The sequence below is a fragment of the Periplaneta americana genome, chromosome 2, assembly GCF_040183065.1.
Source record: "Periplaneta americana isolate PAMFEO1 chromosome 2, P.americana_PAMFEO1_priV1, whole genome shotgun sequence".
In the NCBI taxonomy this organism is placed as follows: Eukaryota; Metazoa; Arthropoda; class Insecta; order Blattodea; family Blattidae; genus Periplaneta; species Periplaneta americana.
The window spans coordinates 202,469,042-202,533,427 of record NC_091118.1 but is presented as its reverse complement, the minus strand read 5'-3'; the positions used below and the strand labels follow the sequence as shown (position 1 = coordinate 202,533,427).

General features: G+C 36.9%; 1 protein-coding gene and 1 long non-coding RNA gene across 5 annotated transcripts; both read left to right on the top strand.

The window, feature by feature from the left end:
- Positions 1–5,172: 5,172 nt before the first annotated feature.
- LOC138695052 (uncharacterized) lies at positions 5,173–29,343 on the top strand. Of its 4 annotated transcripts, XM_069819393.1 has the most exons (5): positions 7,623–7,661; positions 8,952–9,050; positions 16,713–16,963; positions 17,265–17,344; positions 19,903–29,343. In XM_069819393.1, the coding sequence occupies exon 5, from the start codon at positions 19,933–19,935 to the stop codon at positions 26,200–26,202; it is 6,270 nt and encodes a 2,089-aa protein (XP_069675494.1). In that variant the 5' UTR covers positions 7,623–7,661; positions 8,952–9,050; positions 16,713–16,963; positions 17,265–17,344; positions 19,903–19,932; the 3' UTR covers positions 26,203–29,343. The 4 variants fall into 4 exon arrangements, with proteins under 4 accessions (XP_069675493.1, XP_069675494.1, XP_069675495.1 ...); XM_069819392.1 differs by lacking the exons at positions 16,713–16,963; positions 17,265–17,344 and adding an exon at positions 5,173–5,529 and having other exon boundaries at positions 7,512–7,661; XM_069819394.1 differs by lacking the exon at positions 17,265–17,344.
- A 5,085-nt stretch (positions 29,344–34,428) lies between these two features.
- LOC138695051 (uncharacterized) lies at positions 34,429–58,439 on the top strand. Its single transcript, XR_011331041.1, has 5 exons — positions 34,429–34,549; positions 40,367–40,486; positions 41,460–41,580; positions 43,903–44,058; positions 52,120–58,439. It is a non-coding gene; the product is annotated as an uncharacterized lncRNA (long non-coding RNA).
- Positions 58,440–64,386: the final 5,947 nt, after the last annotated feature.

The following is a 64,386-nucleotide window of genomic DNA, read 5'->3' as shown; positions in this document are numbered from 1 at the left end:
ATTCTTATTAATGTTATATTGAGGGGAGAGGATGGTATTTTTTGGTGAAAAATGAGTAAATTTTCAAAAAACAAAAAAATTCTTTAAAATACTCTGTGATATGTGTGGAATGCATAGCATAACATTTTGTGGATATTTGTGCCCTTATCGGATGTTGAGTCGCCATTTTTAAACTTCCTGCGTTATGGATTTTTAAATCACTCGCCCATTTTTATTGTTGTTTCAGGTAAACTAAATTTAAAAAAAAATAATTTTTGTTTCTTCAAAATACCCTTTGATATGTGTGGAATGCATTGCATAACATTTTGTGGTATTTGTGCCCTTGTCGGATGTTGAGGCGTCATTTTTAAACTTCCTGCAGTATGGATTTTTAAATCACACGTCCTCTTTTATCGGTTTCCAGTAACTTAATTTTTTTTTGCTACATTGCCAGACAAAAATGGATATAACTTCTGAACTGTTAAAGATACATGCATGAAATTTAGAACACACATTCTTTAGACTATTAGGAAACTTTCCTCTGTAACAGAATTTTGTTAATTGATTTCATTTTAAAAATACGTCCGTTTGTTTGTAAGAAAGGAAATCAGAAAATTGTTATTAAATTTTAATTGTTTATTTTACAAACGTAGGGACTAATATCAAAATTCTGTTACAGACAGTTTGTAGAACATCCTTTTGCAAATACATTGCAAAACATTTTTTGAATCTATCTTTAAAAACGGTTTAGATATATTGGTTTTAGTACAATCCTGGATTGGATTTTTTTTTTCAAATTTGGGCCCCCAAATAATTTTTTTTTTTCAAAATATTTTTATTTGGTTGAGTTGCCACAGCTATGAGCTCTCTACATACAAAAAATTAATATTTTACACCAAATAGGAAAAAAGTTTTAAAAAATACCATCCTCTCCCCTTAAGCCAGGATTATAAAACTTGCCTATATACTGTATAATTATTAGAATATCTAACAACGCCAGATCGGCAATATTTAAAAACGATTTTTTTTAAATAAAACCACTTTCACGAGACTACGACAAAGTAATCGGCGTAACAAAGGCGATAGTACGTTTGCAAACTCGATCGGATCTGCGTTCGGGAGTGGGTTCGATACTTGCTTGGGATGATTGGGCTACCTGACTCGATTTCTTTCCGAGGTTTTCCCCAATTGTAAGGCGAATGTAAGCTGATCATATGGTGAACCTTCGGCATTCATCTCGCCAAATACATCTCGATGTCACCAATTCCAGTGACTCTCAATAACTAGTAATTGATACCTAGTAATGAAGGAACACTAAAGTGACATCAAAGCTATACGCCTGAGAATGTAATGAGCGCGACACTACTTAATATATATTAACTCCGACGTTATAATAACATAATAATAATAATAATAATAATAATAATAATAATAATAATGTTTTATTTTCGCTGGTAGAATTAAGGCTATAGGGCTTTCTCTTCCACTCAACCAGCCTTAATCAATAAGTTACAATACATATTTAACTTACGAATATTTACACTACACTTAAAAGGTTCTCCAACAATATTCTTCAGTTAAGTTTTAACGACTAGTAGACTACATATTTATTTAAATTTAGATAAATCTATAAGGTAAAGTAGTAACTTAATTTATGAGCTAATTTAATTCAATCAATTATAATTAATTTGAGATTTGAGATAGCTAGTAAAATGATGAAAATTAATTTAAGCTTACTAGAACTATGTTACAGGGAGAAAAAAAAAATATATATATATATATATATATATATATATATATATATATATAAATCTAAAATATATTTCTACAATGAGAATATTAATGTAATTGCCATTACAGATTTTGTAAATCTATTTAGAGAAATTAATGATAATAATAAGAATGGACAGATGTTAGTTTCATTATATGTAATAAATATTAATCAGTCATTAATCTGTTAAGTAAGAATTTATGTAATTTTGACCGAAATTAAGTTTTTGTCCAACAACCCCTTACATCACTCTGTAGCGAGTTCCAATTTCTAGCAACTGAAACTGTATAAGATGAAGAATATAAAGATGTCTTGTGGTAGGGTATGATGAGTAAATTGTTATGATGAGATCTTGTACTTAGGTGATGATATGCGGATAAATTTTGAAAACGAGAAGCCAAATAGATTGGGGTAGCGGTGCGCAGAATTTGAAATAAGACATAGGCCTATCATTAATACTTATTAAACGTAAACTACATATTTTTTTCGTACCACAGAGAATATATGACTTAGAATCATAACAATTGTGTTGTAAGCAGGGGATAGGTCTACGTCAGTGGTTCCCAACCTTTTTTGACTGACGACACACTTTACTGAACGCCTATCGCGACACACTTGTTTGTTTTTATTAATAATAATAATAATAATAATAATAATAATAATAATAATATATTAATAACAACCAGTGATTTTCATCTTTGGAAAAAGGTGGTGAAACTCTGTATAGAATATTTTATAGCGGACGGGGAGATGTTTATTGTTCAGTGTACGGGAATTTTTTTTTTACGTCCAAATAAGACTTTGAAGGTATAAGTGGAATTCAAAGAACAATTATATTAAAAACATAGTTATTCACGTCGGCCTCGGTAGCGTATTTGATATAGTGCTGACCTTCTATTTCATGCTCGAGGTTGCGGGTTCGATCCCGGCCCAGGTCGATGGCATTTAAGTGTGCTTAAATGCGACAGGCTCATGTCAGTAGATTTACTGGCATGTAAAAGGAACTCCTGCGGGACAAAATACCGGCAAACCGGCGACGCTGATATAACCTCTGCAGTTGCGAGCGTCATTAAATAAACCATAATTTAAATTTTTAGTTATTCACACTTATTTCGCTTATGCCGTTCAATCGCGTTTCGCCAGAAAAAAGCACTGATAACTTTTATGTAATGTCGGACATCCACTATTGCAGATAGGTCGATGTTAACATGCAATTGAAGATTCTAAAAAACAAGCAGCATATTGAGTGACATTGGAAAAAAAAAACAGACATTTGTAAAAAAATCCCAACTTATCTATACTGGGTGTCCGATAAAAGATTTTTATTATAGTTTTTGGAAACTCGCCTATTTAAATTAATGTGAAGTCTGCGATTGGTGGGTTGCACAGAGTTTCTCTATACGTGGCCTTATGATTGACAGACCAACGCGTAAATAATCTTCAAGATGCTACAGTTTGTTCCTTTGTTTAGATTTCACTATTTTCATGGTAAAAATGCAGATTCACACAAGTATAACGTTGAAAACGGCAGTTCTAAATATCTTTTTAGTTTATTCGGCACCATCGACTGATTTGACAAAACATTTCCGCATATAAGACACTCGGGATTTTGCTCATATTCATCTCCACGCCACGTAAAACCATATTGCACGTATTCATCACTATAGGCTACCCATTTACGAACCTGAAGGGAATTTTCGCGCACGTTATTTGAATTAGAACTACTGTCATCTGATTCTAACCCAGGGCTTGATTCAGATTGTCTTTTTCGAATTAAAAATTTGTCCATGATAAAATCTAAATAAACCACTTTTGATCAAATAGTCGCATTATCAGCCGCTCACACGTACTACATACTGAAACTGATCAATATGTTCTGATGATTATAAATTCTGTTTATTACTAAATGAGAAGAGTAAACGAATTACTAAGCATTGTTGCAGGTATTTACGTTTCATTGGTAAAGTCTGTCTCAAAATAAAATGTACTGAATGATCTGGGGAACCACAAAGAGCTACCGAACTTCATTTTGCACAAAGACGATGCCTCACTACATTGCCATAATCTCGTATGCAACCTCCTCAACCAGCATCTTCCAGAACCCTGGATTGGCTATGCTGGGTTGGCTGATGTGCCATTGATGTTGTGGCTCCAAGGACTCCGACCTAAAGCATTGTGATTTTTTCTTTTGTGGGAATGTGAAGGACAAGGTGTTCTTACCCTCATTTCCACAGGACTTCTAGCAGTTAAGACAAAGGACAGGCGACGCAGTTGATTCAATTGATAAGGCTATGCTCGCACAAGTGTGGCGAGAAATTGAATGTCGTGTAGACATCTGCGGTGTCACAAATGCTCCCCCCCTCCCCTCAATGAACATCTGAGAATGTCCACAGAAACTTGGAGAGGTAACCTTTCATGTTATATTTGTAGGCCTACTCATATTTGTGAAATAAATTCATTACATTAGTATCAGTAATAGAAATGATTTCTTTTTGTATCAATCATTTAGAATTGCCCTGTATTATTAACTCCGGTACCTATCTTAAACATAATGGTAATTATCTCTTCTTTAAGAAGAGTTCTAAAATATTTATCAAATCTATTACTTACTTACTTACTGGCTTTTAAGGAACCCGTAGGTTCATTGCCGCCCTCACATAAGCCCGCCATTGGCCCCTATCCTGAGCAAGATTAATCCAGTCTCTACCATCATATCCTACCTCCCTCAAATCCATTTTAATATTATCCTCCCATCTACGTCTCGGCCTCCCCAAAGGTCTTTTTCCCTCCGGCCTCCCAACTAACACTCTATATGCATTTCTGGATTCGCCCATACGTGCTACATGTCCTGCCCATCTCAAACGTCTGGATTTTATGTTTATCAGTCCCATTCCGAGGCTTACTGTTAGGTTTCGTAACAAGCTGTTTTTTTTTACGGTGATGGGTTATCAAATCTATTAGCAGAATAAATTCTACGTCCACAATTTCTATTCAAATTTTCAGCCCAAGAGATGATGTGACCACAGTCTAGTATATACAGTCACGAAGTTTGAGTTGTGAGGGTGCTAGGACTATTTCGCATTGTCTGTAATGAGGCGATATTAGCGACCCTAGTGGTTAGCAATTATCTATGGGTGCATATTTATTACGTATTGAGCTTCGTGACTGTATATAATAGACTGTGATATGACGTCATTCATTGTTGCGAAGATTGCTGTTTGGCTCTATGTTATAGAAGGAAGCATGGATTGTCCTCTTGAATGGATGCACGTCGTACGAATTAGCCTTTAGGACTCGGCGAGGTTGTTCGAATTCTGTCAACCCTCTTATTGAATGACATTAATATACCATAATCATCTCATTTTTGAATTATACTCTCCAAAATTATATGACTTCCCAAGTGTGTTGATATATTTTTTTTCGTTACATTTTTATATACTGTGGTTTACGGCGTAGTACTGTAGGGTGATTATTTTCGTTAAGTTTCCAGCCCAGTCAAACGATGTAATGGAATAGACAAGACCCGGTCGACAATGGCTTGGGGCGGAATGGCGGTTAAAGTAGTACTGTAGCAATATGTTTGTTTTTATATTATATAGGAATATTCACGTGTTGTGGTTATTAAACTGATGTGGTTACAATAGTAAAAAATGGAACTCAATTTTAATGTTAGTAAAGTATGTAGACTGTGCACGGGAGAAGAAAACCAATTGCTACCACTTTTTGATAGAAGCGAAGACTTGCCCGCGAAGATCAAGATTCTGGCTCCTTACATACAGGTTAGCTAGCGTTCAGTTTGCAGCAGCTGTAAAACAAAGTAGTTATTAAATAATTGGATAACAGAGCAAATTCGTTATGTTGTTTGTTGATGATACAGAAACTGAAGCATTATTATAGGCCTACTCAACCTGGAATATGGTGAAACTTGAATACGGGCAAGCACCAAGTTACTTACCTGTGTCAGCAGTATTTATACCTAGATTTGTAACAAGGAGAGAGAGTTCGGTGAGGAATTAGCTGAGTACTGTGATAAGGTTGGCTCGAGATCTATGACAGCTGTACTTTCAGGGTTTTTTTTAATGGGCCTCATCAGTGCTTACTCCGATTAAAGTTTCACCACCTAGTATACCAGTAACCTGTACATACCCTTTAAATATAGGCCTACTATTAAATTTGTATTTTCACTTTCTATATAGCATCATTATTGACGTTACCGGTATTTCTACAGGGTGCTCCATAGCATTCTATGTGACACGTCAGTCGTATGTTGCGAAGACCGTGTCATTATTTCTTTACAATTGCGTTACCAAAGAAAGGATGTATTTACGTACTCGTAGGTACTTGATTTCTATTCGAGTCATGCATAGCCTACCGGAAACAAAAGACAAATTGAGCGGGCAGTGACAACTATTTTGCATCAGAATGAGGTGGAAAGTTGCTGTATAAATGGTAGCTGGTAGTGAGGCGGAATCGTATACCTTGCTTCTAAGCTTTTTGGTAGGCGCATACATGGACAGAAAGCGAGTTATCGTAAGATCGAATATCAGTGACAGCCAAGGTTTGATTAGTTCAGGCTTATGGTATGCCTTGCTAGTTCAAGAAGTCCCTCATTCTTACACCAAAATGAAGTGGTGTTCCATCCTGTTGTTATATTAACTGCATTTTGACAAAACGAAGGCTGTTTTCAAGTTTAGGAATAATCACCTTTTCTAACATCTGAAGGTACCGGTTGCTGGTAACCGTTGCTTCTAAAAAGAATGGCACTATGACACCTACTTGGGGAGCTACGATAGGTAGCAAATCCGGTTGCGAATGCCAGCTATAACGGCTGGGGGGATCATCGTGCTAACCACACGATACCTCCATTCTGGTTGGATGATCGTCAACCTCTGCTTCGGCATGTGGGCGTGAGGCCAGCAACCAGCTGGTCGGTCTAGGCCCTTCACGGGCTGTAGCGCCACGGATTATTTTTTATTATTATTACTATGACACCTTTGCTCCAAATATAGCTCTCGCAAGAAACGATTACCGAAAAGCAATGATGGCGTTGCTGTCTGTTTTGACGTGTGTATGTAGGCACGCCGAGGTGGGAGAGGTGTGAGCTGATGGAAGTACTGTCTCTTCCAAGAAGATGAACAAATGAGGACATTGCTGTGGAAATAAAGAACGTAGCAAGAAAAAAATTCGAAGCTAATTAAACGCGCAACATATGTTTATGAATGAAATAATAATACCGTGCGATACAAGACACGTATTCACAGGCAATGGAACAAACTAAAGTCGTAATGTAACTATCACAACGCAAGACTGATTCTATCGATGTCATTTCTTTTCCGACTGTACTCTTGAATATCATTCAAGCTATCTCGTGACCTTTCCTATCGCCCGCTCTTCCTTATCGCAGTGTTTGATTCGCATTCCTTCCGTCGGTAATCCGTACTTGCGAGAACTATACCACCCCAAGCAGTCACAAAACAACAACAATAACAAGACATGACATCGGAAAAACAGTCGACACACGAACATGGTTGTCAACCTATCACTTATTACACCAGTCATTCGTTTATTCAAGTTATGACATCTGTGTATGCTTACAAGTATGAAACCTAAGCACGAATATTGGGGAAAGCGACTTTTGACCCACCTTGTGTATTATCTCTGGATAAATTTAATATTTCTTTGGGAAAAAGGAAATTCCCCAGTGACATGTAAATCATGAAATTTGAGTGCCCAATCTACTGTAATTGTTTTATGTTTGCAGATTTCTGCAGGAGATGGGTTGCCCAACCAAATATGCGAGGAGTGTGTTCAAAGGGTCAACTCATTTTATGAGTTTAAGATTATGGTGGAAGCTTCTGACTCCAACTTGCGAGATCTGATAAGACGACAGCAAGAAAGGTTACACGACGAGGTATTATTTTTTTGTGTCTTAAGTTGTATCCATCCAGTTCTATGTTATTGAAGCATTCATTTTATAAAATACAGAGTCCTTTTCATTGTATAGGATTGACCATTGGTTACAGTTGGATTTTAAAATGGTTCTGTAAGGCAACAAATCCGAAACAAAGTAAACTGTTGGAAAAAGAAAAATACTTCAAAGTGTGCAATTTAATTATCTTGTTCACTTTTTGAAAATAACTTGGACTAAATGTTTCTTTTTTTCATTGTAAACACATGTGTAACCTTCCACATAAGTTACACATTACACTCTGCAATATCTCACAATCAGCGTTTCTTATTTTTTTCTTGTATGCATTCTTTAAACTCTTTTGTAGTACACGGACCATTCTGGAAGACTTTGGAGTTTAAATAGCCCCCATACACTCAGATCTGGAGATCTTGCTGGCCAAGTGATGCCCCCAAAACTTGAAATCAGTTGTCCAGGAATCCGAATGTTGGAATATTGAGTGTGATCTATTTGGAAGATTTATTTATTTAACCTGGTAGAGATAAGGCCATAAGGCCTTCTCTTCTCCTCTACCAGGGGATTGTGCAGATTACGATTACATCAGATGAAGTGGAGTATTGTTCCATTTAATAGATTTACTGTTTGTAAAAGTTTTATATGATATTCTTATTGAATTTGGTATTCCCAAGAAACTAGTTCCCTCCCTGAAATCTATTTTAATATTATCCTCCCATCTACGTCTCGGCCTCCCCAAAGGTCTTTTTCCCTCCAGCCTCCCAACTAACACTCTATATGCATTTCTGGATTCTCCCATACGTACTCTATGCCCTGCTCATCTCAGACGTCTGGATTTAATGTCCCTAATTATGTCAGGTGAAGAATACAATGCATGCAGTTCTGTGTTGTGTAACTTTCTCCATTCTCCTGTAACTTCATCCCTCTTAGCCCCAAATATTATTTATATTAATACTGATATTAATTATTTATTGGTATGTTCAGATTTCACTAGCTTCTAGTAATCAGCTCAGAAATCTAAAGCAATTTGAATTTTCAGAATTTGCACTACCAACAACTGCTGCCAACATAACAGAAAATCATTACCAGTTGTAGTATTTCTCAGTACTGAAAAATTCAACCTTCAAACTAGAAAATCACCATAATCCACTAGCATATGTAGTAATGGGGGAAAAATGGTTAGCTTTCACCCTTAGAGTATTAAGCAAGCTGATCCGGACTGTAATTGCCAGTTGCTTAGGATAAACTTACTGGCTACCAACATGTTGATTGTTTCAGGTTTTATTTGTCAAAGAAGAGGATGAAGCAAATGAAGCGATCTACACTTCTGTTCCTTCGGAAGACCAGGCAGAAAATGCACTTCAAGAAGCGGAGGATGTGAGTGATATTATCATCTTTATGGCATTAATGCCTCACATTGTATGCCCTTAGCACATAGAGAAAGTTGTCCCTAAGCCTAGCAGGACACTGTCTCGAACTGTTCGATGTGATGGTGATTGCATGCATTCGTCCAATGCAGTATGCTGTAGCTTTGTAACGATGCATGTATAGCCACGCAACATTCAAAACATAGCACTTCCATTGTCGACTCGCGCATGACGTCACTGTTCTACATGACTTAATCCCCTCTTCAGTCTGATCAGTAGGAGCATTTGGTTTCTGCGCACTTTGAAGTGTATGTTACTGAGCTATAATCATAATAATATAATATATTATTTGCAGATGACACAAGTATAGTAATTACAGCCAATAACTCCAACACATTCCAATCTTCAACAGAGGAAATTCTCTTCAAAATATGTTACTGGTTCTCAGTCAATAAATTAGTATTAAATTGTAACAAAACTAACATAATTCAATTTAAATCCTGTCCAGATTCAACCTCGCAAATTTCCAGCGCAATAATTAACAATAGATCCCTATTAGAAACAACAACAACCAAATTTCTTGGCTTAAAAATCGATAATGTGTTAAATTGGAAAAATCATATTAAAGAAATTATCCCCAAACTAAATTCAGCTTGTTTTGCTATTAGAGCTATGCAAAAGATAGTAAATATCAATACCTTAAAAACAATATACTTTGCATACTTCCACTCAGTAATGAGTTTTGGAATAATATTCTGGGCAAATTCCACAGATAGTAACAGTATATTCCTATTACAAAAAAGAGTAATTAGAATAATAGTAGGTGCCAAATCTAGGGAATATTGTAGGACTATTTAAAAAAAACTACAAATAATGCCCATGGCTTGTCAGTATATATTTTCATTAATAATCTTCCTCGTATGTAATCGTGAAAACTTTGTAACTAATTCAACAGTTCATAGCATAAATACACGTCAAAAAAATTACTTTCATACTCCATCGGCAAGTCTATCGTGCTATCAAAAAGGAGTGCGTTATATGGCAGTAAAAATTTTTAATAACCTCCCTGTCGATATAAAAAATGAAACTCAAAACATAAGATTATTTAGAGCCAAATTGAAGAAGTACCTAATTTCCCACGCCTTCTATTCTGTAGATGAATTCATGACATTCAGTAACACTTCATGAAATTGATACTAAAACTTTGTGTTGTACTAGTAGACTATATTGTAAATCTCGTCTGTATATATTTCATCTAGACTGTGACTATAAATTAAGACTTTATAATAGTATTAAGTTTTTTCACTTGTTCCATATTCTAGCTGTAAGCAATGTATGAATACCATGGAATGTTAATAAATACAATACGTCACATCGGACAGTCTGAGACAAAATGTCTAAAGCATTATGCTGCTGGCCTAACTGATTGGAAACTAATAACTTATCTGAAATTTCCTGTCTGTGTTGAAGTTCGTTTCTGCTTGCTACCCTCCCTGTAATTGGAGTTTGAATTTCATCTTGTAGGCACTTCTAGCTTTTAGAAATAGAGTATAAATTATCATGACTAGTGGAATGGTGCATGTTGGTATAGTAGAATCCCTCTTAACTAGTACCAAAGGGACCAGGCTAGTTCCGGATACGAGATTTTGTCGGATAATTAAATAAATACCGTCATATACAAAAAAAAAAGTTTATTTCATGGTGCCAAATGTTGTAACTGCAGCCATGTGAAACTTATTTCTCTATCACTTGCTCATAACTGAATAAACATAAAAACTGTGTGGATTTTCCTTATTAAAACACATCACACAACACAAATAATACACTAATTCTAGGTTAGAATATTCACTGAAAATTAAAGTTCCTGCGAATTTCCTAATGTGGCAACACTGACGGATCCACCGGTGTAGCTCAGTCGGCTAAGGCGCTTGCCTGCTGATCCAGAGTTGCGCTCAAGCGCGGGTTCAATTCCCGCTTGGGCTGATTATCTGGTTGGGTTTTTTTCCGTGATTTTCTCCAACCATAAGACAAATGTCAGGTAATCTATGACGAATCCTCTGCCTCATCTCGCCAAATTTCATTTTGCTATCACCAATTCCATCGACGCTAAATAACCTCGTAGTTGATACAGCGTCGTTAACTAACCTAGTAAAGAAAAAACTGATGGCCTGAACGTAACTAAATAAACATAAAAACTGTGTGCATTTTCCTTATTAAAGCACATCACACAACACAAATAATACACTAGTTTTAGGTTCGAATATTCAATGCAAATGAAAGTACATGTGAACTTCCTAATGTGGCAACACTGACAGTCCGAACATAACTAAATAAACATAAAAACTGTGTGGATTTTCTTTATTAAAATAGCCTACATCACACAACACAAATAATACACTAATTTTAGTTTCGAATATTCACTAAAAACGAAAGTATGTGCGAACTTCCTAATGTGGCAACACTGACAGCCCGAACATAACTAAATAAACATAAAAACTGTGTGGAGTTTCTTTATTAAAACACATCACACAACACAAATAATACACTAGTTTTAGATTCGAATATTCAATGCAAATGAAAGTACGTGTGAACTTCCTAATGTGGCAACACTGACAGTCCGAACATAACTAAATAAACATAAAAACTGTGTGGATTTTCTTTATTAAAATAGCCTACATCACACAACACAAATAATACACTAATTTTAGGTGCGAATATTCACTAAAAACGAAAGTATGTGCGAACTTCCTAATGTGGCAACACTGACAGTCCGAACATAACTAAATAAACATAAAAACTGTGTGGATTTTTTTATTAAAGCACATCACACAACACAAATAATACACTAGTTTTAGGTTCGAATATTCAATGCAAATGAAATTACGTGTGAACTTCATAATGTGGCAGCACTGACAGTCCGAACATAACTAAATAAACATAAAAACTGTGTGGATTTTATTTATTAAAATAGCCTACATCACACAACACAAATAATACACTAATTTTAGGTTCGAATATTCACTAAAAAAGAAAGTATGTGCGAACTTCCTAATGTGGTAAAACTGACAGCCCAGATTGTATTAATGTAGCAGATTTAAACTTTTTTTTTGGCCCAGCCAAAAGTGCCGTTTTGGTATTGCTAGTTATTTGGATGCCAGTTACAAGGGATTTTACTGTATTTCCTATCATTAGTGTTTGCATTTGTGTGTTTAGAAAAGTATAAATATGCGTGCATGTACAGCCTAAAAATTCCTGGAATTTATCTTTTATAGGCTTCTAGTACTTTTTCTTTATACAGTAACACCTCATTCAACTGAACTTCGCATAACTGAAACCTGGCTTAACCGAAAGGACAGAGTAAAAAGACATCTATCCTTTTTTGATACATGTTCTTTAAAAAATAATACTGTCTAAAATATAACTACATCTTATATTCCGAAGGTCTGTCAATGCATGTCAGTAACGCAGCTACTGTTTTGTTTTTACCCCACATAAATGCTACAAATAAAGATGAATACCCTTTTAGGTAGACAAATCTGCTTTATCCCATCCTCGGTTTACTTGTTTTGTGCTCAGTAGCAGCTAGCAGGTGTATGTTGGTCCCATCAAGTGAAAGTTATTATTTTTGTACGTAGGATCTTTTGTTTCATGCATCCCCTACCCAAAGAATTTTGGAACCATTTACTTCTGAATGAAGAAATGGATTCAGAACACCTCAAAATCTGTGCTTCAGTGGCTGACCATGATAATATCTTTGAAAAATATTGGAGTGCAAGAGGTCAAAGGACTTTATTGTCAAACGCCTGGCATTAGAAAACAACAACAACTTCTGAATGAGAGGTGACAACTCATTCCGCATGTATTAATTTCTGTGATGCTGCAGTTGTTAGTGCACTACCTACCGAAAATAGTACCCCTGGATTATCCGAAAAAAGTGTTATCTGAAACAGATTCGTTCCTTCAGTTTGGGTAATCGGAGTTCTACCGTAGTTCTTCTCTTCACAAAGAAATCAATCAATCTTCTTAATGTTTCCAGCTGTTTGCTGACAACATAGCCCACTGTAATCTTTTCAGTTTTTGTTTTTCATGTGAAATGAGGGGTATTTTGATCAGTGTTCATTATAGATGCCTGTTGCTAGTAGCCAGAGTTCACAAAGAAAACATTAATAAAATACGTCGAGAATGAAATATATTATTATCTAATTACTTTCGCATTACATGCAGGATAAAAAATGTTCTACTTGTAGTATTGCAAAACATCAGTTCTGATATTTCCAGAGAAATGCATGTTCTCAGCATCTCTGAACCGAAAAAGTTGTTTTTGGCACTTCCTGTATGATTTCTTCTTTCAGACTGATTTTGTTCATTTTCATTATTGTAAGCCACTTCATCTAGGAATGATGCATATGGAATATATCGAAAATGGAAACAACTCAAATCTTAAAATTTTGTGAAACTTGCATTTTAAAACTTCGTGTTACTGTGAAAAATCAAAGATTTATTGAAATTACTCCAAATTCTGTTAATGATGTTTTATATATATATTACAAGTTTCAGATTAGAGTATGTTAATTGGATTTTTCACAGCAACATGAAGTTTTAAAATTCAGGCGTCCACACCTGTGGAGCGCATCTGGCCGCAAAACCAGGTGGCCCGGGTTCGATTCCTGGTTGGGGCAAGTTACTTGGTTGAAGTTTTTTCCGGGGTTTTCCCTTAACCCAATATGAACAAATGCTGGGTAACTATCGGTGCTGGACCCTGGACTCATTTCACGGCATTATCACCTTCATCTCATTCAGATGCTAAATAACCCAAGATATTGATAAAGCAATCTAAAATAACCTACTAAAAAAAATTCGGCTTCTCAAAACTCGAAATTTTTAGTTGTTTCCCCTTTTGAGTTGGGCTGTCGATATTAGGTAGGGATGGACACTGGGAATTCACCTGCGTCATTTTTGCTCTGAGAGATTTCCGTAGTTAATAAACAAAGGCATGTTTGCCACAAGATTCTCTTGATGCCACAATGTATCTAGTTATCTTGTCAAACTGGATAGTGTATATAACCAAGGTGAACCCAACCAGTTTCTTGATTAGCATTTCACTAAAGCTTTCAAGAGAGAGGATATTATGTTAGATTGTCTTTGGAGGTTTATTGTAATTAAGATATATTTAAATACATAATCATTGTTAACAAAGAGACATTTTCAACAATTTTACAATAAACTATTGACAGTTAATATAGGCATTAACTTCAAAATGTTAATATTGTTATGTAAAATATGAACTATGCTTCTGCGTAAAATTGTCCCATAAAGGCAGTGTTAAGTATCCTTTATAAAATAAACCACCTAAATTCAATTGGTGTACAAGAAGTAGTAATTACTCACCACTTAAATTAGACGAATGCTTCTTGCGGTATCTTTTCTAAACTTTTTGAAGGGCACTAATGTGAATACACAACCTTTTTTTTTTAAGAGCTTCGTGGTCATTTTTAAATGCATTTAACACAGTTTATAAAATGCACCACCCCGAATATGATCAAATTTCTACCACACATACTTAGTTTCGCATTTTTTTTTATGTTTGATTTTGCGTCCAGTAGATTGTGCACTAATATCCCTGGGTCAAATTTCAACTCTCTATACAGTGCATATCGATCCTCCAGTTCAAAAGTGCGACAACTCAAATATTGCCATTTTTTAGTTCTTTATACTACTGAAAGCCCCTTTCGGAGCTCTTTCAGATTCAGTATTGAGATAAGTCATATTTACAACCAAAAAGAAAAAAACTAAATAAACTGCTTTAGAAGTAATTAAAACTATGGACTTTACTAATTGACTATTAGTATATTTCAGAATGTATTAATAAACTGGAAGATTGTGATATACTCGTCCTGAATACTGACTCATTTGTAATTCTCGTGGTTATGAACCAGAACTCTGCTCCTTTTTAAGTGATTTATTTGAAACTTTCAACTGAAGATATCTCAAAACTTGTTTTTATGAGTTGTCGCACTTTTGAACTAGACGATCGATATGAAGACAAGGCATTAATCTCTGTTGATAGTGTTTCGTCTGAAGATGTTAATCCTGGCAGCTATTCAATAGGGGTAGGTTACATGCCAGCATCATTATCCTCACCCATTCCCTACACTACACTTACACATTCACTCACCGTAGTACACAACATAACTCTCCACAGATACACATCATGCATAGCGTGGCCTGCCCAAGTGATGTTAAACTTGAAAATGGGTCACAATCCTACCATCTATCCGCAATATGCAGAACCCGAATCATGCAAGTGAAGTGGGTAGACATTGGATACACACACACACCATTTTATTCATTGACTCACCACTAACAGCACTAAATGAAGGTAACACAGAGGGATTACTGGTTATTTACAGATTTCATTTTCACTTAAAACCAATTGAGAATTTTCTTCATTAAATGCAACACATACACTTTTCATTGACTTCTCAATATGTCTTTTCTTTTTAATAAAATAAATAGTGTCTCTTGTTTTGCTATCATACTCTGAAATATTTATATTTACTGTATAACAAAATTATTATATTTGCTAAACAAAACTAACCCTGAAAACTATGCTGATAAAAACACAACTGTAACTTCGGAATATGTATGATAAGAACTTTCTTGTGTTAAATATTATTAACGCACCTTGTTAACATGTTTCGACTTATTTTCGGTCATCTTCGGAACTGGTCGTTGTTGGTCTTGGCGCCTCTTGTTTCCTGTGTGGGTGCGTTCGTAGTGTAGAGTCAAAGAGTGTATGTGTTTTGAAATTGAGTTGTGTGTTGAGAATATCGTTGGGGTGTGTTTTCGTGTGTCTGTATATTTCATATTGTTCTAGTGTGTTGAGTTTCTGGCTTTTTTAGAACAATATGAAATATACAGACACATGAAAACACACCCCAACGATATTCTCAACACACAACTCAATTTCAAAACACATACACTCTTTGGCTCTACACTACGAACGCACCCACACAGGAAACAAGAGGCGCCAAGACCAACAACGACCAGTTCCGAAGATGACCGAAAATAGGTCGAAACATGTTAACAAGGTACGTTAATAATATTTAACACAAGAAAGTTCTTATCATACATATTCCGAAGTGATACAGTGTTAAAAGTTGTGTAATCAAGATGTACAACTGTAATAATCAAGACTTCAAATTTAGATTGTTCAAATTCCAACCAATCAAGATCATCCCGCAGACCACCAAACCTTCATGGAAACAGCTACCAACAATCTAGATGACAATTTATCTTAGTTGCTGAAAAGTCATATCAAATTGAAATATAATATTATATAAACTATATTTTTGAGTTTTAAGGAGTCTGAAATCTTCAGGGGGACATTCTGGAGCCTGGGAGGTAGGAATTCCTCACGGGCCACCCCTTGAATTCATCACTGTCTAGAACACCGTCAAATACTTAGTTCCTAATTTGCTTTGTTCACTAGTTCAATTTGTTCATAGATTTCGCACTGCTTTCGAGAGTTATAATAGTCTGAAATTATTGAGAAATGAGAGCTGATGTATGCCTGATCATTCTGATCACTTGAGTCGTTTACAATTTTCTTACCTTCTGTTTTACATAACACATCATCTTCTAAAGTGGCCAGGAATTCTTTGACTTCCAGGAAATGTTCACTGTACTAGTCAACAGCTCTCAGCTATGTGTCCCAGCGAATGAACACAAGTTCTGGGGGAAGAAGAATGCCTGGAAGGTTTTACCGAAAACGAAAACTCTTGATGAAGTTTTTATGGTACTGTCTTGACGGAAGAAATAAGGTTTTTTACCTTCGGAAATTCCACTCTGATCTGCTCCACTCACCACTCGTTATGCCATGGGGCAAGCATGTTTTATGGACAAGAAAAAGGGTAAAATATTGTAAGTATATTCTTGGCAGGGGCCATATATGAAGCACCATCTGTTACATCTATTAGAAATTTTTTTTTATTGGGATTGATTCAGTCCACAACAAATTTAATCATTTTTTTCTCTCCTTCAAATGAAACTATGTAATCTTAACTATATGAAAGGTGCTGAGTTCATTTCTGACATACAAAATGTTCTAACACATCATTTTTATTGTACACGCACTTCACTTCTTTATATAATTGTGTTACACTAGCATATAAAGCAACCTTTGATATGCTAAAATATATTTTTTAATCTTTTGCGTTTGTAGACAGCTTCTGGAGTATCTCTGATGATTGACCAGTAATATTCAGCCAGCATGCCTGCTTTCCACCAAAGTGCTTTTCGAAGGTAGATATTTTTTATGAAACATTTCCCTGTGTTCGTCACTTACAGCACCAAGGTTTTTTTTAGGGGGAGGGGTGTCCAGGTGACTGTAAAAAAAAGTGTACTTTCAGTGACATGTTGCATCTCATAAGATGAAAATAGTGCCAATGCTTTTCTGTCTAGTGCCTTGACGAAATTTTTCATCACGTCAAGTTTGATGTACAGTAATGGCAACAAAAAACCAGACCGACCCTTGTAGCTGATTTCAGAGCCTTGTTTATAGTGACAGCACAATAGACTGGTAACTAAGACTTTTGTGGTTCGAATCCTGCCTGGGAAGGAAACTTTTTTTTGTTCCTTATTCAAATTTATTCCCAATACTTTTCGGTTGCAGCGATATTTTACTACTTGATTAACTTATTATTCCCAGAACATGAATTTTACCAGCTTATTTTCTAATGGTTTTCGAATCGGGCTATGTCAGCTGTCGAAACTACAACAATTTCAATAGATTACTCGCTATCTTGTGAATGCACAACTCTGCTGCATCAATGGACTCAAGTCAACTTCTCCTGAACCTTCTTGGCTTTAATTCCATATGTCCATAAACAGCAACACGATCGTCCTATATATTGTAGCATATTTTCATCATTTTGGGAACTACACCTGCAAAAAGTTGAAGATTGTCATGCCTTCTGCCTTCGTTATGTACACTTCCATGTTAATACAGTGTTATCAGCATTTTCCACGACATCTTGGTAACATCATCTTGCTGCACGTGTTTTAATGGCATATTACTCAGACTGCCTTTTATACCAGTTTTTAATTTTTAACGATTGTGTTTAACTGGAATATCTTAAGTGTTCATTTTATGTTAATATGTTTTTAATGTGACCTGAAGATGCCACATTTATTGGTGAAAACGTTTGTCATAATTTGTAAATACTACTTCATGTAATAACATAAAGGTTCAATGCATGTAATATTGTTAAGTAATTGACTGTAAGAACTTACACTATTTGACCTATATAATTAGTTTAAATACATAAAACGGATAAAATCAGTTGTATTACAAATTGAATTAATTCAAATTTGTAGTCACATTAAGGTATGCAGTATCATCATCTGTCCTGGATTCCTGACGAGAGAATCTGGCAACCCTACTCTACGATCAACAAAATGCTTCACTGTCTCCTTATTAGATTCAGTCAGTGATATAGATCATGTGAGCACTGGAATGTGTATCAGGATTAAATTTTCATACAATTAAGTGGCTAACATAGGGCTCATTCAGACTGTATGAAAATTTCTCGAAACGGGCATTTATTCAAATCCATTTTGTGCAGATAGCACTGTACACACTTTTTCCCTATATGTAACTTAAATTTCATTATGTAAGAAAAAAGATCGAACTGTGTGTACACTGCTGTCCACAAGAAATCGATTAGAATAAATGTCTGTTTCAAGAAATTGCCATACAGTGCAGAGTCCTGATGAACAAGGAATTTTCTCAGGAAATTTCGGCCAGTATATGGGACCTGTGCCCACCCAACACCATGATAAATTTGGGGAGCTACAGGAGATAGCAGAATCCAGTTCCAAAAACCAGCTATAATGGCTGAGGTCATCATGCTAGTTACACATTATTTCTGTTTACCTCTGCTGATGCATGTGAACAGGAGAGCAGCTGGTTGACCTTGGTTCTTCAAGGACTATCATGCCACAGATAAATTTTTTTAAGTTTCATAATTGTACTGGTAAAATTATTATTATCCCAATTGGTAAACGAATTAATTGTGCTCAAGTAGCCACCATTTATATGAGGCACGTCGAGAAAGTAAGTTTCCCTGGGGCCATTTAGAGAAAGAAAACACAATTTCATAGAAAGATATATTGCAACAGATACAGCAACTGTTGAGCTATTTTTCAACATATTCCCCACCAGATTTGAGGTATTTGTCATACCGTAGAATCAACTTTTGTATCCCTGTGTTATAGAAGTCTGCCACCTGGGGTCAGAACCAGTGTGTGAAGCCATCTGCACCTCTCTGTCACTGTAAAAATGCTGACCGGACAGGAATTTCTTGAGCTGTAAGAAACAATGGTAATCACTTGGCTACATACAGCTCAGTGGACAACAGATCTTCTACAGGAGTTCTGCTGGGAGGTGCAACATTCACCCTACAGCCCAGATCTCGTTCCCAGCTATTGCCCATCTTTTCTTACACCTCAAGAAATTCATGTCCGGTCAGCTTTTCATAGTGACAGAAAGGTGCAGACGACTGGAAAAAAAAGGATGAAAACAAAACTTTGAGAGATGTAGAACATGTTGCAAAAAACCGTATTGCTCTATGTTATGTGGTTTCTGAGCATTGATTAATTATAATGGTTGTGGAACTTTATGAACATGGTGTATCATGATTTGCAAGGTGAACAGTGAAAACCTAAAGCTGCACTTTATGGTACCACTTTTAGAAATGGGCCCTGCTTTTTGTGTCTGATATAATCTTGTCACTCTGTATACTAGCAATTTCTAATACCCTTATTTCATTTTTAGTACCAGCTTTTTTTTTTTCTTCCAGCCTCTACTCATCAAGCAGGAATGTGACTACATGATTATAGACGTTCCTAATGAAGCTGCCAACAGCTGTGACAGCTCAAATGAAGACGGATTTTCGCATGTCGATTGTAAACCAGAAACACCATCACCTGTTCCTGGCTCTATAGAAATCTGCACGTCACAGCGGAGGTTGTATGAGTGCACAAACTGTACGAAAAAGTTCACAACATTTCAAGGGCTGAGAGTTCATAGAAGGAGCCATGCAGAGAAACATGGCTACGAGTGCATGATCTGCAACAGGAGATTCAATACCTGGCAGAGATTTAGAGGTCATCGCCGTACTCATACCAACGGCCTTGGGTTAGAATGTTCTCATTGCAGTAAAAGATTTAACAGTGAATTGGGATTAAAGATTCATTACGCTAAATACCACACTGAAAGAAAAACTTTTGAATGTGATGTTTGTAAGGAATCCTTTCGTAGTGAACAGAAATTGAAATTTCACAGCAGATATCACACTGATGTGCAGCAACATGTGTGTCTTGTGTGTAAAGAGTCATTTTCAACGAGACTAGCGCTCCGTTTGCATAACAGAACTCACTCTGAAACGCCAGTCAGAACGTCATATACATCACAAGAACCTATTGAATGTATTTATTGCAAGAAAGGTTTTCCCAATCTAAAGGCCATTGCTGGGCATCATAGATATTGCACAAGTCGATCATTTACTGAAATATCAGTTCCATCTTCAAGTCAACCAAACACATCTCCATTGGATGCGAGTCATGAATGTTCAATCTGCAAGAAACGTTTCATAGAATTGAGATCTCTCTCTTTTCATATACGAACACACAAGTTTCTCACTGAAAGGTGTGACGAATGCTTCAGGTCGTTCAGAAGTGTTAAACATTTGAACTACCATCGCAAGCGTATGCATTCAGAAAACAATCAAAGAGGAACTATGATTATAGAGAATGGATTAGTAAGATACGAGTGCAAACTTTGTAGAAAAGTGTTCACAAATGAAAAAGCTTTGGTATGTCACAGTGATAATATTCATAGGCAGCAAGAAAAAACTGATGCAGTAACTACAGGTAATGAAGAAATGAGTGTGAAATGTACCATATGTAATACGATATTAAAAAATGAACAAGGTTTACGATCCCACAAGGGTAAAATGCATAAACAGAATGGCCAGCAGAGTGATGTGAGAACAGCAAGTGAAAACAGTTTGCATAGAGAACCGGGAAATGCTGGTGTGGGTGATCAGACAAATACTACATCTACAGAAAAAGAACACATGACATATGAATGTAAAATTTGTAGTATGGTGTTTAGGAATGCAAGAGCTCTGAGAATTCACAGTGGAAAAGATCATAGACTGGAAAATGACACAGCATTATCATTTGGAAACAGTTTTCTTACACCACAAGAAAGTACTGATACAAACGATCAAATTGATAATCAGCACGTGAGATATGAGTGTACCATATGTAATGTGGTTGTTAACACTGCAAGAGGCTTGGCTTGTCACAGGAGCAGAGTTCATAAACAGCAAAATGACACATTTGAAGAGAGTTTTATTTCAGAGCCGGAAAATACTGCTGTAAATAATCAAATAGAAAGTGCAAACACAAAAAATTACCGAATGACTTACGAGTGTACCCCATGTAACATGACTTTCAGAAATGTAAGAGCTTTACGAAGTCATAGTAGCAGAATGCATAGGGACTTATGGCGTGATATGGGATCAGCATCTGAAGATATTGTTCTTACAGAAGCAGAAAATGCTAATACAAATGATGAAATGGAGATTGCAGCCGCAGATAATGAAGACGTGAAGTACGAGTGTACCCCATGTAACAGAATCTTTAAAAACATAAAAGGTTTACGAAGTCACAATACTACAATTCATAAGTTACGGCATGATATGGGATCAGCATCTGAAGACACTGATCTTATAGAACTAGGAAATACTAATACAAATAATCAACTGGATATTGCAACTCCAGATAATGAACAAGTAAGATCTGAATGTATTCCATGTAACAGAATCTTCAGAAATGAAAGAGCTTTACGAACTCACACCATTAGAATGCATAAAAAGAAAAATTTGTGGCATGACATGAGGTTCACATATGAAAATAATTTTCGTACAGATCCAGGAAGCACTGAAAATGCAACCATAGATAATGGACAAGTGGGTTTTGAATGTACCCCATGTAACAGAATCTTCGAAAGCATAAAAGGTTTACGATGTCACAATTCTACAATCCATAAGGACTTACAGCATGACATGGAATCAGCATCTGCAGATGCTATTCTTACAGATCCAAGAAATACTGATACAAATAACCAAATGGAGATTGCAACCCCAGATAATGAAAGATCTGAATGTACTCCATGTAACAGAATCTTCAGAAATGAAAGAGCATTACGAACTCACACCATTAGAATGCATAAAAAGAACTTGTGGCATGACATGGGGTTGACATATGAAAATAATTTTCGTATAGATCCAGGAAACACTGAAAATGCGATCACAGATAATGGACAACTGGGGTTTGAATGTACCCCATGTAACAGAATCTTCGAAAGCATAAAAGGTTTACGATGTCACAATACTACAGTCCATAAAAACTTGCAGCATGACATGGGATCGGCATCTGAAGACGCTATTCTTACAGAACCAGGAAATACTAATACAAATAACCGAATGGAGATTGCAACCCCAGATAATGAACAAGTGAGGTCTGAATGTACCCCATGTAACAGAATCTTCGAAAGCCTAAAAGGTTTACGATATCACAATACTACAGTTCATAAAAACTTGCAGCATGACATGGGATCGGCATCTGAAGACGCTATTCTTACAGAACCAGGAAATACTAATACAAATAACCAAATGGAGATTGCAACCCCACATAATAAACAAGTAAGGTCTAAATGTACCTCATGCAACAGAATCTTCAGAAATGAAAGAGCTTTACGAACTCACACCATTAAAATGCATAAAAAGAAGAACTTGTGGCGTGACATGGAGTTGACATATGAAGATAATTTTCGTACAGATCCAGGAAACACTGAAAATGCAACTATAAATAACGAACAAATGGGGTTGGAATGTACCCTATGTAACAGAATCTTTCAAAACATGAAAGGTTTACGATGTCACATTACTACAATCCATAAGGACTTACAGCATGACATGGAATCAGCATCTGAAGACGCTATTCCTACAGAACCAGCAAATACTAATACAAATAATCAAATGGAGATTGCAACCCCAGATAATGAAAGGTCTGAATGTACCCCATGTAACAGAATCTTCAAAAATGAAAGAGCATTACGAGCTCACAACAGTAGTGTTCATAAACAGAAAAACTTCTGGCACTTCATGACATATGAAGATCCAGGAAACACTGAAAATGCAGCCATAGATAATGAGCAAGTGGGGTATGAGTGTACAATATGTAACCTGGTTGTTAAGAGTGCAAGGGGCTTGGCAAGTCACAAAACTAGAATCCACAAACAGAAAAACCTGCAGAATGACATGGTCTCTGAAGTGGAAGATGGTTTTGTTACAGAACCAGAAAATACTGGTAAAAATAATGAAACAGGAAGTATAACCACAGATAATGATCAAATGATTTATGAATGTACCCCATGTAACATGACTTTCAGAAACGTAAGAGGTTTACGAAGTCACAGTAGTAGAATGCATAGGGACTTATGGCATGATATGGGATCAGCATCTGACAATGAAGACGTTCTTACAGAACCAGGAAATACTAATATAAATGACCAAATGGGCATAGCAGCTACAGATAATGAACAAGAGAGGAGGTTAGAGTGTACCACGTGTAACTTGGTCTTTGATAATGCAAGGGGCTTGGCATGTCACAATGGTAAAATTCATAAACAGAAAAATCTACATAGTGGAGAAGATTTTGTTACAGAGCCAGATACATGTTCAAATAAAGAAATTAAGGGTGTAGCCACAGATAATGAAGGAGTAAGGAGGTATGAGTGTACTCTTTGTAACATTGCCTTCAAAAATGTAAGAGGTTTACGAAGTCATAGTAGTAAAATTCATAAGCACTTATGGCATGGTAAGGGATCAGCATCTGAAGACACAGGACCAGGGAATGCTACAAATGATCAGATGGAGACTGCAACCACAGTTAAGCGACGAAGGAGGAGATTTGTGTGTGCCATATGTAAGTTGTTCTTTAAAAATAAAAGAGACTTGGCACGGCACAGTGCCAGATTTCACAAACAGAAGAAATCTCAGAATGACAAGATGTCGGTAATTGAAGATAATTTTCTTGCCAAACGAATAAATGCAGATGAAAACGATCAGACTGATAGTACAACCACAGAGAACGAAGAAATGAGATACATGTGTCACCAGTGTGGAATGATCTTCAAGAATAAAAGGGAACTCAGATCTCACAGTCTCAGAGTTCATAATCAGGCGGATTCTCTTTCTATTTCATCTGATGTGTCAGACTCAGAATTAAAGTTTGAATTTTGGAAATATAAGAGTAGGAGTCACATACCTAACTCTACTGATAAAGATAACACCATAATTCATGATCTTTCTGGTTCATCTGATGGGTCAGATTCAAGTTTAAGGTTTGAATATTGGAACTATAAAGACAGGAATCAGTTACATAATTCTACTGATAAAGATAACATCACGTACAATAAAAGTAACAATGAAAGCAATGTAGATGTTACAGAAAATGGCGACGCCAACAAGGAATATGATTGTCCTGATTGTGATAGGACCTTTGATGGAGAAATGGGTTTATTAGTTCATAGAGCAAAATTACATAAGACCCCTAATCCTGTGAAATATGATAGTCGTGGTAAAGCTGTCTTGAATCATCAATGTAGTGTTTGTGATAAAAGCTTTAGAACTTCAATTGGTTGTACGATGCATACATCAAGGGTCCACAGAAGTAGTTTCAGTGGTGAAACTTTAGATGGGTGTGAAACCTCTTCAGAACTCGCACATTATGAATGTTTGGTGTGTAATGAGACGTTTGACCATCTAAAGGGTTTCCGAATTCATTGCACAAAACAGCAACATATGGTGGGAGGAAACATTGATCAACACCCTGATGAAAACACTACCAAGTGTTACGAATGCACTTCGTGTGGGAAACGTTACTTCTCTTTGAAGAACTATAATAGACATATATCACGAACACACGATGTTCGTTCAGCTGCTGCTTTGAGCACTGAAACCATACCAGAAACATCACAAGCTGTTGCCTCTAGTAGCTCTCCCTCTCTAAAAGAAATGTTCTCATGTGTTCTATGTGACAAAAGTTACAGGAATAAAAATGATTTAAAAGTACATTTCTCCTCAGTACACAGTGAATGTAACTCTGAAGTACAGGAACAAATAATTGCAGATGCTCTACAAAACCTTGAACTCACATCCACTGTTAAATGTTGTAATAAACTGTTTACGTCAGATAAAGGGTTAAAGATTCATCAGAAACGGTTACACAGAGATGGTGACTTCTCTCCGAAAATGCCAGATGCAAGTGTTGAAGAGGACAATATCTGCTTAGTGTGTGACAAGGTATTTATGAACAAGAGACGTTTAGCTATCCACGAGGCTAAATATCATTCGGCAACTGAAAGTCCTGAAAAAACGTCTTCAACTGAAGATACAGATGCCGTAAATAGTGCTGAAGAAAGAGAAACTCTGTCATACGAATGCTCCTTGTGTAAGATGTCATTTACAAGTAATAAAAGTTTGAATTTACATCACAGGAAGACACACAACAACGGTGTTGAAACGGCCACTAGTAATGAAAATGCGCCATCAACTGAGGAGAAACGATTTGAGTGTTCGTTTTGCAAAAGTGTCTTCTACAATGAAATGGGCTTGAAAATTCATTGCTCAAGGAATCACAAGTTTGAACTTCGTATGGCATTGTTCAACAACATGGATGCCCCAGCTGAAAATGATGTAGAAAATTCTTCTCCTACAGCCTGTTCAATATGTAACGAGGAACTGTACACTGAAGAGGAACTTACGTTACATTACAACAAAACTCATACAGAGGTCTTTTGTAGTAGAGAAAAATTTCCGCCTGCTTATACTTACAGCCGTCAAAAAGACTACGATTGTAGGGACTGCGAAGAGACATTCTCATCAGAAGATGCTTTTAGAGCTCATGAGAACGATCATCAGTCTGATGAAGGCTCCACGGAGTGTAATTTGTGTCATATAGATTTTATTACTTCGTCAAGTCTTCAGTTACATAACCAACAGGCACATACAAGTGCGCCAGATTGACTTCCGTGAATGTTGAAGAAAAGTGTGATTGTTCCCCCACCCAATAGTTCCTTAACATACCATATTTATCCGAATATAAGACGACCCCCAGTTTTCCAGTGGCTCCTATAGGATTTAATTCTTAAGGAATTTTTTGTTGATTTCACAGACAGTTCATTATTAACTACAGTTCTAGAACATATGAAATTTTTATACATCTTGATTACACAACTTTTAACGCTGTATCACTTTGGAATATGTATGATAAGACTTTCTTGTGTTAAATTTTAACGTACCTTGTTAACATGTTTCGACCTTTTTGGGTCATCTTCAGAACTGGTCGTTGTTGGTCTTGGCGCCTCTTGTTTCCTGTTAGGGTGCGTTTGTAGACTGTATGTGTTTTGAAAATGAGTTGTGTGTTGAGAATATCGTTGGGGTGTGTTTTCGCATGTCTGTATATTTCATATTGTTCTAGTGTGTTGAGTTTCTGGCTTTTTGGTTGGATGTGCAGTATTTCCATGTCTGTGTTGATGTCTCTGTAGGTGTGGTTGGCATTTGTGATGTGTTCTGCATATGTGCAGGTGTTTTGTAATTTTGTTATGGCAACATCGCATACAGAACAAATAACACTCTACAAAAACATCTCAACACACAAACAAACAAATACAACCACACATGCTTATACAAACTCACATGTAACACCTGCAACAACTTCTACATAGGACAGACAGGCAGATCATTTCAAATGCGTTACAAAGAACACATCACAGCCATAACAAAATTACAAAACACCTCCACATATGCAGAACACATCACAAATGCCAACCACACCTACAGAGACATAAACACAGACATGGAAATACTGCACATCCAACCAAAAAGCCAGAAACTCAACACACTACTGGGTGTTCATTTCAAAGTGTGTCATGACGTCATTGTTGTTGGATCACCGATTTGAAGCGAGTTTCAGCTTATATGCCTATTATTTAAGTCGTTCTTCAATCTGAACTTGAGAACGTGTACAGTATAACTTGAACGTCATAGCAACAGATGGCAGTCTGTACGGTCTGTGTGCTACCATAACCTCTTTCGAACTGTGTTTTGCGCCGGCAAGTCGTACGCAGGGTATTTGTTATCATCGGTTGCGTACGGTAACATTCCACAACACAAATCAAATGCTCCGTGTCCATGTTGACCGTCGAAGTTAATGTCAACAAATACGTAAGTAATCGTCTTAACCCTCTCCCCATATCCCGACAGTACATATTTCCAAACAGTTCACATTCCTGCCACTACCGGCATTACCGTACGTATCGGTACGTACTCTTCAGAATGAACGTCGTACTTGCTAGGCAACTTCTCTGCCTCATAGGTTATACACCTCTGCGGAAGTGTAGGAAGATTGAATTCTCTAGGCTCATCGGCTAGCCACATGACGGCATACAGCGAGCCATGACACACTTTGAACTGAACACCCAGTAGAACAATATGAAATATACAGACACACGAAACCACACCCCAACGATATTCTCAACACACAACTCAATTTCAAAACACATACACTCTTTGACTCTACACTACGACTGCACCCTAACAGGAAATAAGAGGCGCCAAGACCAACAACAACCACTTCTGAAGATGACAAAAATAGGTCGAAACATGTTAACAAGGTACGTTAAAATTTAACACAAGACAGTTCTTATCATACATATTCCGAAAATGAAATTTTTAGTTGACTTACTTCTGCAAAATAGATACTGGTAGATCCTCTTGTTGAAATTAAATTTGTATCCCTGTCTAAATATTATATTTACGAAAACTGTGTGTACAAACTAACTACCAGGGATATACATATATATGAGGTCTCACCAGCGAATAGGGATTATAAAGAATGGACACTGAGCGAATTTTCCTGTGTTTTGTTTCTCTGTGCGCCAGCGGCTAGTTCCACTTTCAAGCGCTAGAGGTAGTGTAATCGAGCATACGCGATAATAATAATTGAGAATAGAGTTGAGACACAGGATCCAAACATCGCCTACCTTATTGCATAATCCAGTAACGCTTTGCTTCAAATAAATTCAAGTTAACAGCTTTTCCATATTTATCAGTGACAAACTAGTTGTAATAATAATATTTTATATTTCAGATATAATAAATTATATTATAAAATAATACAATGCATTATAAAATTAAGTATCGAATTCGTTTAATATTTGTATATAATATAATATAGGTATATGGTTTTACTTCTCGTAAGAGTTTTGTTTTTCCATTTTCAGCGCTATCAAATCATTACATATTTTAATTGTTGTAGGGGTCAACGTCTGAACTCTCATTATAAAGGAACTCTAGAGTCTAGACATTACAGTTAATGAAGGATTTATTATTTTATGGATCCAATTTATTTTATTTGAGTACATAATGTACCTATGTGTATGTGTTATATTTCCGCTGTGTCGACTGCTAGCTGGTGTGATGTCAGCGCCAACTCTAGGGAGAAAGCAGAATCTGACGCTCTAGCTGGCTTGAAGGTCATTGAAATCGGTCCGGCTACATCAAAGGTACCGGCGCGAAGTGTTCAATCTTTATAATCCCTATTCGCTGGTCTCACCGTCCTTATTGAATACATTGACTACAAGTGCCATACTATAGATATATCTATTAAATTGAGGAAAATTCGTTCTGGACCCTCTCAGCTCTGTGCGCTGAGTGCTCTTACCAATGAGCTGTGCTGGGACACTAGGGGTTGAAACTGAAGTATGTATAGTAAACATTTGGAACAGTTCGATACCATTGTGAACAAGCGGACTGCAGGAGAAATAATTATGCCTGTGGTGTTATTTAGTGTACTGTACAACAACAAAAGATTTACATAACTTCTGTGTTTTTCTTAATACGCGAATTTAAGACGAACCCCCCATTTTTTAAACACAAAATTTGGAGAAAAACCTTGTCTTATATTCGGGTAAATATGGTACTTTAAATGTCTTTATATGTATATTTATAAATGCTCATATTTTATAGTAATATAGTATTAATGTAAACGTAAGTAAACTCAGTCTTAAATTCGTAATCATGCATTTTAACATTGCCCATAAAAACATTTATTTTTAATTATTTTCTATTGTGCTCTAATGATTAATTAAAAAATATCTGTTCGAAGTTCTCCATGTCATTTTCTTGATCTTATCTTCCCAACTTCGTTATACATACATACATCCTGTTCTGCAAAATGGCAGATCTTTCACTGCAAACCTAGCATTCTCCAACCGTTCCTATTTTCTGCTTTCATTTTAGTCTCCGCACATGATCCATATACCTTAATGTCGCCTTACATCTGATATCTTCTTCTGCCCCGGATTCTTCTCTCATTCACCATAGTGTGAAAAATATTCTGGAAACTTTATATGGTGAAACGATATTTTCAGCATTGAAAATTTGGCATGTACCAAGAAAGTTGGTAAATATGATTCCATTATGATCTCCAATTTGCGTGTTTTCTTAATCAAAATATATTCACGTTCTTAATTAAATTGTCATGTGAGTATTATTTCAGTGCATTTTATCATCTCATTTGGGTAAACCAAACTCATTTTGGGGTTACAATAGCCGAAGATGATCCTAATACAGTATACTATGCAAGTTGGAAAGTTGGGGTAAAGTTACACCATGTCAAGGTAACATTGGCCCAATATCAATATATATTAAAGGTGTTTTTTCTCTCTCTTTCCCCAACCCCCCCTTGTGTGTGTTATTTATCAGTTTGAATTAAGTTAATTACTGTACTGGGTCTTTCCCGGGGGTAAAAGGCGGTCAGAGCGTGGTGCCGACCACACCACCTCATTCTAGTGCCAAGGTCATGGAAAGCATGGGGCTCTACCTCCATGCCTCCCAAGTGCCTTCATGGCATATTATGGAGATACCTTTACCTTTTTACCTTTTACTATATTTAGTAAACTTTGTAAATTTTGTTAGAGCAGCTGGCTACGGACTGGAAGGTCCGGGGTTCGATCCCAGGTGGTCACAGGATTTTTTTCTCGTTGCCAAACTTTCAGAACGGCCCCAAGGTTCACTCAGCCTTCTATAAAATTGAGTACCGGGTCTTTCCCGGGGGGTAAAATGTGGTCAGAGCGTGGTGCCGACCACACCACCTCATTCTAGTGCCGAGGTCATGGAAAGCATGGGGCTCTACCTCCATGCCCCCAAGTGCCTTCATGGCATGTTACAGGGATACCTTTGTAAATTTTATGTTATATTATTGGCTAAGACCACACTGTACACGAGTCTGGCTCTTATGGTAGTGGCTAGAAACATTTTTGTTTTATAAATTTAATTTGTACTTACTTTGCTAGCTAAATAAATAAATGAATATTAAAAAAAGAATTTAGATTGGCAACAGGCCATGACTGGCCAAACACCTGCATAGAATTGGAATATATCAGTCCCCTAACTGCCCATTGTGCAACTCAAACCAAGAAATGGATTCAGAACATCTCAAAATCTGTGCTTCAGTGGCTGATCATGATAATATCTTTGAAAAATATTGGAGTGCAAGAGGTCAAATGACTTTACTGGCAAATGCCTGGCATTAGAAAACAACAACAACATATTAAAAAAAAATTGTTAATTCAGATAAACGTGAAGCAACTTGTTTGCAATGCTTTAGGAGCTGTTATTACTTCATACAGGACTACTAAAATGTTGCATTAAAATAACAAACATCAATTACAAAAGTTTACTTTGAGAATGGTAAACAAATTGGGCCAATGTTACCCAGTTGACACACACACACACACACACACACACACACACACACACACACACACACACACACATGCTTGCTTGCTTAAATAAAGTAGTTTTAATATTTTAATCCATATCTGCCCGGAACTTCTTCCCTAAACTTTCTTTATAAATTTGACTTATCTTCAATGTAAGGACCTAAGAATTGACGAGAAACAAGAACTTTAATTATATTTCAAGCACAAGTGGCATTTTGAGACAGGGTCGTTAATAACCCACGGGGCAGATGTGATATCTCAGGTATTAATGTTCATTACTGAAGTGGGGAATTATTACAAATGAAACTGATTTTGGAATAGGAGCTGTTTGAGACATGATTCATTTAACTAATGTACTGCTATGATGTCTGCCCAGTGGGTCGTTAGTGACCCATCAAAATGTATGCCGCTTTTATGCTAAATCTATGGGTTTGTAATATTGGACAACTATGCATAAGTATTCATTACTCTTTCGTCACAGTGGAAGAAATGCTGCTATTACAGTGATGGTAAATATTTGTTAATTTCTCAGAAGATATTAATTTTAGGCTCCATGTTTCTAGGACTTTTATTTCTTGTTTTGATGCATACTACTTCCTCTCTAAATACTGAACTTTTTTTCAGAACACCCTGTTTTCTAATTGTTACTACCATTAACTAAGATCCGGCAACAAGAAGGCGCTCCAAGTGAGGTGACGAAGGACTAAATGGCAGTTAAAGAGTGGCACGGTTTCGATATCGAAGACTGGATCAATAATAGTGACGCAATAACGAAAGTCTTTTACATGTCGTTTGTCCATAATGAAAACAAGACTACTATATAAAAGCTGGAAGGAACAAAATTGTTAATTCTGTCGTTAATTTTAAGATTCCTTAAACATGATTCCAAAATCTGTAAGAATTTATCTCTATAATTCAGTGCTTCTAGTTTAACATTAATACCTGTATGTAAGTGTTATTTTATATTTAATAATATACACTGTCAAATGCATTGTCACCCTCAGCAAATTACTCGTTCTCATTTTTGGCTCTCTAATTTCAAATAAATACCTATGATAGGCCTATAGAAGGTTGGAAAAAGATTGTTTATATTAAGTGTACCAGCTCAGCATTGAAGGAGTACACTCAGCTGACTCAGGTTCAGTTTTCTAAGTTTTAAACTATGGTACTTGTTTTATTGATCGTATTTTATATGTAACTTTTTGTGCTGTCAGTCTGTCTAGAGTTTACCACTTTGTACACAGTATAAAATGTATATTATTCTCTTCACACGCGTCCAGGGCCCAGATTTAAATCCATTATAAAGAAGTATTGTCACTTTGTATTGAATAATTTAGATGTAGAGGAGACGCGATATTGAGGAAAAACACGTTGATTTAATTTTCAAGCTGGAAGTTCAAAACCACTGCTGATTGAATTTTCTGTTCCATCTCTTCAAACCCTCTCTTCTTCCCATCACCACTTCTGGATTTCAGATTGAAACCCCGCCCTATCTTCAGTCACATCATTTTGAAGGAGATGATAAGCCCTACTCACAAAAAAAATAATTAGGTCCATCCATTTTTGAGTCAGGGTAAGAAACATATAATTTAATGAATTAAAATTGAGTTGACCTATTATGAAGATAGTGTACTATGCCATTATTGTTCGGAATTTAAGGAAATGAGAAGGCAGATCTCTTGGCAAAAAAGAAACCAAACTTATTCAAAACAAAACACTTCCGAATATTGAGTCTAACAAAAAAAATAAATAAGATACAATAGAAAGGAAAAATTTCTTAAAGAAACACTTCTACACTCAAAAAAAAAAAAAAAAAAAAAAAAAAAAAAAAAACAGATATAGAATAACACAAACTACATGGGAAGGGAACAAAAAACCAAGAAGAGAGTCTACAGTTTTTTTGGGTGAACACCGGTCATGATTAGGCATTTATAATTTCCGTAACTGCACCATATGCGCTGAAGAACAAACCATTATTAACAAGAAATGTACAGAACGTCTATCTACAGCCTTCAGGAAATTTTCCATTAAACAACATAGTACAGTATGTAATATTGAGTAGAGAAAAAAACCATGAGTCTAAAGTTATGTCCCACACCTTAAAATATTCCTAAATGTTCCTACTAAACAAAATTCAGGCTTCACAGTGATGCGGTTGAAAGTGACCGGAAAACAGGGGATGTATTATTTTGCAATTCATTGAGTTGGCCAACTGAAGAACATTTTTTGGGTGGAGTTGGTCACTACACACACACACACACACACACATATATATATATATATATATATATATATATATATATATACACAGCCAGAGAAAGAGAAAGACTGGTACACATACAAGGTGTTAGAAAAATAAAGCATTCAATATTTTGAGAGGTGATGGTATTCATCAAAACAAAACAAGAAGTCTAGTAAATATGGGTCGTAAAATTAATATCTTCCGAGATATCATCATAGGAGATGCTCAGTGTGATCTCCATTAAAAAAAAAAAAAAGCAGTCAATATTGTGAGAGGTGATAATATCAAACAAGAAAAGAAAAATCTCTAAAATCTTTCGAAATATGAGTACCGGTACTGTATTAGAAAATATTTTTCTAAAAGGAATGTAGAAATACCTATAGGTACAGACTGCCTACATTTAAAAATTCGTCCATCAATACTTTCCCGGTTTATATTTTGTGGGACTATTTTGAGACTAGAAAAATTTAGTTACTTGATGTAACATTTCTTAGGTAGTGTGTTCGAACAAGATTTAAGTTTTTCGTCAATTTAGTATAATATGGAAATAGCAATAGACATGCTTTAAGCTCAGTCTGACTTCACAGACCCCAAGTTTCCTATCTTAAAATGTTCTGTAGAGCATCTCTTATTTAATGTTTAGTTTTTGGATGCCTTTACTTAATCATTCTTTATATTAAACAAGAGGACTTATTCCTCTTGATATTAAATTTATTCATTAACCGAAACAGTAACGGCTTTCGTATTTCAATTTTCAATAGTTCTGGCCACCTCGGACAGATGGCACCACCTTTGTCCATAGTTGCCAAAGTAGCGAAGACTGTGGTAGCGACACACTCAAGCTACAAAAATAAAACTATATCTACCGAACTTAGCACCGAAGACTAACCAAAACTTATGCACATTTGTGCGACATCGTTCTTGCAGCTCTGAGAGGATCAATATTTATACTCCGCAACCATCTCTACGGTCAACAATGATCTTCAACTAATTAATTAGTAGCTACTTATTTATTCAGTCATTTCTTCTCATTGTTGTAAGACTCCCTTCAACTTAAACATATGTATATTATTTATACTTCCAACTATTGCACAATATGCTCTGTCTTTGTGGCAGCCTGTTAATACAGGGAGCTGTTATCGTTTAGATAAATAAATAAAATAAAATAAGAAATCTAGTGACTTTTGAACTATTGTTTGTCTGTACACTTCGGTTGGCAATACTGCCATCATCACAGCCGAGATTAAAATGGTCTTTTTGGGCGAACCGGCGTGGGAAGTGGTAGCGTTGTAGGAATGTCTGGGAGATGCTTTGAGTTAAATTGTTTCTGCTTTTTGAATGAAATGTAAGTTTGTTGTATGATGTCTAGGTAATCACACATATTTTAGGCTGTTCCAATTTCGAATGCCAAGCTTATTTTACAAATTTTTAATGCTGCGAAATCGGCAAGTGTCGTTGCCGCCATGTGCCTTTATCCGTTTGAGTAGACTACATGGCTTATTACTTCTCGCTGCTAAATTGGGCTTTATAACGTTGCTTTCCGTGATAATATTAATTCCGGATAGAATTTGATTGATATAGTAACCACACTTGCTGACTTGCAGTAGCATAATGAGATCTAATTGGTAATCGGTTTTGGTCAAGATACGCTGTAGGATAGCCTAATTTCTTAGGCCTACTTATGGGTGTTGCTAAATCAGCTAAAGTGATTGCAGTGTATCACATTCAAACATTTTCGCCAAATTTCCGTTAATGTTGGTTACGTACAGTGTTAATGTTAATTCCGGATATTATAATTTTCGGAAGTTTTCTAGTACCCGGTACTCGTTACATAAGCTGTTAAGTCGGCCATTGTTGTATAATCATAAAAGACATGTTTTCCCTGGACCAAAAAGTATTGCAAACTGATTAGAATCACATCTAGTAACAAACTATTAAAATTCTTTTCATAAAGGAGCCACTGTGTAAACATAAAAATAACCTATGTAATGAGTACTGGGTACTAGGAAACTACCTAATTTCTATTCGTCTAGTCATAACCATCTCACAAAGGCTGTCAGGGACGGATCTTTCTTTTTACTGCTTGCATACCACTAGGCTTATTCTGCACCTGTCAGCATAGCAGTAGGATTTGCGTGAGTGTCGAAGGTGACAGCGATCCAGTAGTATCAGCATTTTTAGAGATACGTCTTCCAGGTGACGGCCTGGTACAGTTTTACAGGTTGATGAAAGCCTTATCATTAAATTGAAGGATGGTGTCGGACATGTTCGGCAGCGATGGGTTTTCGGCATGTAAGACTACCAGAGGCGACTTGGTTTTCTGGAATTTGTGTCAACCCAGCATAATTTGCTGCCCATCATTGAAAGATATGTTTTTCCTGGAACAGAAATTTATTCTGTCCACTGGTCAGCTTATCGCACAATACCAATTCTCCAGTAATTTCACCATACAGTCACCTGACTGTGAACCACACAGAAAATTTTGTGGATCCATTGACAGGTACACATACAATGTGGAATGCTACTGGAAGAAGCGAAGCAGGAGTTGTCCGTGTACGGAAGTGCGCCTGTTGATGCATATTCTGGCACCTGAGACGCTCATCTCCCACTCTATGTGCACGAGTCCATGTGACAGCTGAATGGGAAGAAAAACCTGGGTGCATTTGATTACTTGCTGGATCAAATTGCAGTTTTCTACTATGTATCCTGTACAGCAGAAACAATGGCTCTTTTCAGAGCCAACATACTGTCATTGCAAGTTGTCTTGAACCTTACATCCCCTAAGTCTGTCTTTGGAACTGCTCGGTACGGCATGTACTCATCAACCTAACGGCACGGCAAGGATGCCCCTCCCTTGGGTTACGTGACTCTTTTCAAAAAACGTTGGTTCTTTTACCTTACGGCTCTCTACTGTAAAAGAACTTGGTTCATTACAGACATCATCTTCTCTCGATACTCTGGCTTTGAGAGGAGAACATAGTTTCGTAGCAAGCTTTAATTAACCTGTAATGAGTAAGTATTTAAATATAATCGTGTGTACACTCCTCTCTCATCCGGGCTGGGGACCGGCAATGGAGGAATTACTACTGCTACTTCTAGCTATACATTATATAGGCCGGCATGACTTACACCTTCAGCTAATATGTACATATTCTTATAACAATATTTTACAGGCTTATTATTTGAATTTACATTAATTTACAATTATACACAATCCATATCCCTATCATTGCTGCCATCATCGCTTGTTTCAAAATTAATTATTTCGCCAATGGCATCATCCATTCGGAATTATCTTCTTAATCGTAGGTACTACTTTCTGAACAAGATAGAATTCTTCGATTGTATCCCGAATGACATGTTGATCGAAGTCGTCCACTTCAACTTTACACAAGTCTAATTCTGGAATGAAATAATATGTTTAGTAGAACTATAAGAAAATAATAACTTGGAACAGTAATTCATTATGTCGCTCTCAATACACGCACACTATTGTACATAACTATTATAGCAATAATTGCTAAACATTACATACCTATTCTTTCCCGGAGTAGTGTGAGGTTCATTCGGTTGTAATTCAATATTATTTTTAATTCTCTTCACGGAACTAATACTTTTGCCAGAGTATTTAGCCGCTCTCTCATATTCCTTAGCAAGAGGTTCCAGCAAATATTTGTTTAATTTTTCCTCCTCGCAACGCTTAATTATTATATTTGCGATAATTTCTCTTTCTCGGCTATGGATAACAGCGTTACTTTTTCTCCGCGGTGGTGTGATTTCACCACAATTACTACCCTGTGGTTGCTGCTCCATGGTAACACTACTGGTACGCAGTGAAGGAAATAGTTCTATGTTTCTTGACAAGAGTTTATGCTGCGGAGCATGCGCAAACAACTCAGTTGGGTCCACCCGCGTTATGTGCTTCCTTCCCTCTGCCCCTCTGTCCCCGCTCAGAAGGTTCATGATAACTTGCAATAACAGTATATTAAAGAGCAGGGCATGAGAAGTACTGTATGTAGGCTAGTATCATTTCAAAATAGCAATAACCACAAGTGAATTATTAGCAATAATCAGACTATTTTGCAAATACGGAATAGCGAATCCGATAAACCAGTTCACAACACAGTTTTTAAGTTTCTTTTTCTATAGTCACATCTGAATTGTTAGTTATTGAAAGCCTTGGCAGAAAATGCGGTATAGGCCTGCACTTTCTCCTCCCTCCTACTTCATCAGACAAAAATCAGTTTGGTGTTTAAATAACATAGCCAGCAAACTACAAATACAATTTATAACTAGTATAGGCTGTATTATGTTAAGAGAAAATCCACAAACTATTAGGGAAAACACGGAAATTTTACTTGAACCAAGTAAGGAGATCGGTTTGGAAGTAAATCCCGAAAAAACAAAGTGTACAAATTTATGTCTTGTGTTCAGAACATAGTAGGAAATGGAATTAATAAAAATTGGAAACATCCTTTGAAGAGGTGGAAAAATTCAAATATCTTGAAGCAACAGTAACAAATATAAATTACACTCGAGAGAAAATTAAACACAGAATAAATATGGGAAAGGCTTACCGGTACTATTATTCGGCTTTGAAGCTTTTGTCATCTAGACTAGACGTCATTTCGGAAGGCGGTTAGCTTCTATATGCGCCATAGCATTTCTGGTATGTGACGTCACAAGCTTGTGCGGTAGAACCAATCAGAATCAGTCTACAACAAGCACTTCCTGAGTTCGTTTGTTCACGTGCGTGTGTTTCAGTACATTGAATAAGTAAAACTAACCTTTACTATGTGTATGTAAGGTAAATAAATGGAAGAAGAGACTGTAAAAACACTAGTATTACACAAGCAGGCGCGGAAAATAGTGTTTAAGGTTTATAATTATTATAAAAACGTTAACGAGCAGAACGCTGCCGGCCATCTTGATGCTGACAGCAACATTGCCAACGTGCAAGAAACTACTGCAGAAGCATGTGGTGTGGGATTGAGAACCGTGCAAAGAATATTGTTAATGAAGGAAAGAGGGTTTGTTTGGTGTCATGCTTACAGTAATCAACGGCTAAGGTCATTATTGTCTTTTGATAATTTAAATTCTCTCCTGCGCTATTTGTATTGCACCTGCTCGTGAAGTACGATGTGGCAATGTTGTACGCTGCCTTGCTCTCTCTATATGTCTCTCTCGATGCAAACGCTAGCAGACAACCCTCCTTCCGAATTGCCGTGGACTCTAAGTCTTTAAAAAAAAAAAAAAACAAAGTTACAATTTATAAAACAGTTATATTACTGGTTCTGTATGGTTGTGAAACTTGAACTCTTACTTTGAGAGAGTAACAGAGGTTAAGAGTGTTCGAGAATAAGGTGCTTAGGAAAATATTTGGGACTAAGAGAGATGAAATTACAGGAGAATGGAGAAAGTTACACAACATAGAACTGCACGCATTGTATTCTTCACCTGACGTAATTAGGAACATTAAATCCAGATGTATGAGATGGGCAGGGCATGTAGCACATATGGATGAATCCAGAAATGTGTATAGAATGTTAATTGGGAGAGAAAAGTCCTTTTGGGGAGGCCGAGACATAAATGGGAGGATAATATTAAAATGGACAGAGAGAGATGGGATATGATGATAGGAAATGGATTATTCTTGCTCAGGATAGGGACCGATGATTGCTTATGTGAGGACGGCAATGAAACTCCGGATTTTCTGAAAGTAATTTCTTAAGTATAGGCTGTATTATTATCTGGTAATCTGCAAACTTGTAGAATAATGTGAGAACTTCGAAAATTTTTCACCCATCCCATTTAAGCAACAGCTCAGATGTTTACAGTAGGCCTAATCAGTCAGACATTCAGGTGTAAAATTAATTGAAGCGTCGGCTGGAACAACATAAGTTACAAATCTTCATTCGGCATGTTTGCGTGTGTATGTCATGTTACCTTGCTATACTCCTTGGCTTACAACTGTCCATCAGTGCAATACGTGAAATTTGTCCACTCAAAGGTTTGCTACCCTGGAACAACGTTGTACATGTACACATTTTTTCAGCTCCTGTAAATTTTACCAAATGTAACTTATAACGTTGTTCCAGCCGATGCTTCAATTACTCATCCTCCCTACAGTTCAGATCTGTCACCATGCGACTTCTTGTTCCTTTCAATCAAGAAGAAAATGAGCAGATTGTCTTTTAACAGCATTGAACTATAATATTTTCGCTGTAAGAAAAATCTTAATATAAACAACAGCACGTGACTGAAGTGAGGCTTCATTGGCCACTGTTTGGCGCCATAGATTCTCAGTACGTGTTCCCGCCTACTGTTGTACATTCTGTTTCATGTTAAACATTTCCTGTTACTCGTCAAGTAGACCTAACCTCACTACCTTGCATTCCTTTGCTTAGGAAATATTTACTTTATAATTACTCTAATTAAAACTCACAGAACTTATTATATACATTTAAGACTATTTGTTTTTCTCCGCTTTTGAGAGGGTTTCCACTCTTACGATTAATAACCACACACAACGAGGATCCAGAAGCCATATGACAAGCTCAAGGGACGCCAACTTGTTACAAGAACAGACTACCTTGGTATTACTGTTTGTATTCATCCGCGTTCATAGTACATAACAAAATATAAAAGTAGCTTTTCTTTTACATATGAGTGAAGTTATATGTTTCATTGTATTTAATAACTAGAATTCAATTTTTTATTTTCAAATGATACAAGATGATAGTTTCCAAATACAGACTATATTTTCCTGCGTCATGTGTGTGTTTCGACTGTGAGCCAATCACGGGTATGACAGCCACGTGCTTGTGTTTACATTAGGATTTTTCTTACAGCGAAAACAGTATACAATTGAGCTAGTGTCTGAAGTGCCTCTAGAATAGTGGGTGCAGAGGTTTGATAACTGGTTTCATTAATGAGCAAGACCATAAGATTTATGGTAGGATATTTTGGGAAGCAATAAAGCCAAAAGCAGTTGCTATACATACCAGTTTGGAGAAACTCTCAAAATTGATTTTTTCATCACTACAATGTTTCATCTTTATATTTCATATGATGTGGAAGTTAAAACAGGAATTTTAAAATGAATATAGGCCTGCATTTCACCTAAGATTGAGCTGACATTTTGTTGGAATTTCTTCTCCAGGTTGTTTGTCCTGGACCGGGGAAGGACCCAGCTTTTCCAGAGACTGGTGAGCGGGACGGGTATGAAGAAGTGAAGGATTCAACAAGGACATTGTCAGCACAAGAGCATCGTCAACTTGAGGTTGGAATATACTCTAGATTAGAATGAAATGGATTATATTGCAATATATATATTTTTCATCACCACAATGCTTCATCTTTATATTTCATATGATGTGGAAGTTAAAACAGGAATTGGGAAAAACGTAATACGGCGAACGCAAAGCTCCGCCCACATCCCCTTTCCACTTTTCCCCTACAAGCTCACCACACACCCTAGCGGGGGAAAGAGTGGAAATAGGGGTTTAGGGTGGGGTGACATCTAGTGTAGGAAAGTGGAACAAAAAGGGTAACGACATCTACGAATCAAAAGAGGAACTTCGTCCTGTCAGTCTCTCTCTCTCTCTCTCTCTCTCTCTCTCCAGCCTCTCCTTCTCTGTTCCTTGCTTCATGTCTATCTCTCTTTTTTTTTTTTTTCTTATGACTTCGCAGAAGGGGAGATTCGATCCGTGAAAGTTCGTAACTAAATCTAAACGCACGCTTTTTGTTCACGCTTTAGACCTCTCAGCTACCGAGGCGAGTTGGGGGTAGAAGGGAAAATGAATCTATTTATGTTTAAGGGAACTGCCATAACATATTGTAGAAGGGGACAATGACTGAATAGCGTGGGTAGAAACTGGCGGGCTTGTGAATGTCGCTTGGTAGGGGTTGCAAAGTTAACAGGTGAGTGTTGTTTAATGAAAACTACATTACATTGTGTTGTGTTGTGTTGTGTTAGTACATGTTGTGGACAGTTGTCTAATGCGTATTGCATTGTGGTTGTGGACAGTTGTCTAATGCGTATTACAATGTGGTAGGCAGTGATCCATCGAAGCGGGACAGATAGTAGAGAGAGAGAGAGCATGCGAGCGAGGTGCCGAGCGGCGCGGGTGGGGATAACTTCCCCTACTGGCGTTCGCCGTAATACGTTTTTGCCCAGGAATTTTAAGATAAAGAATATAGGCTTACATTTCACCTGAGATTGAGCTGACATTTTGTTGGAATTTCTTCTCCAGGTTGTTTGTCCTCGACCGGGGAAGGACCCAGTTTTTCCAGAGACTGGTCAGCGGGACGGGTATGAAGAAGTGAAGGACTTCAACAAGGATATTGTCAGCACAAGAGCATCGTCAACTTGAGGTTGGAATATACTCTGTTAGAATGAAACATTATATTGCAATATACGAGGCGTGTTTTTAAAGTAAGTTCCAATAGTAAACGGGAAGATATTTACAAACCATTTTTGTTGCATTGTATTCCCCACACTTCAATTACTTCTCAACATAATCTCCACCATTATTGAGGCATTTATCGAGTCGTGGCACAAGTCTTTCTATCCCCTCATTATAGAATTTGCCCGCCTGCGATGTGAACCAATCCCGCACCAATCATTTGTGGAAAATTCAAGGAAAGCGAAGAAATTGTGAACCTCCTGTCCTCATGAATTTTTTCATCGACAGCATGCACCAAATCGTCATTGATCAAAGATGGCCGACCAGTACGCTGCTCGTCATGCACAGAGACGCGGCCCTCGTTGAACTTCCTAACCCATCTCCTGACCATTCCATCACTAATGGCATCATCACCATACACCTCACAAAGTGGACGATGAATGTCAGCTGGTTTGATGTTTTTCGCATTCAAGAAACGGATAACAGACCGCATCTCACAGTCGGCGGGGTGCTCGATCACTTTAAACATTTCAACTGATCACAACTAACCACACACAGGGACTGAAGCTCTGAAACTGCATACACAGCTTGTCTGAGGACTGAAGAAGAAAACACGCGTGCGCAAAATAATGATTGCAGTGATGCGACGGCTATAATTGAAAACGGAACTTACTTTAAGAACACGCCTCGTATTTAAATAGAATATATAAAATTACATGTATTCAGACTACTTAAAAGTAGGGTAGACTAAATAGCCTACAGGTATATCAAATTTATTGAGAGCGTAATACAGTAGATTAGGTATTTTGGGATGAGGGGAGGAAATGATTGCAAACAAGGAAGCAGAATCAAACAGTTTCGTTCATATATTACCTGGCGTTTCAGAGCCCTTTGTCATAGTAGATAATAGAGTGTATGCAAGTCCTAGATACAAAAAAAAATACTGATCTTCTGTAGCGTGTATTTGTCTTCAGTCCACCTTCAGACAGCACTTGGTTCACGTAACTAGGGGGAGGATGTTTATTTTGCACCTAATTTACCTCTTGAATATAGTTGTAATACCTGATCTACAAACAGACAGAAAAATCAACAAACAAACGAAACGAAGGAAAAACTGTAGAGTCATTCAAACTTTTCTGCGTTCTCTTTGATGGAAACTCAGCATTCTCAAATTTTTTCCTATTTTCTGCATTCTCCTTTGTCTCCATATATGATCCATATATCATTTGATATCTTCTTCTGCCCATAACTTTCCTCCCGTTCACCATTCCTTCCAATGCATCCTTCCGTAGGCAGTTTTTTCTCAGCCAGTGACCCAACTTTTTCTCTTCCTGATCAGTTTCAGCATCATTCTTTCTTCACCCACTCTTTCTGGCACAGCTTCATTTGTTATTCTGTCTGTAGAGTAGAATCTTGTATAAGAAATTTGTTCACGTGTAAACCTAAGCTCTCTCAGAATCAACTGAAGTCTTCTGAAGGTAACTTAGCATAAGGCAGCCGGTCATTTTTCTTTTTTTGTCTAAGACAGCATTTCTCAAACTTTTCTGAAGTGGAGACCATTTTTTTTTTAAGTCAGAACAGTTCCGTGGACCACCTTACTCTTGTTCCCTTCGAAAGCATATTTATCATTTATGTAGCATATTTTAATACCAGTATACTTATATTTTAAAATAGAATTAATTAATTAAAATTAATTTTATATTAGTATTAACTAATTAAGTTAATGTTAATAGAAGAAAATTCATTTTCGTTTTTTTAATAATTCAAGACTATTAGAGTTTGGATAATCTTTAACTTATTAATTACCAAAAAAAATAAATAAATGTTGGTAGTCAAATTAATAATTCGACAGGTTTACTTTTTACACTTGCTTCTTTCGTCTCTAAGTGCCGTTTCGATTTTGCGGGTTTCATACACTCGTTTCAAAGTACTTCGTAACAAACAACGCACCAAGGCTTTGGTTCTCTCTCATTGCCACACCAAGTAAATTCAAGTTCCAAATGAAAGGTGATTGCCCTGTGTCATTTCCAAACTCTGAGATTTTCAGCTATAGTGCGATACGCAATTCGTTTGAATTTTATTTTTTTTTTCTGTCTTTTTTGAAGGACCACGAGGACAGACCTCGAGGACCATAGGTGATCTGCGGACCACAGTTTGAGAGACGCTGGTCTAAGATGATACGTGTGTTACCGTCAATATGGTTTCTGTATCTTGCTTTTGCATAGATTTTCGAAAAATTAAGCTGTGTGTAAAGAAACCTGATTGTCATATCTTTTTTTTTTTTTTCCAGGTATTTTGGAATAGTTACAGAATAGGTGTTAAATTCTCTTCAGCACCTCACACAGAAGATATGGTGGCGATTCTTGATTGTAATCAAGTGGTACACTGACAGCAAACACGAGGCAACTCTGGAGCACAGCCATTGACAACAATCGTACATAAGCTGGTAAGCATGGAAACTTGAATTGGTTACTTACATACTGGCTTTTAAGGAACCCGCAGGTTCATTGCTGCCCTCACATAAGCCCGCCATTGTTCCCTATCCTGAGCAAGATTAATCCATTCTCTATCATATCCCACCTCCCTCAAATCCATTTTAATATCTTCCCATCTACGTTTCGGCCTCCCTAAAGGTCTTTTTCCCTCCGGCCTCCCAACTAACACACTATATGCATTTCTGGATTCTCCCATACGTGCTACATGCCCTGCCCGACTCAAACGTCTGGATTTAATGTTCGTAATTATGTCAGGTGAAGAATACAATGCGTGCAGTTCTGTGTTGTGTAACTTTTTATTCCTTTGCTGTGGTCCTGCCAGAGAATCTGTCCCATTCTGAGGCTTATTTGAAGGATTCGTAACAAGCTGTTTTTTACGGTGATGGGTTGGTAGCCCTTCGCCCAACCCCCAAGCTGGAGGACCACCCCTCATTAGCTGTCCGCGACTGCTTATTCAATATATTCACAGCTACCCTCCATATCTGGAGGCTGTCTCCTCGATCCGCAACCTGAGGATGCGCCGTGCCGTGGCTACTGATGTGCATTCCATAACCTCTGCTACCCATTTACCATCCTAACGTGCCCCTTGGTGTGGCCTGTTCTGCTGATGAGTTACAGCAATGTAACTGCACCATCGTGATCTGAGGAAATTGCAATACCTATATCTTGAACTGCTATTTGCGTATAAAATAATGCTAGAAATGGTATTGTGGAAATTGTTGATGGATTGAGTTTTCTTGACTAGAAGGGAAAAAATCATATAGAAATTCCCGATTGAGACAGAATTCTTTTGCGTGCAGAAATTGTAAATTTTTCACACAGAAAAAAAAATTCATATTCATCTCTTGAATATTTTATCCAAAAATTCACAAATTTTGTTAATGAAGGTGAACATGACGGACTTCAAGAGGAATCTGCAGCTTACCAATACAATACTTTCCCATACTAAATCATCTGTAGCTGCATTTAGATTGGCAACAGGCCATGATTGTTTGGCCAAACACCTGCATAGAATTGGAATATATCAGTCCCCTAACTGCCCATTGTGCAACTCAAACCAAGAAATGGATTCGGAACACCTCAATCTGTGCTTCAGTGGCTGACCATGATAATATCTTTGAAAAATATTGGAGTGCAAGAGGTCAAATGACTTTATTGTCAAACGCCTGGCATTAGAAAACAACTAAATTATAAATGAATCTACTGTATAATAGATGCCAGTAGGGCCAAAATTGCAGGTTTCAGAAATGAAAGTGAAAACCTGGAGCAGAGAAGTAGTTTTGGATACGAGATTTTGCCGGATAATTGAATAAATATTGAAAAAAAAAAAAAAAGAAGAAGAAAATACATGTTCGTATTTTATGATGCCAACTGTTGAAACTGCAGCCTTGTGTGGATTTTCTTTATTAAAACACATCACACAACACAAATAATACACTAATTTTAGGTTCAAATATCCACTGAACATGAAAGATCATGTAAACTTCATAATGTAGCAACACTGGTGGGCAACGTGGCAGATTTAAACATCTTTTTTCATGTATATTTTTTTTCTTTCCCATGAAATTGTTTTGATATTGCCGGTTACCAGGGATTTTACAGTATGAAGCATAAAGTAAAGTTGTGTTTCAGTAATAAGCAGTGCTGTCATGGTAATCTTTTTCTTGACCATACGCCCCAACCCTTAATTTCTCTCTCGAAATATATTTTATTCTCTTCTGTCTCTATTCTACCGACCGCCATATTTTAGTAGATTATTTAATGACACTGTATCAATTACTAAATTATTTAGCGTTGATGGAATTGGTGATGGTGGGATGAGGCCAAGAATTCGCTGTAGATTACCTGGTAAAAAACACAACCCGGGAATCGAACCCATGTCTGAGAGTAGCTTCAGATCAGTAGGCAAGCACCTCTGCCGACTGAGCTATGCCGGCGACCCAACTGCCATTAAATGGATGTTTTTATGTTAAGGAGAAAGTAAACAATTGTTTTGATTTAGCCCACCTTTTAATACAATAGTTGTGAAGCAAGCTTAATTTAAATAAGTTTTCATCAAGCTTTCATAATGAATCTTGAAGATCATATCTGCAACATTTCAGTGTTTTTCAACCATTCTTTTATATATGATTCTGAAATTCAGTGCTGTAGAGGTGGATCATTTATCTTTATGGATATTAAAGAAGATATATTAAGAACAGCAAGACATGATCTAAGATCAGTTCAGATCTCTGCTGTACAAAATTTAGGCTCCCATACGCTGTATGATTCTGTATGGGCAGAATTTATTCTTCCCCATACGATTCATTAAAAAACTGTGGGTTCCCATACACAGGATGGTTCCATATGGCCTCCATGACAGCACTGGTAATAAGTATGCCTCACAGTGACTCCTCTGAGGAAAAAAATTCTTCTCAGTTGAGAAAAAACTAGACAGAATTCAGGTCTAAATTATACACATCAACACTGAAATCACTTCTGAGCAAGAAAATCAATATGTCCTCACAAAAAGTAGCATGCTTCAAGAAGTTTGTAAAATAACCAATCACTAGATGCAAAACATGCTACAGAACTTACCCTCCCCCCCATAGAAGTGAATTATATATACAGTGAAACCTGTTCAAAACGGAAGTGACATGGTCCTATTTTTTTCCCGCCCCCCCCCCCCCCCATTGTGGACAAGTTTCTGTATTATTCAATGTGAAGTTGAAATATTTTATAATTTGTATAAATAGAAAAACAAAATGGCATGTCGCAAACTGCAAGAAGTACAAAGTATTCTGTTTAACACCACTGACATTAAATCAGCTTCCTGTTGCTTTTTCCATTAGTGAATCATCTTGATGAAAATCTCATTTGCTGTATAAATTTTATTGTAACTAACTCATTAAACATTATTAAAGTTTACTAATCACCAGGGAAAGGATTTATATGTAAATACATATTTACTTATAAAGCTAATATAATTTATATTTTGCATTATCTTTATGTTTCACAATGTGTAGGGTTGAAAAATCCTACTTTTATTTTCCATATTTTTCCATATTTTAGAGTTTAGTACATATTTTCGTTAATTTCCATATATTTTCCATATTTCATATAAAACAGTCCATATTATATTAGGTTTAACAATAAAACAAAACAAAATTCCATTAACTTTTAAAAATACATTTCAACAATAGAGATTTAAACACATGTTCAGTAATCCCTTTAACATCAGAGTTATTTGAAAATTAGCAGTCCTATCAACAATGGGAAAGTAAGTTACAAAACTGTATTAATTTAATTTAAAATTTTTAACAGACTTCAGTTGTGCAGCTCAACAGTTAAATGCCAGTCAGAGTACACATAGGTTCAGTTTTGTAAATCATACTATAAAGACGGTAAATATGCCAAAAGTACGTCATTCAGTCAATTTAAAATCAAAACTAACAAGTTACATTTCAGAATTTAAAGAAGATGGTTTATCAACTGACAATAAAATATTATTTTGTAATTTGTGTCAGTGTGCAGTATCATCTACACAAAAGTTCCTGGTGCAACAACACATTACAACTAGTAAACATCAGGCCAACAAACAACTAAATTCCAAGCAGAGACAATTGTTTTTAACACAACCAACAACATCGAATGTAAGATCTGAGTTTAACATCGACCTGTGCCGTTCTCTCATCTCTGCTGATATTCCTCTCTACAAACTAAAGAATAAGGTCTTCAGGGAATTCCTTGAAAAATATACTCAACATACAATCCCGGATGAGTCAACACTTAGGAAGACGTATGCTCCATCCATCTACGATGAGACAATACAGAAGATAAGAGATGAAATTAAAGATAGTTCAATTTGGGTTTCCATTGATGAGACTCCCGACAAAGAAGGTAGACTTGTTGGTAATGTAGTTATCGGTTTGTTAAGTGAACAATATTCTGAACGAATTCTTTTACATTGTGATGTTCTAGAAAAGTGCAATAACAAAACTATAGTTAAACTGTTCAACGAAGCTATGGGTATCCTGTGGCCAAAGGGTATTATGTACGATAATGTGTTATTCTTTATTAGCGATGCTGCCCCTTATATGGTCAAAGCTGGACAAGCATTATCTGTTGTATATCCTAAATTGACTCATTTTACTTGTGTGGCGCATGCATTTCATCGTGTGGCAGAAGTGGTCAGAGACAATTTCCCTAAAGTAGATTTGTTGATTTCATCAGTGAAAAAAGTATTTCTCAAAGCTCCCAGTAGAGTTAACGTGTTGAAAGAAATGTACCCTGAAATTCCATTGCCACCAAAGCCAATTTTAACTAGATGGGGTACATGGCTAGAAGCAGTTGAATATTATGCCGAACATATAGACTCTATTAACAATGTTCTCCTTGCATTGGACTCTGAAGATGCAGTCTCAATTGATACTGCGAAAACAGTTACCTGTGACATAAGTGTGAAGAATGACTTAGCTCACATTCAGCATACATTTTCATGCATCATAAAAACGCTCAAAAGTCTCCAAAATAGGCACCTTTCACTATCTGAAAGTTTTGAAATTATAAATAGTACTGTGGAACAACTGAATCGTGGTAGAGGTAAAGTTGCAGATGCAGTAAGAGCTAAGGTGGACACTGTACTTTCAAAAAACCCTGGATATGAAGAACTACAAAAGGTTGTTGCTGTGATGAGTGGTGAATCAACAGTGAAGATTAACTTGGACTTATCCCCAGCAGACATTGTGAAATTGAATTATGTACCAGTTACTTCTTGTGACGTCGAACGCTCTTTTAGTCAGTATAAATCTATCCTCAGAGACAATAGAAGAAGATTCACTTTTCAGCACTTGAAAGAAATGTTTGTAACCTATTGTTATGGTAACAGACAATAAAAATTGTGTTTTGTTGAAACTACATTGGAAGATAAGGTACGTCCATTATATTTTTTGTTTAGTTTGATTAAAATGTACCAATATTTAACGTACATAGTCATTTTTTTATAATTTTAAGTCCATATTTAATTCCATATTTTGGTAAAAATCCATATTTAATTCCATATTTTGGTAAAAATAACTACATATATATTTACATATTTCATATATTTTTAGTCCATATAAATCCGTTCCCTGCTAATCACACTACTATAATACTGTACTGTATATAACTGCACGGTATTTAATTGGAGTAGGAGCCATCCATTAGAAGCCTTGAATTCTGATTTACCTAATTTATTTGCCAGTTCAAGGGTATGCTTTGCAGAATAGGTCCAGAAATTGACATAGTCTTTGAAAGGGTATGAAGAACCACTACCACAACAGTTCATTTATTTCATGCCAAAGTGAGAAAACAATATTATTTTGAAATGACCAATCTAGGATCAGGGCAAAGACAACAAGGACTATGGTAAGGACCCTAGATCATATATTTAACAGATAGGTCATCGCTATGTTAAAACCGTTTGCACTTTGAAGAGAACAACCGCCAGGATCGCCACCCGTCCACCGTAAACGAACACGAGATGGCAGTACAGTCGCTAATGCAATTCAAATAGGAATTGTGACATGACTCCTTATGTAACAACTAGATGGCAGCGTAGTAAACCTGACAAAAGTTGTTAACTTCAAAGCTATAAGGCCGACCTATCATATCTATATATGATTTAAATAAGGACTAAACAAGAACCAAGATCATAATAAGGACTATGAGAAAGACGACTAGCCGAGAAATGTTAAGGGCCACAACAAAGACAACGATCACAATAAGGATCACAACAAGGATTGTGACTACAGCAAAGACAATGACCCTTATAAGGATCACACCTTAGACCATGACAAGTGCCATGATGATCACGAAAAGTACCATGACAAACACAACAAGAAGCACGATAAGGACCACGACAAGAAAACAAGGATCACAAATAAGCATCATGACAAAGACCACAAGCGCAATGATAGGACCACAACAAGACAAGAATCACAAATAAGGACCATGACAAAGACCACATGGGCAATGACAAGGACCACAACTATGACAAGGACGAAGACAAGGACCACAGTAAGCATCATGACATGGACCATGATAAGAATCACGATAAGGACCACGACAAAGACAACAAGGACCACCATAATAAGGATCACGATAAGAATCAATAAGGACCACAATGAGGACTATGACAAGGATCATAGCAAGGACCTTGGTGAAGACCACAAGAACTATGACCATGATAAGGATCACGACGAGGACGAAGATAAGGACTACAGCAAGGATCACGATAAGAACCACGATACGAATCACGACAAAGAGAACAAGGATCATGATAAGGACCATGACAAAGACAAGACTATGAAAGGACCACGACAAAGAGAACAAGGATCGTGATAAGGACAATGACAAAGATAAGGACTATGAAAGAACCACAACAAAGAGAACAAGGATCGTGATAAGGACAATGACAAAGGCAAGACTATGAAAGGACCACGACAAAGAGAACAAGGATCGTGATAAGGACAATGACAAAGAGAACAAGGATCGTGATAAGGACAATGACAAAGATAACAAGGACTATGAAAGGACCACGACAAAGAGAACAAGGATCGTGATAAGGACAATGACAAAGACAAGACTATGAAAGGACCACGACAAAGAGAACAAGGATCGTGATAAGGACAATGACAAAGATAACAAGGACTATGAAAGAACCACGACAAAGAGAACAAGGATCGTGATAAGGACAATGACAAAGACAAGACTATGAAAGGACCACGACAAAGAGAACAAGGATCGTGATAAGGACAATGACAAAGATAACAAGGACTATGAAAGAACCACGACAAAGAGAACAAGGATTGTGATAAGGACAATGACAAAGATAACAAGGACTATGAAAGAACCACGACAAAGAGAACAAGGATCGTGATAAGGACAATGACAAAGATAACAAGGACTATGAAAGAACCACGACAAAGAGAACAAGGATCGTGATAAGGACAATGACAAAGACAAGACTATGAAAGGACCACGACAAAGAGAACAAGGATCGTGATAAGGACAATGACAAAGATAAGAACTATGAAAGAACCACAACAAAGAGAACAAGGATCGTGATAAGGACAATGACAAAGACAAGACTATGAAAGGACCACGACAAAGAGAACAAGGATCGTGATAAGGACCATGACAAAGACAAGACTATGAAAGGACCACGACAAAGAGAACGAGGATCGTGATAAGGACCATGACAAAGACAAGACTATGAAAGGACCACGACAAAGAGAACAAGGATCGTGATAAGGACAGTGACAAAGATAACAAGGATTATGAAAGAACCACGACAAAGAGAACAAGGATCGTGATAAGGACAATGACAAAGATAACAAGGACTATGAAAGAACCACGACAAAGAGAACAAGGATTGTGATAAGGACAATGACAAAGATAACAAGGACTATGAAAGAACCACGACAAAGAGAACAAGAATCGTGATAAGGACAATGACAAAGATAACAAGGACTATGAAAGAACCACGACAAAGAGAACAAGGATCGTGATAAGGACAATGACAAAGACAAGACTATGAAAGGACCACGACAAAGAGAACAAGGGTCGTGATAAGGACAATGACAAAGATAACAAGGACTATGAAAGAACCACAACAAAGAGAACAGGGATCATGATAAGGACAGTGACAAAGAAAAGCATGATAACGACTATGGCAAAGAGAACAAGGATCATGATAAGACAGTGACAAAGAAAAGCATGATAACGACTATGGCAAAGAGAACAAGGATCGTGACTTGAAATAATGAGGATGTGGGAAAATAAATTCTAAAACAGAGAATGTACAACCCAGAAACAAAATTTGGGCCACATATATTTTCCGAGTTTCAGTTATAACATACTGCACATAGTTACTTAGCAAGTGCTTACTGATAGTTGGGACTTGGAAAATTCAGGTGGCCCAAATTTTGTTTCTGGGTCTGAACACTAATTCATGTAACATCGAACTGATACTGTTTTGTATTCTCTTCCAGATCATTTCTGCATGAGCTGGGGAGCTGACAAGTTCTCCGACACCAACATGCAGAACTGGTATGAAGAAGTGAAGGACTTGACGGGGATGTCGTCAGCTTAAGGTTGGAATTTGATTGGATGAATTGGAATGCAAAGTATGTTGGAATGGTATAATAAGATCATGTGATTGAAATATGTATACTGTATGTACAGATTGATATGGTTATGTAGAAGAGACAAATATTCAGATAAATTTCTGAAAATTCTTGATTCATGTAATAATGGCCAGTTTCAACAGTGTCTGTTAGTAACATTGCAACCTATTAAAAATATTGCGTTTCTCCATTAGCTGTTAGTATTATTTGTTAACTGACAGATTGTTAGTGATGTTGATTATGGTGGGTTGTATTCTAGAAAGCCTTGACAATATATTACCACTACTCTGAACATTGCTTATGCGTTGCTTTGCATTATATCTCGGGAAATTCTGTCACAAATTCTTTAAGTTTCAGTTAACATTTTATTGCAGAAATTCTTAAAGAATGTCCTATCATTACACACCCAAAATACTGCGTGACAATAACCTTCATTAATAGATTTGCATTTCATATTGAAAATTTTGCTTTTTGGTGATTGTAAGTGCTGTCTATTGCAACATTGAAATTATTACATGTAGATTTTTTCAGTCTTCAGGTGCATTTTAATCGAGTAAAAAGATAACCCATTGAAACTATGAATTTCGTTGTCCCCTTTCCTTCAGGAAGTGTAAAATTTGATAGGATATTTTAATCTGCAACATTTTCAGTATCGATGAAGAAGTTAAAAAAAGGTATTGTAATATATTGCAAGCTTTTTCAGGCTGTACAAATAGTGTGGCATCCACACCAGAAAGTGTCAAATGATTAATTAAAATAGACTGTACACTATACATTGTTCTAAAAGATAGTGATATGTTACAACTTTCCTTTCTGTGTTGTTCTTTGCTAAAACATTATAAAATTCAAATTAACATTTTAGAAATCAGACTAAACATTTTAAAAAGGTCTAATCTGAGTTACCGGTATTTCTGTCCTAAAAATACGGGTTTGTGGAACATTCTCTGTTTCGATTTCTTCCAGCATCTTTGCTAAGATAATTTTTGACAGCCGAATGTATCAATACATTTTTTCAGATAAACTAACATAGTCCACACCTGTGGAGTAACGGTCAGTGCGTCTGGCCGTGAAACCAGGTGGCCCGGGTTCGAATCCCGGTCGGGGCAAGTTACCGGGTTGAGGTTTTTTCCGGGGTTTTCCCTCAACCCAATACGAGCAATGCTGGGTAACTTTCGGTGCTGGACCCCGGACTCATTTCACCGGCATTATCACCTTCATTTCATTCAGATGCTAAATAACCTAGATGTTGATACAGCATCGTAAAATAACCCAATAAAATAAAATAAAAACTAACATAATTTGTTCAGAGCTCAATTCTTTTATATAATGCAGGAAAATGTTGTCTTGCCTACAACTTAAAAATTTTAGTAACCGATTATATTTAATAAGAGCACAAAAATGGAATGTTAAATTAACATGAGGTTTAATAGTTGTTAATTTCAACAGAGATTGATGAAACTGGCCAGGAGTCTTAAGTAAAGCTTTAGTTGCATATCCACTTTGTGAGGCAAGCGAGCCGTTCCTCATGAGACAGCATAGATTGTGGAGTGTGGACAGGTTTGCCACGTCAGGCAGGATACTCACGTGACAGTTTCAGAGCGATTCATTGTCTGATAGTTTTGTTGTTGTACTGAAAGGCAGATCTATACGAGTTGTTTGTTCTGTATGAACGGTATGTGCATTTCTTTGCGTGCTTAAATAATGGACAGTAATAAACACTGAGAATTGATTAAGTATTATGAGGATAAGTCTTGCGGGATTGATTACCACAACAAAATTTGGAGGGAAGATTCATACAGAGATATTGGCATTATAGATTAATTTCCCCTGTTCCCAAAATAAAATAAAAAAATTGACTGCTGCTTTGTTGAAGTATTATAAAAGTTAAAACATTCTTTGACAGCTTCTCACGTGTACAATATCAGAGAAAAGTAATGAACTGACTCTTGGAGGTGGTTTCATAGCACAATTCACATAGCAATGTTCGTAAAGTGATCAATATTCTATGTTTTTTTTAAACGAATATCTATACTGTCTATTGTAATTGGGGCTTTGCCCTGTTATAGGCATAAATAAATAAATAAAACATACCCGTCAAAAGCAAGATCTTCCTTCTCATCTCAGTAGCTCAGACAGCTAGGGCATCTGTGTGTCATGCAGAAGGGAGTAGGTTCGAGTCCTATACTCGTGAGTTTTTATTTTCTGAAAAATGTTAAAATGGTGTTTTGCAGAGTCCTGGGACTGATGTTTCAGTTGGTGTAACAAAAAGTGACATAATTACTACCCAACTGCTACAAGTTATTATTAGACTCAGGGTATCTCTTACCATAGCAAAGAGGTGGATGTTACCATTAAATGAAAGGGAGGTTAGATGATGCCCTATGCACAATTTACATTAAAAACAAGTAATATGCTGGAATAATATTCTTCTCTTTTTAATTTTAAACAGAATGAAAGTTTTCATTGTTGGTAACATTAAGGAGTGCGCCTAATGTAGATTACAATTACTGTAACAGAATTGCTTGACTGTGAAGTGGTGAGGAAAAGAAAGGAACATGCCGTGAGCAATCTATCTGAAAATGTCTCTGAGATATAAAATTTATATCTACTTACGCCTAAAAAGACGAAGCCGACGAAATACAGTTCTTAAAAAGGACCAGCAGCCAATCTTCGTTATTCTTTCCTCATCTTCTTCTTCTGGTAGGTGTTCCAATGATTGTGCTGGCATGGGATCAGGCATAGGATCTGGCATGTCATCTAACATTGGATCTTCCCTGCGAATTAGACGGATTTCTGGGATGAAATCTGAGGTAAGATCTAGTACCGGTATGGAAGCTGCCATGGGTAGTATGGCGTGATTATCAGAGACATCTGTGGCTTTCGAGGAGTGCCTAAAAAGACGACACCCACGAAATACTTTTCTTAAAAAAGGACCAACAGCCAATCTTCGTTATTCTTTCCTCATCTTCTTCTGCTGGTAGGTGTTCCAATGATGATGCTGGCATGAGAACTGGTAATGGGAGCTGGTATGAAATTTAAAATTGGGCCTGGCATGGGATCAGGCATAGGATCTGTCATGTCATCTAACATTGGATCTTCCCTGCGAATTAGACGGATTTCTGGGATGAAATCTGAGGTAAGATCTAGTACCTGTATGGAAGGTGCCGTGGGTAGTATGGCGTGATTATCAGAGACATCTGTGGCTTTCGAGGAGTGCCTAAAAAGACGACACCCACGAAATGCTTTTCTTAAAAAGGACCAGCAGCCAATCTTCGTTATTCTTTCCTCATCTTCTTCTTCTGGTAGGTGTTCCAATGATGGTGCTGGCATGAGAACTGGCAATGGGAGCTGGTATGAAATTTAAAATTGGACCAGGCATAGGACCTGGCATGTCATCTAACATTGGATCTTCCCTGCGAATTAGACGGATTTCTGGGATGAAATCTGAGGTACAATCTAGTACCGGTATGGAAGCTGCCATGGGTAGAATGGCGTGATTATCAGAGACGTCTGTGGCTTTCGAGGAGTGTCTAAAAAGACGACACCCACGAAATACATTTCTTAAAAAGAACCAGCAGCCAATCTTCGTTATACTTTCCTCATCTTCTTCTTCTGCTGGTAGGTCTCCAGTGATGGTGCTGGCATGAGAACTGCAATGGGAGCTGGTATGACATTTAAAATTGGACCTGGCATAGGATCTGGCATGTCATCTAACATTGGATCTTTCCTGCGAATTAGACGGATTTCTGGGATGAAATCTGAGGTAAGATCTAGTACCTGTATGGAAGGTGCCATGGGTAGTATGGTGTGATTATCAGAGACATCTGTGGCTTTCGAGGAGTGCTTAAAAAGACGACACCCACGAAATACTTTTCTTAAAAAGGACCAGCAGCCAATCTTCGTTTTTCTTTCCTCGTCTTCTTCTTCTGCTGGTCAATGATGGTGCTGGCATGGGAGCTCGGATGGGAACTGGCATGTCTGATGGATAATCTAGCATGGGGTAATTTTTCAAGCCATCTGTGGTTTCCAACATCTCTTTCCAGGTATAGTATTGGAAGAGATAAAGATTATTTTCCACCATCGCCAGACTCTGCCACCCCTCTATCCAAGCATTCAACTCCCACTCAGTGTACTGGCTGCTGGGTTCAAACAAGTAGTTGCTGCTCGAGGTCCAGGTGGCACCGTGTACCATCATCGGCTTTGGCAGCTTGCCAGTTGTATCATGTCGAGCTGGTAGAAGTGGAGTCTTCATATACCATGTTGCAGTCAATCTTCTTTTCTTCTCTCCGTTGAGTTTTGTCATGATATGCCCTTCCTCAGTATCCCCCTACCAGCTATCCGAATGGGGAGATAGTTTACGTCCGGAATTTTTTACCAGGGAAAGACTCATGCATATCTACTTTCTTTATCTTCTTGGGATAAATAAATGCGGGAGCTTCACTGAAATTCAACACGGGTTAAATATCAGTTCCATCAGGGTTTTTGACCCGATCAGAGACCTGGAAATTCCCAATTAGCCTTTATGCCCCTTTACTGTATTATAGAAAGGCGATTTGAACAGTAGACGATGCTGTGTAAAGATTGAGGCTTGTAATGAACACTCTAGCAAAAACATAATATTATGTAGAACCTACTGTAATGATGTACCAAACAGTACTTCATATAAGTTATTTATTTCTGAAGCAAAAAAAAAAGAGCGAGAAATAGTCGGATAATCTGCCAATTGGTTAATAGGGTGACAGATAATTGGGGTTCTACTGTAGTTCACTAAAGCAGACAGACCTGAGTTCGTTGACTTACATCTGTATTACGAGAAAAAAGAGCAGTGTGTTAGCAGCAATGTTGCCAGGCTGCTGAAACTTTCAACTCAATTTTCTGAGTAGCTGTGCATTTAATCATAAAATGTAATATACATTTTTCTATTAATTTAAGTGTACCTTATCGTACCTTTCAATCTGCAGGATTATGTCACCTCCACCCTGTATATATTTATCTATTATACAGGAAATTAATTTTCCTCGCGTCTTTTCAAGTGTGTGTTGTAACGGGTTATGACAGCACCCAAAATAAAACTAATTTCAGTAACTCCTTTAGCATTTGCTTGTGTATCTATGCTCTAGGTCTTTGAGCATGTGCAGTGTCTTGTATCTGTGACTGAACATTCAAGTAGGCCCTTACTTTTTTCTGATAATGTACATATCCACGTTTGTTATTGATTAATGAGTGAACCAGTAAAATTCATGTAATGCCATGTGTGTACAATTGTGGAAAGTTTCATCAGCACCTTCAAACGAATCCTTCATCACTCTACTTTTATATGATTGCCATTTGCTGTACAATTTCTTCACCTGTCAATGTCGTTTTTGCTTCTTTTTCAAAATGTGATGATGTATTATAAACACAGAACCACTGGTACACTTTTTACATACATTTAAAGTTGTGGTTGCCTCAACGAATTGAGAGTGTGGATAAAATTGGATCACTTGTTTGGTGCATGGGGAATTAGGTGCACACAAAAGAAAACCTTGCAAGACTCTTACAAAGTGGATATGCATTTTTTTTTGTATTTGTGATTTAACAGTGTAGAAAGTTATGAAATAGGCTGCATTCAGTAGAAAACATCAGGGGTAATTGCTAGGTCATTAGTCATATGTAGAATAACTGTAATTTTATCGAAATTGTATGTAATTTTGTGTCTAGAATATCATCCTTTTGTTTTTCAGTTAGAGTACTTTCTAAGACTAGAGAGATCATGCATATGTATAAAAAATTGAATAAGATGCCAAATTTACAAGCTTTCTTTTTCTTGTCGTGTAAAATGTAGAAATAACGGTTAGTACCTAAATAATTATTAGCCCTTCGATTATTTTACTTGCCATTTCAAGATTTGTGACAATTTTTGGCTTCCAATTATGTTATGTACTGTTTGATCATATTAATTTTCAGTTAAACTAAACATCGAACTTGAAAAAAGTGGTGGAAAACATGGTGTCAGATTCCTCTTTAAAATGTTGGCTATTACATGTTGAACAGATGCTAAGTAATTGATGTGTTCTGCTGAATGTGGCCTATACAATTTATGAGAATGTTAAAATGTGCATTTTTTCCAAGGAACCAATGAGATTACAGTTGTATACCTTTGTAACATGACTTGCTACTTAATTAAATGTTTTAATTGAAGAGTATATGTCTTATGCTTTGTTGCTTCTCCTGGCAATTCCACCTTTCCTAGAGGGACCCCTTTTCGTTTGAAAAAATTTTCCCGCCAAAAAAGATAGTATATATCAGCTATACCCCCCTTTTATAGTACCTCTGGATGTGCTCGAGGCAGAGTTGTGGTTATAAATGAAGTCATTTGTTTTTAAAGTCCTCAATTTATAGGCTACACTAGAGAACTCTAGTGTACAAATTGTATACTATATTATGCTGAGTGTATGGTATTTTGTACTAAGTTCTTGATTGTAAATTGTTAGATTTCATTACAACTGCTACACTAGAGAGCTCTGGTGTAGCAGTTGTAATGAACTCTAACAATTTACAATCAAGAACTTAGTACAAAATACCACTCAGCATAATATAGTATACAATTTGTACACTAGAGTTCTCTAGTGTAGCCTATAAATTGAGGACTTTAAAAACAAATGACTTCATTTAAAACCACAACTCTGCCTCAAGCACATCCAGTATAAAAGGCGGGGATAGCTGATATATACTATCTTTTTTGGCGGGAAAATTAAAAAATTTTTAGAGGGGGTGTTCTAGGGTCTTACATTCTAGTCCACAAATAAATGCACTCTTTACAATAATCACAATTTATTCATTAAACATATACAACTTACAGAGATAGAATACTTTCACTATAACTTTTTCTCATTCTTGTTTATATCTACTGTTCATACATTGCACTCAGAGAAAAGTTAAAAACATCTTTGATGAACTGAAGTAGTCTTCAGTGGAGAGACAGCATTGTCAACACTTCAAGCTGAATTCTGCTTACAGAACTGCAGTCTTCCAAGTTTGGTTCCAGTGGTGGCAGCAGCAAATCTGCAATGAGTACAGAAACTGGTCAGAAATTCTCCATTCATTTCATACAGTGCAAAAATAGATACAGCAAAATCACAGAATTGATCACTTGAGGATGAATTTTACAGAGAAAATGGAATTTACTTCACTACCATCTTTGTACAACAAATTTCACTTCTGCTCCCAGAACTTAAACTGTATTTCCAGGACACATACATATTACTGCCCTTCAAGTGGTTATGTTGCAGGTCATCAAAGGAAATCGACAAACATTTTCAGGCCAGTTTTGTCACACTTAATTTCTAACCTACACGACATATTTCATTGAGGTAAATGTTAATTGACAAAGGCTGAATGTATCCAACATGACGAGTTTGAGCAGTGATATCTAGCAATACACAGGAGGGAGAATTTGAGGCAGAAATTGACATCACACACAGTCAAGGCAATGTAACTCAAGAATGCAAAGTGATAGAATGTTTGCAGTGGTATCAAATGATTTGTAACAAACCAGGCTACAATCTCAATTAGCAACAATCAGCAGTCAAGTTAAATTGGAAAAATTCGTGAGTGAAGAGGAAATTCAAAATGTCGAGACTTATGCAGCATAAATGAGAGCAGGTATATAAACAAGTTACATTACATTCAAAATCCCATCCCAAGAGACATTCACACATAAATCTTGCAACTGTCTCTCCAATATAGCCTACCCTGATTTTTTACGTTAGTGACTTATTCCATTCATTGTTGCTGCCTTGATATGTTCATTTAGCCATAATGGTACACAAGGAGATTTTACTGATCACCATAAAAACTTGGCAAGTTCCTGCAGTATTTTGCAGGAAAGATCATTTGGATAAATATGTTGGTTAAATTACAAAGCTTTCTTATCAGGAGTATTCAGTCCCAGAAACACTGTACAGGCTATTCCATATGAAATCAATCTGTAAAAAACCTCGCATTTTTTATACTCTAATTTTTTCCCTATTTATAGAAGGTGCTGAGGGGAGTGCATTTGCAAAAATATACTATCGAAAGTCAAACGGTTTTCATATTGAGCAACAAATTTAGCATATTTTAGGAAAACAAGCCTCTTTCAGCGCTCAGAACTCTGGAACCATTTACTGCAGAACATTGAACAAGAGCTCATTTTGAAGCTGACATTTGGTAGGTTATGATAAGAAGTAATCCTTAATTTTATTGTGTACAGAGAGACAGATAATCTGATTTTACTTACTTTTAGGCTTTTTGCCCATTTGTAAAAATGTAAAAAAATATTGAGAAAAAAACCTTGCATTATTAAGAGGGATTCGGAATTGTTTGCTTAGTGGCTCGGCAATACATTTCGAGGGTATTAAATAGATTATTTTCACACACCTGGACTTGAACGCGCAGTACCGCACACACTGGCCAAGAGCTGAAGATAAGCGAGCGTTGGGCATCATTTTACTCCTGTGTTTATGAAAACTTGTGATAAAGCTAGCACAGCTATGTGCTTCTAGATAAAACATCACGTGTTTGTCACCTGGGCTATCTCCCACCTCACAGTCAGCTGGTTAGTTCACATGCTTACTATTTATTTTCTTTATTTGATATTTTCAATACTTTCTTATCAACATACCATCAGTAAAAAAATATGTGTTTATTTGTACTTTCAATGCTGAATCTAACCATATATTTTAAAAATATTTTTTTCGTTGCCAAAGGCATCTTAATGAAGAAAAATCTAAATTTCTCCATTTCCATAAAAAGTAAGAAAAACTGTTTACATGTCAATATAAACTTTAACTTCTCAGCATCTAAATAAACCATGATTTTGATCATTGGGTGAAAGGGTTTCGGAGCCACAACAGTTTAAAGTTGCTAATTTTATGAAAATACGATAAATTTAAATATTATTAATTTAAACACTATTAAGTTCTGATGCCTCAAACTTTGCACAAAGCATTGTATCACAGTTGTCAACAGACAGAAAAAGTTTCATTGTATTTAAAAATTGCAAGGTCAATTTTCTCTATATTTCGGTCGATTTGAGATGGAATAGCCCATACGGTACATTATACACATATTCAATGTGAAATAAATTCTCAATTATTTTTTAATACAAAACACAATTTAGCAAGACTGTATCAGTATCAGCTATGTTCAGCTTGCAGGCATGTTATACGTTCTGGTTAACTTAAAGTTTGTCAAACATGCTAAGATAAAAAAATTAGAGGTTGACTAGATGCCTGTAATGCTGATGTTGTAGAACCTTCCTAACCAACAATCAAAGCAGAAATGAATCTGTTTATTGCAGTATTGTAGGATGGTCTCTCTTGCTGAAATGTCTACACAACCTCTCAGATAATGCAGGAGAGAGAAGAGACCAGAAGTTGGCATATTTTACAGGATTTTTACTTCAAATTGTCAGGCTATAGTGATGATTTTTCAACGATTACATATGGCTAGAATGGTACTTTTTTTTTTGCAATCATTGCTTCAAGTCACATAGGTGGAATGTTTGTTGAAATAAGATTTCTAGTCAATATACACTAGTAACAGACTTCAGTTTTCCCTCTCAGTGGAACACTGTGCATTTCTGATGTCATGTATTTTATTATCTCATACAAAGTATGAAGAGTAAATATTGTGACACTGGGAAAAAACATTTCAGATGCATAGTATTACATAGAACTATGAGGGGATGTGATCACCTGTCAACAAGCACTAGGTCATTAAAAAGTACACATGGGATTTCAGACCAGAAGAATATGTATATTTATATTACATACTTATGGCTTTTAAGAAACCCGCAGGTTCATTGCCACCCTCACATAAGCCCGTCATCAGTCACTATCCTGAGCAAAATTAATCCAGTCTCTATCATCATATCCCAGCTCCCTCAAATCCATTTTAATATTATCCTCCCATCTACATCTGGCCTCCCCAAAGGTCTATTTCCCTCCGGTCTCCCAACTAACACGCTATATGAATTTCTGGATTCGCCCATACATGCTACATGCCCTGCCCACCTCAAACATCTGGATTTAATGTTCCTAATTATGTCAGCTGAAGAATACAATGCGTGCAGTTCTGCATTGTGTAACTTTCTCCATTCTCCTGTAACTTCATCCCTCTTAGCCCCAAATATTTTCCTAAGAACCTTATTCTCAAACACCCTTAATCTGTTCCTCTCTCAAAGTGAAAGTCCAAGTTTCACAACCATACAGAACAACCGGTAATATGACTGTTTTATAAATTCTAACTTTCAGATTTTTTGATAGCAGACTGGATGACAAAAGCTTCTATTGAAATAAAAGAACAGTCTTTCAATTTCGGTGTTTTTATAGTCTAATACCAACCTTAACATTAATGAATCATGTATTTTACTCTTAATGTTTGGAAATTATTTTCAATATCCAGGCAGCAACACAGAAAATACTGACCACTGCCTTCTTGAATGTTAATGTCTTTAGTATGAACAGAAATCCCATGTGTATTTTTAACGATCTTTTGTGTACATGACTTGTTCTTCTCGTCTTTCCCTTGTCCTCCTCGTCTTAACTTCATCTTCCTTGCCTTCCTCTCGTCCTTGTATTCCCTTTGCCCTCCTTGTCTTCCCCTCGTTCATGCCTTCCCTTTGTCCTCTTTGTCTTTCTCTGTTCTCCTCGCCTTTCCTTTGTCTTCGTTTTTCCCCTCATCTTCCCCTTGTGTTGTCCTAGTTCTCCTGTCTTCTTCTTGTGCTTCTCGTCTTTCCCTCATTATCATTGTCCCCTTGTCCTCATTGTTTTCCCCTCGTTATCTTTGTCTCCCTGCTCTCAAATTCTTCCCCTCGTTATCCTTGTCTTCCCCACATCTTTGTCCCCTTGTTCTCATTGTCTTCCCCCCGTTATCTTTGTCTCCTTGCTCTCAAATTCTTCCCCTCGTTATCCTTGTCTTCCCCTCATCTTTGTCCCCTTGTTCTCATTGTCTTCCCCCTGTTATCTTTGTCTCCTTGCTCTCAAATTCTTCCCCTGGTTATCTTTGTCTCCCCCTCATCTTTGTCCCCTTGTTCTCATTGTCTTCCCCTCGTTATCTTTGTCTTCCCCTCATCTTTGTCCCCTTGTTCTCATTGTCTTCCCCTCGTTATCTTTGTCTTCCCCTCATCTTTGTCCCCTTGTTCTCATTGTCTTCCCCTCGTTATCTTTGTCTTCCCCTCATCTTTGTCCCCTTGTTCTCATTGTCTTCCCCTCGTTATCTTTGTCTTCCCCTCATCTTTGTCCCCTTGTTCTCATTGTCTTCCCCTCATCTTTGTCCCCTTGTTCTCATTGTCTTCCCTCGTTATCTTTGTCGCCTTGCTCTCAAATTCTTCCCCTCGTTATCTTTGTCTTCCCCTCATCTTTGTCCCCTTGTTCTCATTGTCTTCCCCTCGTTATCTTTGTCTCCTTGCTCTCAAATTCTTCCCCTCGTTATCTTTGTCTTCCCCTCATCTTTGTCCCCTTGTTCTCATTGTCTTCCCCTCGTTATCTTTGTCTTCCCTCATCTTTGTCCCCTTGTTCTCATTGTCTTCCTCTCGTTATCTTTGTCTCCTTGCTCTCAAATTCTTCCCCTCGTTATCTTTGTCTTCCCCTCATCTTTGTCCCCTTGTTCTCATTGTCTTCCCCTCATCTTTGTCCCCTTGTTCTCATTGTCTTCCCCTCGTTATCTTTGTCTCCTTGCTCTCAAATTCTTCCCCTCATCTTTGTCCCCTTGTTCTCATTGTCTTCCCCTCGTTATCTTTGTCTCCTTGCTCTCAAATTCTTCCCCTCATCTTTGTCCCCTTGTTCTCATTGTCTTCCCCTCGTTATCTTTGTCTCCTTGCTCTCAAATTCTTCCCCTCGTTATCCTTGTCTTCCCCTCATCTTTGTCCTCGTTCTCATTGTCTTCCCCTCGTTATCTTTGTCTTCCCCTCATCTTTGTCCCCTTCTCATTGTCTTCCCCTCGTTATCTTTGTCTTCCCCTCATCTTTGTCCCCTTCTCATTGTCTTCCCCTCGTTATCTTTGTCTCCTTGTTCTCAAATTCTTCCCCTCATCATCCTTGCCTTCCCCTTGTCCTCATCGTCTTCACCTTGTCCTCATTGTCTTCCCCTCGTTCTCTCGTCTTTCCCT

Excerpts from the sequence above, each read along its gene's own strand:
- LOC138695052 (XM_069819392.1), top strand. The coding sequence starts at position 5,401 with ATGGAACTCAATTTTAATGTTAGTAAAGTATGTAGACTGTGCACGGGA. Across the intron at positions 5,530-7,511 it reads TTCTGGCTCCTTACATACAG|ATTTCTGCAGGAGATGGGTT; the intron begins GTTAGCTAGCGT and ends TTATGTTTGCAG. Across the intron at positions 7,662-8,951 it reads AAGAAAGGTTACACGACGAG|GTTTTATTTGTCAAAGAAGA; the intron begins GTATTATTTTTT and ends TGATTGTTTCAG.